The sequence below is a fragment of the Dendronephthya gigantea genome, unplaced genomic scaffold (genome assembly GCF_004324835.1).
Source record: "Dendronephthya gigantea isolate DGI-Jeju-01 unplaced genomic scaffold, DenGig_1.0 000138F, whole genome shotgun sequence".
In the NCBI taxonomy this organism is placed as follows: Eukaryota; Metazoa; Cnidaria; class Anthozoa; order Malacalcyonacea; family Nephtheidae; genus Dendronephthya; species Dendronephthya gigantea.
The window spans coordinates 52,530-124,618 of NW_021163148.1; the positions used below are offsets into that span (position 1 = coordinate 52,530).

The 72,089-nt window shown below is 38.6% G+C and overlaps 5 protein-coding genes and 1 pseudogene across 5 annotated transcripts; 3 read left to right on the forward strand and 3 right to left on the reverse strand.

Moving 5' to 3' along the window:
• The first annotated feature begins 5,318 nt into the window (after positions 1-5,318).
• Positions 5,319-9,529, forward strand: LOC114536519 (annotated as a pseudogene).
• A 290-nt stretch (positions 9,530-9,819) lies between these two features.
• On the reverse strand, positions 9,820-11,150 carry LOC114536520 (P2X purinoceptor 7-like). The gene is made up of 3 exons (XM_028557863.1): positions 11,112-11,150; positions 10,882-11,022; positions 9,820-10,407 (listed from the first exon to the last, which is right to left on the reverse strand). Exons 1-3 carry the CDS (start codon positions 11,148-11,150, stop codon positions 9,820-9,822), a joined length of 768 nt encoding a protein of 255 aa, XP_028413664.1.
• Positions 11,151-17,041: 5,891 nt separating this feature from the next.
• On the forward strand, positions 17,042-18,913 carry LOC114536521. The gene is made up of 5 exons (XM_028557864.1): positions 17,042-17,053; positions 17,516-17,949; positions 18,494-18,635; positions 18,762-18,861; positions 18,906-18,913. The coding sequence occupies exons 1-5, from the start codon at positions 17,042-17,044 to the stop codon at positions 18,911-18,913; spliced, it is 696 nt and encodes a 231-aa protein (XP_028413665.1).
• Positions 18,914-18,917: 4 nt separating this feature from the next.
• On the forward strand, positions 18,918-20,576 carry LOC114536522 (G2/M phase-specific E3 ubiquitin-protein ligase-like). Its single transcript, XM_028557865.1, has 4 exons — positions 18,918-19,138; positions 19,265-19,797; positions 19,980-20,331; positions 20,497-20,576. The coding sequence occupies exons 1-4, from the start codon at positions 18,961-18,963 to the stop codon at positions 20,574-20,576; spliced, it is 1,143 nt and encodes a 380-aa protein (XP_028413666.1). The 5' UTR covers positions 18,918-18,960.
• A 32-nt stretch (positions 20,577-20,608) lies between these two features.
• Positions 20,609-22,945, reverse strand: LOC114536523. Its single transcript, XM_028557866.1, has 3 exons — positions 22,221-22,945; positions 22,006-22,099; positions 20,609-21,908 (listed from the first exon to the last, which is right to left on the reverse strand). The coding sequence occupies exons 1-3, from the start codon at positions 22,943-22,945 to the stop codon at positions 21,303-21,305; spliced, it is 1,425 nt and encodes a 474-aa protein (XP_028413667.1). The 3' UTR covers positions 20,609-21,302.
• A 43,054-nt stretch (positions 22,946-65,999) lies between these two features.
• Positions 66,000-66,935, reverse strand: LOC114536524. The gene has a single exon (XM_028557867.1). The coding sequence runs from the start codon at positions 66,933-66,935 to the stop codon at positions 66,000-66,002; it is 936 nt and encodes a 311-aa protein (XP_028413668.1).
• Positions 66,936-72,089: the final 5,154 nt, after the last annotated feature.

Genomic DNA, 72,089 nt, shown 5'->3' on the forward strand with positions numbered 1-72,089 from the left:
TAAAAACTTAGCATCAAATGTGGTATAACAACTGCCTAAATAGACAAAACACTTCTCAACGTTTCGATCTGAGGGCCTTCATCAGGAGAGTTAGTTTTGTCTATTTGGGCAGTTGTTATACCACATTTGATGCTAAGTTGTTTGAAGATGCTGCCACATTGCTCCTTGGTTATATTGAAGCTACTGTAGATGCAGCTGTAACTACATCTGTAAAACTGTAAATGCTTTCCATACAAATTTAAACGTCTGCAGAAACTGTTTAGGAAATCCATAAAAAATGTGATGCATATGGGCTCGAGATAAATTGACGACAATATGGCAGCTTGTCAGCGGTGTCCTGTAGGGGATTCCTATTCCTAGCAACTTCTGTCCACATTGCGGTCAAGTCTCTGGTAAGAGAGATTTTACTACTATTTGTAGGGTGTGTTACACTGGAAAAGTTAATAAAGAAAATTTAGTGATTTTATCATTAAAAGTGCAATTTGAGTTGTAAATTTGAACATGAACATAAACGATTTGCAGAATGCAGATGTATAAAAAATCATAAAATGCACAGGTAAAATATCAGAGAATAAAATGTTATCTTCTTTTCATTCTTATTCAAGCACTAAATGGGTTGTTATTAAGGAACAAAGTACAAAATCAAAGAGGTCATTCACAGTGGATTTGACGAGGATAACATGCCATGCTTTTGGAAGATCCACAAGATTTTGGTGATTTCAAAAAATCTTCAAGAAATCTAATTTATTGTGCAGCCACTCGAGGCCATCACATTTGATAGCCATCTTCAATGTTATGAGGTAAGCGTTCCAGATGAGTTATATCACTTGTTTTTACCAAAACCTAATACACACATTCCGAGTAAAGCGAAAATATTTTCCAATAAAACAGCCACGCATCACACAAGACTATTAAACTTTAACTATAAAACTCAATTTTCATTAAAATTGTTACTAGTGTTCAATGTTATCATCGCTCTGCTGAGCTAGTTTCTTAATCCTCACCTCTGCTGCTGCCACTGCATCCCCCTTTGGTCTCAAACAAAATTCAGGTGTTGCAGGATTTAATTCTGCTTTCTTTGGTTGTTCAATGACTGTATCACAAGAAAGCTCGATAGGATATAAGAACTGAACAGACTGCTCTAGGATTGACTTGTAGTGCGAACCCTCACAATTCATATTACACCATTTCTTCCTACAATAAGTTAGACAATGATCCCTAAAGTCGACACTCCTCAATTTCATTGCCCTGATTGAATTGTAACGACCTCGCCCACTGCAGGTACTCCCCTACCTCCTTTCTTCTTTGCGATGTAACATTCTCGCAGGCTTTTAAGGTATTCTGTTGACCATCTTTTCCAAACAGCATCCTTATATTTCTGTAGGTATTTGTATCTTTTCCACAAGTCTTTGTCCTCGATTATGTGATGTGAAGGTTCCAACAATTGGTTTGATCGCAAAAACAGCAAGGAATTTGGTGTTATCACAGCCCACTGAATAAGGTAGTCTCCACACTCAGCAATACGGCTTCAAGTTTCTTCCAACTCAATTGACCATGACCGATTACCTTCTGACCAACCCAACAAGCCTTTCGAATTGCCCGCTCCACCAAGGGGCTCGACTTAAGTTGAACATCCATGATATTCCATTCTTAGCGAGATAATCCTGCAACCTTTCCTCCTGCCTTATTGCTTTCACATACTTTGGTGCAGCAGCAAACGTTGATACATTGTCAAAGTAGATACGCTCGGGGCAACCGTGTCTTGGAATGAATCTTTGTATACTGTGTAGACACTCTGATGTTTCCATGTTGGAAGAAGATTGAGATAAACTCCCATAGTAAGACTGCACGCATACAGCAAAATGTACGCTTTGCCGTCCTTTCCCTTCGACTTTCAAATATTCAGTGGGCCTGCATAATGGAACATTCCGTTCTAGTGGTAGGCAAGTCTGCAGTAGCAGGTGTAGCGTAGGTTATGGCCTGGAATCTCTTACAACCTTGGCATGACTTGATAACCTTCTTTGCCAATCTTCGCAAACTGGGAATCCAACATCTTTCTCTAACTTTCACCATGGTTAATCTTATCCCCCCATGGAGCGTAGACTTGCGCGCATGTTCTACAAATCTTTTCGCGAACAATGATGAATCCGGAATATAGATAGGTAAAACCCCTGAAGTCTTCCTGTACACTCTAGAACACCATCCACATTCCTTTGTAAGTTGAATTGTAATTGATCCCTTGTCAATGTTTCATCAAATTGCAGTTGGGCCTTTTGGATGAAAAGCTTTTCAGATTTCTCCAGTTTGTGCGTTGTGAGAAGTCCAGCAACTTGGATTACTTGGGCACACGTAGCGTTTCTGAAAAATTGGAATATGCACTCATGATCTTCAAAGTCTTCCAATATGTAAACATGGACATTAGGCAGCCACATTCGTTGTCTTCTTCTTTGGCTAAGGCAAACAATTGCTTTGTTAGCTTAATTTCTGCTTCAGACTGTGCACTGGTGGTAGTCTTTAGATCTGGCAGCCATTCTGTCGGTTTGTTCAGCCAACATAAGCCTTTCCACCAAAAATTATCTTTTCTGCCAATCAAACTACCATGACTAGCAACAGCGGTGGGATTTTCCTTACTGGGAACGTGTCTCCACGATACAAGTTTATCCTCAAGAATCTTGTTGATTAGCAACAAACGTTTTGTATTCACCTTTGCCTCATATCTAGTGCAATGTTACACTGCTATCTAACCAAGAAACCAGGGAAGTGACTGGAAACCCAATTAAAGAATTCCGCGCCTTGTCAAGCAAATTTACAGCCATATGTGCCAAGACTAACTCTCTTTGGGGAATCGTTAGTCCTTGCTTTGCCAGTCTTGCTCACAAACAAGACCTTGATTTACTTGAGATTCTTTAACGACCAATGCATACACTGCCACACCCACACCACATCTGCTAGTATCACCGAACAAGTGCAAGGCGATGTCCTGTATAGGTTCTTGCGCAAGTGGTATAGATCTAGGAGCCTTAACTTGAAGAGGGAGGAAATCTTCCCACTTTAACCAGCGCTTGCTCATGTTGATAGGCAGACCTGAGTTCCATCCACACTTTTGCTTGCGTGCTTCTCTGTATTGTAGTTTACCTTGTAGAATTGTGGGAGCTATAAGGCTAAGTGGGTCGTAAATACGGGCAACTTTGCCCAAGATGCCTCTTTTGGTGGGAGCTGCTTTGTCACCAGGGATGTTCACTTCAATTGTATCTGCTTCTTTGTCCCATTTCATGCGAAGTAGGTTTTCTGCCTTGCATCTTTCACCTAGTTGCTGTTTTGCAAAACTGGTGTCGCTGCTGCTGTCTGATTGTTTGCATTGCTCTAACTCCTTGATGTTTGATTGCCATTTACGTAAATGAAATGAAGCTTCTTTGAATATGTCAACTGCAGCCTTTCTTTTGCTGACTTCTTCTACTGAAGTTCCTCCAGTCACCAGGTCGTCGACGTACAGCTCCCTCTCAATTTCTTCTGCATGCCTAGAGTACCACTCTTTACATGCCTTAAAGTGACACTGTAATACCCCAGCTAAGAGGAATAGAGATGGCCCCATACCAAATAGCCCTCTCTGACCAGTGGAACCGTGTAATGCATCCTGGTGCTCTGATCGAATGCTTACTTGAAGGAATGCCTTATGGATGTCTCCAATGAGTGCAACTGGGTGTAACAGTCCCCCAACAAGAACCTTGAACAACTGGTTTTGCAATGGTGGACCTATGTTTAAGCAATCCTTTCAGGATGGTTGAGACCCAGTTCTCAAAGATGCATCATACACAATTCTCGTCAACTCTGCGAGTCTCTGACCACAAGCATATCCTGTCGAAGGTGCCACAAATAGTTAAATCACACAAAGCTGTTAATATATCACTTGTTTTTACCAAAACCTAATACACATTCAGAGTAAAGCAAAACTATTTTCCAAGAAAAAAGCCACGCATCACACGAGACCAACACATATTGCAATTGTACGTCACTTCCGACCAGTAGCGTAGCCAGCCTGTCGATTTGTCCCGCTATGCTAATATTTTGGTGTTCACTGACTGTGAAAACAGTAGATTTCTAAAGACATGAATAATTATAATAACTGAAAATTTAAATAAGCGGGATAAAATCGTCAGGCTGGCTACGCCACTGCTTCAGACACACCTGCCACATCCCAAAACATCTTTGCCAGCCATATGTATGCTGGGATTGTGGTATGTATATTTCCAAAAGATTCAAAATTGGTACCAATAATTAGGTAAATCTACAAGAATGAAAATTAAAAGCATAAATTTTTCTGAATATAATAGTGTGGCCATGCACTTTATAAAAAATTTATTCACAAATTTATATATCTTTAGATATCTAGTTTTAGTCAAGGACTCTGCCAGCAAGTCAATTTTGTGCAATGCTTTTATTAATTTTGCTTTGCTTTTATTTATGTTGCCTTATATAATCAGAAATTAACTATATTTTGTTTTATTATTTAGGGGCATATACTGCACTATGATTGAACACCAGGTTGAAAACTTAATATACAGTAAGGATGAATAATGAAGCAAATGCCATCAAATGATTTCAAAGCAAAACATTAGGAAAACTACATAAATGTTATTGCCAACATTTTCGTTGTGGTCTAAATATTTTGTGATGTAGCATCAGGCTCTAGATGTTTTTGAAAAGGTGTTTTAAAAACTATGCTCACAAATATGTATCATAACCTGTTGGACATAACCCATGAGGTTGCATGTAAATGGCAATAACACAAAGAACACTTAAATATAATTACTGCCTAGCAATCTCTGTAACCCCCTCCTCTCTATATCTGATAGGGTGTGAAACACTCTACATGCATTATAATTGTAATATGGTATAATATAATTATTATATGGTGTATATATGAATTATATTTTAAATTAAATTTTAATCTCCATGAGTTATGGTGGTATTGACCAAGATATCCATCTGCAAGAGAAGATAGCTTTAGTTGCCTGCTAGACTACATTTAAAGAGTATTCAAGCAGACATCTTTAGCAGGAGAGAACTATATGAAATAGGAAGTTTCTAACTAGCACACAGTCATAAACAAAAAAAAGCAATTGTTGCAGGATTTTCATTCTGGTTAAAATGATCTCCTAGATTGTACAGTTATTTTACACATTACACATTGGTATTATTATGGTGAACATGTGTACAGTATTTATTGTTAAAGGAGCTATGTCACTATCTGCGCATCTTTTCTGCGCATTCTCAACTTGAAAAAGTCAGGCTGACTTTTTCATTATTGTTATTTCAATATGGCGGAAATGCTAGAGCGGCCACTGCATGGCCGTGGTGGAAAGCGAAAGAATTCTGGACGCAAAAGAAAGTACGAAGACGACAATACCAAGAAAAAAATGTGGAACCGTGAACATAGACGGATTTATTTAAGCTGAAAACTCCATGAGACTTGGAAGGAATCGAAATATCTCGCTGGGTATGATTCATATAGCGACAGCGATTTTGCGTCCCATTTGCTTTCACTCGAATATCGCAGGAGGTATTATTTCTACTTTTTCTTACGTTTTTCGTTTTATCAGCATTGGATTTTAAGCGAAATAAATAGCTGAGATCTAAACATTTAGGACTGCAGTGAACAAATGTTTTGAAAATCGAAACAAGTGGACGAAAGAGATAGCTGAGACTTCAGTTGGAGATGCTTCTGATGATTTGAACATCAGCAGCATGGACGTGTTGGACACGGCTTTGGAAGGCAAGTGTAATTTATTGCCAGCAATTTACAAACACGAAAAATGTCTTTTGAAAAACGCCACATACCTGTAATTACTTGCTGTTTTATGTCGTAGGCCCACATACATCGACACCTTTGAGAGCCCCAATAAAATTATCCCTGGCACAGAACCAATCACCTATTTTGAAAGACAATGGCACTGACACAGCAATTGTTGAAGAGGAAGCTGCCACTGCTGTTGAAACGTCGCTTGACAAGTATGGTACAACCATAGAATACCCTGCTAATGATATTCATTGTATATTGTGTTTCTATTGTGTTTCTATTGTGCGTATTAATCTCATTTGCGAGGTATTCTACATGGTGTATCATAAAAAAGGCTAGTCTTTGAAATTCAAATTAGCCATATTCTATTGAATTCATCTGACACGTACAGTTCTTGTCATGTGAATTCAATAGAATATGCCTAATATGGATTTCAAAGACTAGCCTTTTTTATGATACACACTGTATAGTTATTCCTTTTAACAAAAGGTATTGTATTGAACAGGTTAAACGTGTCCCTTTTTACTGACGATGAAGGAGTATCCTCGGATGAAGTAAGCTCTGATGAAAGGGTTAGGTAAAGAAAATCATTGCTAGCAAGCTAAATACGATAGCGAGAAGATTGCCAATATTGTGTGGGTTTTTGTATTTAATTTGTAATGTGAACCTTTGTTTTTGTTTTGCAGTTTGCATGACATTTCATCTTCAGCTGTACGTTGTTTACGTATCAAAGAGAAGGGTTTTGTTGAAAGAGACAACCAGCATTGGAATGAATCAGATGAAGAAAGGTATTCTTAAACATAGTGATGCTTAAGAAGTGATCTTATTTAACCAATAAATATGAACCTGATAAAGATCGCTATCAGTAGATCACTTAATGTTCTAAAAAAATATGTCCTAATTACAATTCATTTATAACAAATTAAAACGCTGACTCCTCTTTATTACAATTTACAGTAGCACAAGCCAGCTCCCACGTGATGATAGTCAAGATGAAGACAGTTCAGATGAGGAGAGTGATATGCTTCTGCAAGCAAGATATGGAACTTTTTAATATAAATTTTTAAAATTAATTTTGCATAGCTTGTTTATTTGTATTGTGTACTGGGAAGCTATATGAACAGAGCTTAAATTCAGTTAATGCTGAGCTAAATATGATTTATATGATAGTTCTTCTTCTAGAGCATACAATGTTTATTGTGTACAACTGTTCCAGCTGGCTTATAGTTGGAATATGATGCTACATATAAGCAATTGTGTATTTATTACTAATTAGGTTTATTGTCATTATTAGGGAACTTCAAAAAAGCACTAAAGAACTTATACCTGTGCAAGATGTCAACACTAGTTCCAGCACCCTTACATATGGCCCCCACAAAAAACTGAGCAGAGGAGAGGAACTTAATCATTATACCCGAGAAGTTAAATTAATAAGCAGCCAGAAAGTCATTTGCTCACTCGACCTGCTGTTGAAAGTTTTCCAAGACCGTTGTCAGACACCCGGTTGCACAAATACCACCACTGTGAAACACCATATCATTGGTACTACTGTCATAATTCATTGTTCTTGCTTGTCGGGTCATGATTTCAAATTTTGCTCATCACCGGAGGTTAATGGGATGTACATCAACAACATACAGGCAGCAGCCTCAATCTTGCTGTCGGGTAACAGTTTTGCTAAAATTGAAAGGCTTGCAAACTTTTATGGATTGACATTTGTGTCTAGTTCCACATATTACAGAATGCAAAGGCTGTACATAATTCCAACCATAAATGAATGGTGGTCCTGGATGAGAGGGGAAATTTTGCTGGAATTTGCTGGAAAAGATGTCATTGTTGGGGGCGATGGCCAATGTGATTCTCCAGGCTTCAATGCCAAGAATTTGTGTTACCTCCTGGTTGAAGCAGAAACAAATTACATCATTGACATCGAAGTCTTGGACAAGAGACATGTTGGCCTCGCCTCGACAAACATGGAGAGAGAAAGGCTATAAAGAGGGGGTTAAATGTCATAACAAAGACTTTAAATGTTGTGGAACTTGTGACTGATGCATCAACTTCAATAATAGCCTTTCTTGGTATGTTAATGTTATGATCGGTAAATTTATTGAAAACACTTTAAATTGTAAAGTAATTAGTGATATACAGTTTACTCCAAGGCGTTAAGGCCATTTAAACCACATGTAAAAAGTATCATTTTTATATACAAAATATTTTTGTTTAATAAATATCTATCTTATACTGTATATTCCATTTTAGAAAAAGAATTTGGGGATATTACTCACACCCTTGATGTTTGGCACAAATCAAAAAGCATAAAAAAATGTCTTGCAAAGGTATGGTTTTCTGGATAGGTCAGTTAATTATTTCACAATTTGAACTTACATGGCTTATAATTCTTCCCATGTTGACTTTTTTGTTTAAAAAAGATATTTTGATAGATTACCACCCAGAGAACACTTTTTATTCTGTTCATTTTATATAGCATTATAATCTAGCACATTTAAGTGGTAGCTTTTTTATATGAAAGTTGTTGGTTTGGTTGCCATTTATGGAAAAGTCTCTATATCAAAACATGCTTTGTATATATTCCAGCTTGGTAAACCAAAGGCCATGAGAAAAATTCAGGATTGGTCCCCACACATTGTAAGGCATTTTTGGCACTGCGCTAATATGTGCAGAAGAGATGGCTCAACATCTGATGAAGAAGCTTTAAAAGTAATGAAGGTATGATCCTTATGGAGTTGTGTATTACACCACCAATTCCATGACATTCAGAAATTTAAGCACTGTTACATTCTCTAATAACAGTAAATGAAAAAGGAGTAAATAAATTTAATTATAGGACAAGTGGATAGCTTTACTACATCATGTTTGTAATGAACATCAATAGCTTGGTGGACAATGTGACCATGATGCTGATGTACATGATGAAAGCCTACCGTGGTTTGACCACAGGGATAATGATTTTCTGGAGTTGCAGAAGGTTATCCTGAACCCAGAGCTACTTGCTAGCTTCAAATATTACACTAGATTTAGGTGAATATATTTATGAAACTAAAATTTTATCTGCCTCATGGATTGTTGTGAAATATGGATTTTCATAATCATAAGCAAATATAGTTCTCTCTAGCCAGCCTAATAATTTTCAGAAAAGACAGTTTGTGAACTGAAAACTATATTGACTTATTCATCTTAGAATTAACAAATTCCTAAAAAAGTCCTCAAACATTGTAGTTATCTTTTGCTGTTAGCTCCACCTTCTTCCATCTCAAACTCCCCCTCTGTTAGAATACTAATACTATTTATTAATAATACTGTTGTTGTTTTTCAGGCATACTGGCAGCATTGAGTGTGCCAATAGCCTAAGTTTAATGTATACACCAAAGAGAATACCTTTCAGGTATCATATATAGAATACCTTTTTGTACCAATTTCTGTGATAATAATAGAAAAAGCACTGTGCAATGAAAATAGAATAATACTGCACAATTAACACACAATTATTACTTGAGTAAATTTTATTTCATCATGTTTCAGTTACAAAGCATACAAGGCGAGAAAGCAACTTACGGCTATTGACTGGAATTTTCATGTGAACTCACCCCAAGCAACAGGAAAGACAGGGGAGAAATTGGTCACAAGGAAATACAATCCCAGAACAAGACAGTGGGATCAAAAAATTGTAAAAGTCACGAAAGGCTACGAATACATCCCCCTCTTGATGGCTAAAATATTACAAAGAAGGTAAGAAGATGTTAGTGGTGTAACACAACATGTATCTCTGAATGAAAGTGATCCTGGATTTATTGCACCAACAATTGCTCACGTACCTGCACCAACTACAACTGAAATATGCAAAAGAAGAAGCAGATTCGAAAAAAAAGAATAACTACAAGTATGTCATTTGTTTGCCAAAAAATCATTTATACTCTATATACAGAGTATATACATTGTCTTGTTTGCTTCTGTAATTAAAAAAACATAATATGTAAGGCAGCATTAAGCTGAAAAAATTGTATCTACTGCTCTCTATACCCCATATACACTCCTGTGAGCGATGGATAACGAGATCTGATCTTTAGTACTACACAGGATGGGCAGACCCTCCGATTCCCTTTGCCCAGATAGCCATACCGAGCCAAAATAAACTGCCGGTATGCTGCCTTGCGAAATGCTCTAGTTGAGTTGTCCTCTTGGTCATTTCGTATATCACTAGTGTTCCTGATGCATAATTCTAAAACATCAGGATCCATACATAATTTAGCAAACCTTGATGAATATGTTATACATTTCTTTTGTCTACAGCATTTGTTTTCCACTTCCTGTGGCATTGGTCTACAACGATGACATACACACCAGTCAGGCACTGTTCCTTCCATGGGTTCATCAGGTTCAGGTTCAGCTGCTTGTGCTCTTTCATTGACAGTTGTGTTGGAAAGGTCTCCTAACTGTTCTCCAAATTCTCCTGTTCCATCTTCCTCCTCACTGTCAAGGTAGTCTTCCATTATCAAGAGAGAGTGGATATAATCCATGCTCCCAATGCCTCTTCTCAGGCTCCGAACAGCTAATTTTCTAACCATAGCCTCATCTAATGTAGCGATAAAGGCCTATATATAAATTAAAAACATGCCATAACTATACATTTATTAGAAGTGCTTTTCCCATGCACATATTATGATATAAGAGTTAGCCACAAAGTAAAATTCCTTTGCATTAGCTCTAGCCATTCTGGGCCAACAAGCATTACTGTGAATAACAAATGTGCCATTTGTAAACAGATAACTTAGAGGATGATAAACTGATATTAATATCCATACAATAGCAAAAGTACGACAGCAGAATACCTTTACATCTTTATCTTCCTTTTCTCTGATTGCTTCCTCGGATTCTACTGGCTTGTGCGTAAGCCAGGCTTTTTCTGTTTACCACGGCGAGTCGGACGAGGCGCAAGTGTGTTTAGCAAGCACTGTTCTCCTGTTTCCTGAAGAAATATCGGATTAATTCAACATTTCATAATTGCATCACCAAACGCTGAAAGTAATAGGACAACTCTCGCTGTGATGAATAAAATATTTATATACCTTGTTTTTACAAGGTTTCGAACTAGTACCACATCGGCAGTTCAAGGAACACATTTCATTTCGGCCCTTGCATGGACAACCGCGGCTACTGTTTTCTTTCCGTTTGGTGCAGCAAGAACTCTTACAGTTACAATGTTCGACCTATTATAACACAAATATAGCGGTCAGTATGCTTGAACGAATCTTTACAAAAGTAATAAAAAATGCAAAGATATTCATATTTTTCTTACCGTAGTGTGACTAATCGTAACATCCGCAGGTGACGACATATTTAATCATCACTCCTTGACGAAAATGACAATGGCCGACAACTCAACCGAGATATTTCCGACGATTTCCGAAAAAATCAAACTTATGCGCAGAAAAGATGCGCAGATAGTGACATATCTCCTTTAAACACAGGGAACATGTTGGGGCATACAAATGAAAGACATGCTGTGAGGCAAATCAATGTAAATGTCAACTTCAGGTTTGACTGGCAGAGCTGGCCCATGGTGAATGGTGAAGCAGTCACATGTGTTTGATCATGTTTTGTAATAAAAAAGTTGTTGTCTGACAGTTTTTCTTTTATTTTGACCATGTCAGAAAATATTGCTTGGTATATGCTTAAAGGCGTATGGTGTGACATAATTACAACAGAATCAATTTTTGTTGATTTTAGCAAATCTAAATTAATCTGGTATTCTTCAGCTGAACAAGAATAGGTTATTTGTCAACACTTCTAGATATCTATTTCTTTCACCCATCTTATCTATAGTGATTTCTCTCTTGAATGTTCTTAATGTGTGAAATAGACAAATTTAAGGTCTACTCCAGGGAAACATTTGCTGAAAACATTTCTCTCAGTGGAATCTTTATCCGATATCACCACTGTTGTTTTCTGCCATGCGGAATTATGCTTCTTAAAGCATCCTACAGCAGATTCAATTGTTATTTCTGATTCAGCAACTATAAACAGTCCAACAATTTAACTTAAACTGTGACTATCCACTGCCAGGAAAATATATATCGGCATTTTCAAATCGAGTAACTTGTAAGTCGCATCAACCATTAACAAATCTGGGAACATTGCAAAAACGACCCTTATCTTTTCATCCTGGTAAAATAAGCACTTAAATTCGTTCTTTGTGTCTACTGTAACCTGAACTGTGGAATTACGATCTTTTTTCAAAAAGGTGAGAACAGTCTCTAGTTCACTGCTATTATGTTCCTTTCTGATCTGGGCTTGTGTGTTTTGAATGTCTTTCATCGTAACAGGACGGCCAGTTAATAGATAGTTCAATCTTTTGCTGTATAAGTTTTTTATTTGCTTTTAGACGTATTGCCTCTTTTATTTCTTCTTTACCCTCTCCAACAAGACGTCGTTGTTGGGGAAAGTGATTGTATAATTCATGCAAGGTCTGATGATTTTGTTCGTCATGAGCCTTGGTAACCTCTAAAACTTGTCCATCCAAAGAAAGTGTCAGATAAGTTTCGAACGGGCAGCACTGACAAAAGGAACTAGACAATTTTTTTATGTTTTCACCCTGTCTCGAAGATTTTCCACCAAATTTGCAGGAGATCTTAAGGGCTCTTAAGCTCTTGTTGGCTATTTCGACCATTTTTGGCACTCTTTTAACAGCTCAAATTCAGAAATATCCAAATGATTTTCAGATAGCCGTAAGTGTTAATCAGAGTTGCCATGGTATTTCAGATATTTCTAAATGACAATCAGAAAATGCCCATGCAAATTTCAGATGTTTTGAATTGATAATCAAAAATGTCCAAAGGGATTTCAGACATTAGCAAATGATAATCAGACATATAGAGCAATGTGCAGATATTCTGAAATAAGAAATCTCCCAAGAGATGTTGGACTTTCACAAAGTGTACTAAAATGTGTGCTGCCAATGCATAAAGGCATCACAACCAACACAATTTGTGCCCTGTGTTGAGAAATAATGCCGTGTGGTCCATATTCGCGAATTGCACCAGCCAATAGAGCAAGGATTGTAAGACTGGCCAATAATGGCGGGAATTGGAGTGATCTTGCTGCCCAGCTTGGTGTTAACTACAAAACGGCGTATACATGGATTCGAATGATGCTGAAAATGCGAAGTCCAGAGGCGGAAGAAGCTAACCCATGCCCAGATTGACCGCGTTGTTGCCCTAGTTGAAAGTGATCCTAGCCTCACATTACAACAGTTGTCAGATAGGGTAGCACAAGAATTGGGGATCTGCGTTTCCAAATCAACTATTGGTAACTACTTTGAACGGAGGATTATAACGATAAAGAAAGTATATGCCGTGCCAGCAACCATGAACACAGATGTTAACAAAACGTTGCGACGACAGTACGTCGAAATAATAAGTGAATTAATGCAAGAGGGCAAAATGATCATTTGGATGGATGTTACAAATGTCAATCTATTTTGCCGAAGATCACAAGGCCGAGCTCTAGTAGGTGAACGAGCAGTTATTAAACTCCCAACTTCCAAGGGACCAAATGTACATGTTATATGTGCAATATCATCATATCAGATGATTTACAACACGAGACGAAGGGGGGCATTTAAATCTGACGCAGCAAAGGCATGGCTTCTGGAAATGCTTGAAAGGCTACCAGCCGGAATACAAGTTGACTCAGTCGTTATTGTTTGTAATAATGCTCCATGTCACTCCAAGTTCGAAGAATGCATTACTCAGCATCCAGGCTTAAATGTATGTTGTTTAGAACCGTATTCTCTGATGCTTAACCCTGTGGAGACAATCTGAAGCAAAATGAAAGCTTGTGTAAAGCAGCACATGAGAGTTCCTCCAATTCAACCGGCCAGTGGAGAATTCAGGGTTAGGCAGAATAAATTACTACAGCTTAAAATCGTAATTGCATTGGTAGATTTTTATTTAAAAATATTCTTTAGAAATCGGTGACCAATAGCGTTCGTATTGAGGTATTTTGAATTTAAAATTAGGCCTTTTAATTTATTCTGCCTAACCCTAGATCCGCCACTGTTCAACCCCCTGGTGTGGTAGAACAGCCATTGACATACGTTGAAGGAATTATCAATGATGCCATGGCTCAAATTTCCCCGGGAAATTTACATTATGCGAGCATGACAAGCATGCTCATGGATTTTTTCAAAGTGTTCTCAACATGGAAGACGTAAATGTAGGAACATAAGTTCATAACTACATGCAGAGGAACTTGTGGCTGTTTTTGCATTTTTTGATGTTATTACCAGTATTTTCGTAACCTAAAGTTATTAAAAAAAGCTTTGTTTGAAATTCATGTGTGTTTTTCTGAATTGAATTTGCAACTGCATGAAATTGATTCGAACTGTCTGAAATTCATATGATTTTATCTGAAATTGATTGTAACTATTTGAACTTCATTTAACGTTTTCTGAATTACAACTGCATTATCTGAAATTCACTTAGAGTTTATTACTTTAAGTTGGATACTCTGAAAATCATCTCGATATTTCTGAATTCGACCTGGAAAAGGTGTATTGTTCTAGCTTCTCTCTTCCTGAGCTGACAGTAGTGCTGAGATTCGTACTGCAGTATTGCCTCTTCCAGTTCCTTTAAGCTAGAGAACCTTTCCCCCACTGTAAAGTTGGAATATTTTTTTGCCTTTGTTCTTAATTTCTTTATCGTTTGGGCATTTGTCTTCTGGATCTTCAGGAAAAGCCGAATGATTACCAGACTCTCCTATTTCCAGGACAACTCCAGGAAGAGGCGGATGTGAACTGGACTCTTCCAAATGCTGGTCAACGTCAAGAACAGCAGGATGTTTTTTTGGAATCTTCTAAATGTTGGTCAACTTCAGCAACAGCTGGATGTAAATTGGAATCTTCTAGTAACTGGTCAACTTCAGGAACAGCAGGATGAAAACTGGAATCTTGTAATAGCTGGTCAACTTCAGGAACAGCAGGATGTAACCTGGAAGGAAGGCCATTCCTCTGTAAAAGTATTACATTTCGCCATAGCTTAGGTGCCTTTTGGGTAACCACAGATAAAATAGCCATTATCACGCCACATACATTACCACACATATGGGGGGGATACATTACCATGTTGTATGGGGAAGTTCCTGAACCATTTGGACGAGCAGTTGTGATGGTACACGTATGACGAATTTGGCATATGACATACAGTGTGTATAAAAAAAATTCGAATCCAACTTTGACAGGCTGCTGTGTATAAAATACTACAGGGTGTATAAGAAAAAATGTCCCAAATGTAAAATTTCCGTTTTCCAGGATAAACTTATCTGGTATACCTAGGCCAAGTTTGGTTTCTCATTAAAAAAATTGTGTTACCGGGGGGGTGGTTCCTTTTCACTGATATTGAGAGGGCTTGCGCTCGAAAATGTGAAGCTGAAATTGAGATATTATTTAGCTGTCTAAAAGTAGGAAAGCTTTTTAATAAACTGCCAAAGTTTCAGGAAAAATAATGCAAACTGGGAGCAACGCGCGACCCCTAAAAGTGACAAATATTTCGTTGCGCGCAGTGGATTAAATGCATCGTTGATTTTAGCGTGACCAATCTCATGTAAGGCTGGGGAAATGAATAAATTAAAGCGAGAAACTGAACACAAAACAAAGCGATTTATTCGTGATGTTAATTCTCAGCATGTCCACCATTTTCTTCTAAGCAAACTGCTGCTTGTCTGAGCATACTAAACACAAACTGCTGCTTGTCTGAGCATACTAAACACTGAACAGCGAACCATTTGTCTGTCCATTCACCTAGATTTGCCGGTGGTAGCATAGGCGATTTGCAAGAAAGAATTTCGAACGAAATGGATAATTTGAGGCAGGACAGACAAATGTGGTTCGCCGTTCAGTGTTTACCATGCTCAGACGAGCTGCAGTTTGCTTAGAAAGAAATGGTGGAAATGTTGAGGATTAACATCAAGAATAAAAATCTTGTTATTAAATTGCTTCGTCTTCTTGTTCAGTTTCTCGCTTTAATTTATTCATTTGCCCAGCCTTGCATGAGATTGGTCACGCTAAAATCAACCATGCATTTATTCCACTGCGCGCAATGAAATATTTGTCACTTTTAGGGGTCGTGCGTTGCTCCCAGTTTGCATTATTTTTCCTGAAACTTCGACAGTTTATCAAAAAGCTTTCCAACTTTTAGACAGCTAAATAATATCTCAATTTCAACTTCACATTTTCGCGCGCAAGCCCTCTCAATATCAGTGGAAAGGAACCACCCCCCCGGTAACATAATTTTGTTAATGAAAAACCAAACTTGGCCTAGGTATACCAGATAAGTCTTAACTATCTCTAGGAGCACAAAAATTTGCCAAATTCTGCAAAACATCCTGGAAAACGGAAATTTTACATTTGGGACATTTTTTTGATACACCCTGTAAAGTAAACAATATAATTTTTAAATGGCAACAAAGATTAGCTTATTTAGTTTGCGATTATACCGTTCTTTTAAAAATTGTTGCTCAAAATCAAATTTTTCCACCAATGGGAATTCGAAATGAGACCTCCAGACAAAACAAAATGCAAATTTAATTAAATCGACAAATTGTTATGTAGCAAAATTTAGTTATGTATCATAAAATGTTTTTACAATAAATGTTTGTTGTTCCATGCTTAATGGAGGCATTGTGTTCTTTAAACTTCTATCGTTGAACATTGAATAACCAGAATTTTTGTGATAAATTTGTGTTTTAGTTTTCAGTAATAATTAGGTTTTAAGGTGGTTCCCTACAATTTTTTAAAATATTGAAAACTTGTGGTTATTATTTAAAATTTTAGCACGAGATTTCGTGCTAAAAAAAACAAATTTCCCAGATATATTAACCAACATTCTAACAGTCAGAAATTGCCCATAAGCATGACGTCATTACCGTTGTTATGGCAACAATGGCGATTCAAAATGGCCGACATTTTTTCTATTCACGCATTTTACTCGAAAACAAATCCGGTTACCCCAATTTTTTATTTTATGAAAAGTTTTCTTACAAAAAAATGGAAAATTTTAACCAGTTAAAAAAAATTCTATTGAGCCAAAATTAAAAATTAAAAAACGTGATTTTTCATTATAGAAATTTTTTGGCTTTTTTGAAACTTGCTCAAATTTCCCAATTTTTTGTAAGAAAACTTTTTATAAAATAAAAAATTGGGGTAACCGAATGAATTTGTTTTCAAGTAAAATGCGTGAATGGGTAAAATGATGGCCATATTGAATCGCCATTGTTACTATAACAACGGTAATGACGTGATACTTAAAGACAATTTTCAACTGTTGGAATGTTCGTTAATATATCTGGAAAATTTCGTTTCGTTTAGCAAGAAATTTCTAAATGATCTAAATCATTCGTTTTCAATATTCCTAAAACTGTAGGGAGCCACCTTAAAGCCCTTTCGGACTAATTTTCAATAAAATAAACGTCCAGTTCCCATTGGCGGAAAATGGTGATTTTTATGAACCTTTTTGTCGAACTAGTACTTCTTCATTTTTCAACTAAATTACACGTACAATGTGTCATTTGAAATTGAAATAAATGAACTTAACAATGGTGTAAAAATCAACCAAATTTGTCAAATATATTTTGCGTTATTACACGCAAAATTTCAATTCGAATTCGAATTTTTTGAGTAATCAAGTAAATAATGATTTAACTCAGCTTGTTAGATCGGTTGTTTCTTCGTTACAAAATTTGCCTGCTGCAAGTGCCGAAACACGGGGTAGTTCGAGGAACAGTGAAAACAGGAATGTTAATACTGCTAACGAAGAACTCTCAGAGAGATTCCGACTTCCTCGTGGTCAAAACAGAAGTTCAGCAAGACCTTTACCAAGATCAGGCAATGGACGTTTTGTGCCGTACACTACAGCAGCGAAAGCCAGTAAAAGTAAATCTAAGGCAGATATTATTATTAAAGATGTCTGTTTGTTGCCATCGCCACGTTGGCAAGAGCTTCCCAGACGGCATATTAAACAAGATTTGATAAACAGGAACTTATTCATTGACGCATGGTCATTAGACAAGTCTTGGTCTGAACAGCAATTGCGATCGGAACTCCTCAATCTTTTTAAAAGCCATCTATCTGAAACAACAGAGTAAGTATACAGAGTTTATATATATATATATATATATACCATATATACCATATATACCATATATACCATATATACCATATATACCATATATACCATATATACCATATATACCATATACCATATATACCATATATACCATATATACCATATATACCATATATACCATATATACCATATATACCATATATACCATATATACCATATATACCATATATACCATATATACCATATATACCATATATACCATATACCATATATACCATATATACCATATATACCATATATACCATATATACCATATATACCATATATACCATATATACCATATATACCATATATACCATATATACCATATATACCATATATACCATATATACCATATATACCATATATACCATATATACCATATATACCATATATATACATACCATATATATACATACCATATATATACATACCATATATATACATACCATATATATACATACCATATATATATCAACTACAGTATATATTAATATATTAATCAACTTCTTTTTTTTAGCTTTGAATTTGTTAAATCTGTGGGAAACAAGATAACTACTGTTAAACTTGCAGAAGGGCAGGAGGCAAATGCCAGAATAATTAGACACATTGCTGGCAATGGCCCAGTCTACATTCGCCATTTATTTGATATAGATGATGAGGTAAACTATAGTTAAATAGTTTTGAAATCATCATTATTGCATTTTATATCAACATAGAAAGTACTAAAGAATTTCTATCAATAAATTTATAGCACATAATCATAATTAATGATATAATTAATATAGGAAGATATTGTCATGACAACAGAGCGAACTAATGACATAAGAACATTTGCTTCAAGTGACGAACCATCCACCAGCAGTGTAACCAATCCATCCACCAGCAGTAACCAATCCATCCACCAGCAATGTAACCAATCCATCCACCAGCAGTGTAACCAATCAAGCCACTGAAAGTGTAACCAATCAGTCTCAGTTTGCTCCAATGGAAAGTCAGCAAACAATGAATCTAAATGCATGGACTCTGTGTGATTTAGAAGTCCAACAATTAAGAGATATGTTCCCTGACTGTCCTGCTGATGTTCTGAAAGAAGCATCAGAACAATCTGTAACAATTGATGCTGCAATAGACTTCATTATAAGTAATCCTGCACAAGCAACATGTATGTATTAAGTGTTTTTGATTTTTTGAGGCATTACAATTGCATATTTTAGATTAGTTGTCGTTTGGCATTAGAATAATCACTAATTGCACAGTGCATTCTTATTTCTGATATATTTATTAATAGATGTTACTCCTAATGGCTGTAATGATGCTCCTAATTGCCTGAATGATGCAGCATCCCTCCAAGACATTCTAAAGAGATTTAAGCCAGCACCTGTTGCTCCATCAAGGTTAACTGTGAGTAGAGAAACCATTTTCTCTGATTGCATAGCTTTCTTCAAGCAAAGAAGGTTTGATTTCACAAAACCTTTAAAAGTTACTTTTGAAGGAGAGCCAGCTATTGATGGTGGAGGGCCAAAGAGGGAATTCTTTACCGTTGCTCTACGTTCATTGTTGTCACCTTCAGCAACACCTCGCCTCTTTGAGGGCAGAAATGATCGCTTTTTGCCAATGCATAACACTGATGCACTCCGTGCCAACCTCTTCAAAGTTGCTGGTCGAATGGTGGCTTCTTCCATATTGCAAGGGGGGCCAGGGTTTCCCCATTTCCCAATGTCTGTGTATTCATATTTTCAAAACCCAACCCCTGATGACCTAACAGAGTACCTTTCACAAGATGATGTTGTTGATTTTGATCATGTGATGGCTTTAAGTAAGGTGTGTACAGCCAGTCTAGATTAATTGAAACTTCACCCTTAACTACGGTTTATTAATTTTGTTCCTTAGCTTTGTCCCCTGTTTCTCATTTCTTACTATTTAATTTTCTTCTTTACACAACTTAATGGTTTCCGTGTTTGGATGGCCTGATGATTTCTTACACTAATTTTCTTCTGAGATAGATAGACAGCATTTGCAAAGAGGACGATGTGAAAGGAGTTGCTGGTGATGTACAGCAATTGTTGGTGGAAACTGGATTTCCACATGCTCTGAGCCTAGAAAACCGTTTTCAGGCCATGACTTCGCTCTGCCTTCATGGAATTATACTCTCAAGGAAAGCAGAGCTTGACCAGTTTGTGTGTGGTATGGGACCATTGGTCGACATAATTAAGAAACATCCAAAGGAAATTGAGCCACTTTTTCTTGCTGGTACCAAGAAGCCACTAAGTGCAGAAGAGTTTCTCTCCCTTGTTGAGTATGAAGATGTGAATGATGAAGTAAAGCAACATTTTATCCGTTATGTGGAATTACCAGGTAAATTGCAGCCATAATTAGGATTCATGGCATTTAAAAAAGTTCATTGACATTGTTAATTTTTTATATTTTGAATTTACTGTTGAAATACCCAAAAACATGCCACCCTCTGATATTACATATGCTGCAAGTTAATAAGAAATTTACTGCTTGTTTTTTATTTAGCTACACGGGTAAATAGCCTTTTAATGTTTGCAACCGGTGCTGATGCAGTCCCACCAATGGGTTTCTGCAATCCATCATAACAGTACTACAAAACTCTTCTGTCTTTCCTAACTCAAACACCTGCCCAATGGAATTGGAATTGCCTGGAGCTGTTACAAGTTTTGAAGATTTTAAAAAGAACATGGATACAGCGATAGATACCCAAGAGGAAGGATTTGGCATTGTGTAATTTATATCGATTTATATCGTAAGTTCCATGAAGTAGTTGTGTTTTCAACTCAAACGTTCTGTTCATATTAACAAAAAATTCCAGCATATAGCATAAAATAACAGTTGGCAATTGGATATTTTCTGAGTAAGACCAGATTTTACACTGATAAGTTGTGACTGGTTCACTAAAACAGACAGAGTCTGTTAAAATTGAGTGGAAAAATGTCAACTAATTTATTCCATGTTATAGCTGCTTAAACTCTTTTACTGATTATCTTACGTAATTGACCATAACTAAAAAGATGGCAGCATGTACATTTTACCACAATACATAGCAAGAATCAAGCATAAATGACTAACAAACGATGCGAAGAAAATCACCTAATGATATGAAACTTTAACACAACAAAGAAAATAACCTCCTTTCTTATATCTGTCCTTCAAAAAACTTCAAAATGCTTTTTAAACGATTTCTGACTGCAGTGCATTCTGGTAAAATGTACATCTGCCATATTTTTTTTTATTGTCAATTGATGTTGTGTTAATAGTGTTCATGTGCATCAAAAACTGCAAGTAATATACTACATTTATGCCTGCTAAAGATAGTCAAGTTGTTGTAAGTAGTTAAGAATGACAAGAAAGGCAACAATGCCATCTGTATCATCCAAATCATGAATTTGGTTTGCTAATTGTTCCATTTGACCAAAATGCTCATCTCTTATGTTAATTTGCGATTGCGGAACAGTCACACTGTAATCAGACTGCAATGTAGCCGATGGACCATCTTCATCAATGCCATACTCATTCCAGTCAATATGTTGACCACTGTGAACACTAGACACAGCACTATAGTTGGTGTTTCTTTCAGAAATCATACCTTGCACCCATAGCTGTCGAGGGCTCAGGTTCCTTTCACTACTCAAAGGATGATTGTTCCATGCCTCAGTAAGTTCACAAAGTGCTTCGTTAATAAGGGGAGTGTACACATAATGTAACACAAACAAGTGTAACTCGTTGGTTGAATCCAGCACTAGTGACTCAAGACAAGAAAATATATTCACGAACCTACAACATACAATACTGTTCACTTCTCGCCAAAGCCTTTCTATGCGTTGATTGTGCACAGAAGTTCCAGTTATGATGCTTCCACGATTCAGACCACGTGTTTCGAGCATAAAGCGAGCAACCTCTATATTTTCCAAACCCAAATCAGTTCGTACTCGTGAAGGCAGGTTAAATTTATTTACAGCTTCTCGAAAGCCTTGTAAAAACAGTTAGTGCTTCATTGTTAGTAGCTACCTTCAAAAATACTATCATCCTGGAGAAGCCATCTATTCCTCCGTGAATTACAAAGCGATATGGTTGAATCAGTTTATGATTACCATCTAAATGCCTATAGTAATATCAGTGGAAAAATTATCAATTAGCATTTCTTAGTTGCTTGTAACTCAAAATTATCAGGTGATTCAAAATTATAAGGTGAATCAAATTAATGTTGATTATTTCACACTCACCATAATGCATTTGGACATGGAACAGAATAACGGCGTCGTATAATTGCTCTGGATGCTCTCAATGTGACCATAACTGGATCAACCCTTCGTAGACTATCTAGGATTCGACGTCTTTGTACATTCAAACCACGATTACGCAATGCACCTTGGACGAGCCTATAGCCAATTCTAGGCGTTATACGTAAAACTTCACGCACAATGTTATCAAGATCATCGTCAAGAATGTCACTAAACGACCGGTTGTTTGGCATTGCGAATGAATTCCTTCGGCGTCGAATTGTTCTTTCAGATATTCCAAGACTACGAGCAATTTGAGACCACGAAAATCCAACGTTATCGTGAAGAACTTCTAATAATGCTTGCGATAGTTCAACTGTTGGTCTACCTATTCCAGATCTACTTACTCTAACAACTGATTGCGTGCCTTGTTGCTCCTCCAGAAAGAAATTTTGGTAAGATAAAGCTTCGCAAAATTCTCTTTGTTGATAAATAATTCTAATCAGCCGGCCCAAGTCACTTAACAACTGTTCTTCCTCGGGGTACGTTTCTCGAAGGCGTGAATTCAAAACATTTAGATTTCTTTCATAAGCATCAAGACGACGGGCCAAGAACTCTGCCGAATCAAATGACAGGTTCTCACTCAAAGATGATTGCAATAAAGTTAGTAATGCTCTGAAAAACTCGTCAATTTGAAACTCATCCAATTGACTCCTTATTGCCGCCATTTTGTAATTTTCCTTTTATGATCAACCCCAGTCCACTTCTGTGTTTTTTGTGTTCACGTGTTAAGTTCGAATTAATTTTGTGTGACGGTACGGTTGCTAGGCGACGGAATTTATTTTGTGCAACGGAACGGTACATAATTGGGGTACATAGAGCGCGCGCGCGCGCTCTAACGCGTGGAAACGTTTTTGCGGATTTCATTTGTATCAGGGGACGTTTCGTTAGATTATTTTGTGAATACGACATTATTTTGTGTGCTTCGAATATACTTAACGAGCTATAACTTACTGCCATAGTGTTTCATATTTCATTTGTACTCTTAAGCAGTTTTGACCGGAACGGAACGCCATAGGTATCACAGAAGAATCATGTATTTGACTCTAAGTCTACATACGTCATTGTCCAATGACAGCCTTACCTTTTGGGAGAACTAAGAAAAACTTCCTTAAACATTCCAACAAGGGAAATAAACATAAGCCTGTTTGGTTTTTTTATGTATCATTTTTAGAATTTATTTCTTAAGGGTATCATTATCCATTAAGAGTAAATCGTTGAGCAAAAATGTGCATGTTGTAGAGCATTCATGTTGAAGTAATTTTAAGAGATACCTCAGACAAATTATTCAAGAACTACATCTACACGTTCCTAAAGATCAAACAAGAGGCAAGTGGGTATCCCAAAGAGTGTGTGACGGAAGAACAGAAACTGAGATACGTCGCGGAGTACTTGGAACATCAAGGTTTCAGTTGGATCCTGGTAAAATCGAGTACAACCCTGGCTTGCGTGCGCTGGCAAAGTTGATGTTTGGGATGAGTAGTGCAAAAGATTTTGTAAAAAGGATAGAGTGACATGAACTTATAAAGTTTCTTGCTCCAGGCAAATTCGTGCAAGGAACAAAACATGACCAAAACAGAATTGATCAAGGATCCGCAAGTGTATTACAATTACTTGAGTTCGGACGAGATCAAAGTTTGTGATGGGCGATTTGTGCCAAGTGCGATTACCCCAAGCTCTAAAACCAAGGTTGTCATCGCCGCCTTTTGACTGCTTATGCGCGTCTCAAATTGTACGATCTGTTGGACATGTTACAAGAACGAGCCTTGTATTACAACACAGATTTGGTGATATTCGTGAACAAACTCGATGCAGGTGAACCTCCATTGGGCCCATACATACCTGGGTGAATCGACCGACAAATTAAAAGAAACTCATATAACAACGTTCATTTCGGGCGGCCTATAAAATTATTGTTATTGTATCAATACAAACAAGGTCAAGACAAAGATATGCAGAATTACGCTGGATAGCACCACAAGGCAAAAGATAAATTTTGAGGTAATACAGATAAGCAATAAAGTGGCCATAGACATTCCATTAAAAATTGTACGGAATCCGAATGAGCGTACCATTAAGACCAAGCGTGTGAAGAAAGACTGTCGCATTGTGTACAACAAACATGTGATTGTGGGCAATTATAAAACATTACCTTATGGTTTTTAAAACTAGTTAATTGAACAGATCCTTAAGAAGATTATTACATGAGTGTATTATACATGAATGTTAAATACAAAATATGAAATGTTCAATTGTCAATGTTTAATTTATGATAATGTTCTAAGTTCACACCCATTTGTTTTTCTAAGGATTTTATCCCATCAATGATCTTCTTTTGTAGACCCCACAACATCGCTTCTTTAGCATTTGCATGATGAGAGAAATTACTCATTGCTTGAGGTGCTGGAGGAACAGTTAATTCTGTCAACGTTTCTGGCATGATTTGCATTAATAAAATTGAATGAAGCATTTGATTGTCGATAATTGTTGGCGGTATTACTTTTGCATGTACCAGATGATCCATGATATCTTTCTGATTTGCCGCAAACCAGTTCGTGATAATATCGCTCCAAGACATCTTTGTATGTCAAGCGTCTGTTTGTTATGAGTAACAAGTGGGAATTGTTCGCGCCTATATAATTAAAAAAGTAACAAGTGAGCTGACACAATTTTCAAAGCTGAACTTTGTGACACAGGCGCCTTTTCCATTTTACCTATTTCAACTGTTGTTGAGATTTCCATGGGCGGAAGACGAGTGTTCGGAACGCCAAGAAATATCGGTTATAGACTGTTCAAGGCAAAATCTCAGCGCCATTCCTTATATTAGTTGTGGATATGTGGATTGGTATGTTAGATGTATGATAGGTTATTATAGACCATGAATACATTCAGGAGGTAAAAATTCACACTCTTAAATATATGAATTTACATTATCATCACTAGGAATGTATAAAGTATATTTACTGGTATGAAACCCACTTTTACTGTCCTTTATCTCATATATTTGTTGTCTTCTCCATATTACTGGTGGCTAAATAAAGGAATCCCGCCTCCATTATATTCTGTATTACATGAAGTTTGTTTATTGAATATTCATATCTGCTGACCCAAAGCATAGAAGTGAATAGAAGTAAAATAGCTGTGATTACACGAAGTTTCCAGTGATAATTGTTCGCGGGAAAAATCAAAGCGACGCACCATTATGAAATATTCAAATATATTCAAGTGAACGTGAATATGATAATTAACACTTGATTTATAGTCGTTTTGGGAAGTGTGAAGTTTTTCATTTCATTGTATTGGTTTCACATCTTAAGTTACGAGTTTTGTGATAATGTAACGTTAATTTAACGCAAAAGAATTCGCCTGTATGGTGTCAAACAGAGGTAAGTGATACCTATATTTTTGGGGCTAGGCGGGTAACCGAGTGGCCATGCCACGCTCTTCTGGTTTAAAATGTGCGTGCGGTATAGAACAATTAACATGCCAGTGTTTAGGATAGCGCTTTCCACTGGATAGTGAGCCCAGAACAATTTGTTTGCAATTCCAAAGGCATCTAAAAGAAAATAAATATATTTGTGCGGAGACGCTACCCTTATGCCCTAAGAGCGGATCGCACCGCTGTGAGCAGAGCTGTGCCAAATTTTACCCACTGCAGACATGTGGCAGCATATGTGGAGTAGTCGTAATGGCTGTGTCGGCAATTGCTTGTCAAAACATGGATTTTTTCTACCATATTATGCAGATACAGTTTCCCATCCATATTCCTGCAGACGCCATCGCGATTCTCCAAGTACCTTCGCCTTGCGGTGGCATCTTGGATTACTTCCAACTCTGTAGACATCTCATATTGTCCCAGTGTTGTGGTAGCTTAAACAGTTGCTCTTACTTTCTCAGCTCCACATGCAGCAAGCGATGCTTTAGGTTTGGCTGGTTCAGCTGAAGCTTTCGACTTTCGCCTAACAGCCCTGTTGATAGCATTAAAAGCAGGTGTACATGGTTGACAAGAGTTTTTCTGGTCAAGTGTTGCTTCCTTTATCATGTAACAATCAATAGATCGATATGACACAAAAGTTCAAAATTGGGCTCCTCACTTGTTGATTCTTTGGGCACAGAGTGTCGTATAATGGCTCCAGGTATATATTCTTGAGTAGTTGTAGGGTCAACAACAGCATCCTTGACTTCATCAGTATCTGGTAGTCCCAAACACATGTTACAGCTCTCAAGTTCCTTCAACAATTCTTTCACACAACAGTTTCTTACAGAACAGTTTGTGGTCTTGTATATTTTATGGTCCTCAGGAATTGGCCACTGGTATACAAAAACAATAAATTCCAAATCAGAATCAACAAGCACGGTGTATTTTGGAATGCTGTAAGGTTCTTCAAAAAGTTTTATGCTGATCTCCTTATCTTGCTTCTCTTCTACTTTCCAGGTTTGGATATATTTTAATTCTGTTATGAGTTCTTCAGTACTAGACACACCAACCACCGACACATTTTCGAAGCTTGCTGCTTGTTCATGTGAAGTACTTGGCTGGATATCTGGTCTTACGAGGATGTGATACTTAGCTTTCGAAATTTCATGACTTTTTGTTGCCAAATTTTCAGAAGGCACGCTACCAGTTATCAATATCTTTCGTTTTGGGTCTACAGAATACTTGATATTAACATTTCAGTTGAGAAAGTAAACACAAATGCCTTCCTACAATGCCCTCCTTGTTAATCTGATACATAGTTCATAACAAAGCACACACATAAAATGTAAATTACTAAAAAAGTCATGTTTTGGTTCCACTAATTGTTGACAAGTTACCTAAGAAAGTTGTGGAAAAATGGGAGCTTGAAATTGGAGACTAAAAAGAGGATTTTGTACCAATCAAAACATTATTCTCATTCTTGGAGCAGGTCATAAGGGCAAAAGAATCCGTACAAACCACAACACTAGGGCCTAAACTCCCAAAGAATACTCCCTTCAAGGAAAGCGGTCAAAAGCCATCAATGTTTAAAAGGTTTTCAACATCAGCGTTGTGTTCTTCTGCTCAATCTACAGAAAAGGAGTGTGCATTTTGTAGAAAAGATCCCAATGTGTGGTCATGTATTGGTTTCTTGTCATTGACGGTGGGAGAAAGATTTAGGAAAATAAGTACCAAAGGTTTATGTTTTCTGTGCTTGGAAGGGGGCCATAGATAAAATCAACAAACAAGGCAGGATGATGCATCAAAGAATACTCCAACAAATGTGACAGCTAGTTCAGTTGGAACTGATGAAATTGGGAAAGTGATACTTCATACAGTCCCAGCTGTTTTGTGTGGTTCAAATGGGAAGTCAAAGGTCGTTCGCTGTTTTCTTGATTAGGGTTCACAAACATCCTTTGGAGGAACCTAATCGCGAAATTAAGTGAAGGAAATGGGAAGCAGAATTTTGTTAAGATATTTAAAGCCTGTGGGATTCAACGCAGAAGAAGTTTATGCCAAACTCTCAAGCGAAAATACCATGAGTCCAAGTAATGCACTTGATCAAAGTTTCCTTGAACCTTAGCCCATATGCGAGGTAGCGATGCAGAAACAGTGCCAAAGCGTACATTTTAATGTTGACTGTGTTCAAAGAAAAAAACATTTAATTTAAAGCCAGAATGGTTGGAGAGTTGAGCTAAACACATGTCATAGGGGTGCTATAATTCGATGGCTTCTTGTGAAATAAAATGAGGTCTTAAATTAACATTCCTGCGAATCTGTTTGTGGAATCTTGCCCAGATAGTGGAACTGTCGCTTTACAAAATGTAACAAGGAGGGATTTCGCAAAACAACAAAATAAGACATGTGAATTGCGACGGCTCGTGACAAGTTATGTCAAAACTCCACTGTAATCACTGCAGTTCCTGAGTTCAGCAAGTGTAATCATTAATATTGCGATCATAAAGCATTTTAGATATGTTTCGACAAATTTATAATTTGGCGTATTCCTGTGGAATTTCACAATAACAAATTTTAGCAATAACAAATCACAATGAATAATATTGTTGTGTTTGTATTGTTAATCTGTATTCTTGAATTGGCGAAATTATGTATGCACGACAACGAAGTGAAATCAATCTCAAGTTTCAAATCTGCTTGCCCAGTTATAGTTTTATCGTACGCGAAGAGGAATTCTTACGTAAGAAAATGTTTTCTGAAGCTCAGGATTAACTATACTGTAAAGTCTTTGGCAACATTCAACCCGGCAATATTCATGCTGACGAGAAGTGGGATTAATCTAGTCAACCGCGGATGAGAACGGAGAACAATCGAGCAAGATAACTCGAATATGACAAGAACGCCAAATTCTGCACATTCAACTCAACCAATAAACTCGGCGTTTTCTCCAAGTCTCGAGGAACCCTGGATAACTCATATCAACTGTAGAAGTGTTATACCTCACATTGATGAACTACAGATAACTTTAAACATGTTTCTCTGCAGTGCATTGCTATTATGGAGACATGGCTAAATGATTCAATATCTGATTTTGAAGTCAACATTGCAGGATATACCGTACATCGCCTTGACCAACTAAACAACTGTAGGGGAGGAGGTGTTGCATTTTACTCATGGAATGGTCTAAAGTGTACTCGTAGAATAGACTTGGGGATAACTAAATATTTGTTCGGATGTGTTTACAGGGCTCCAGACGAATCTTTAGAAATCTTTGACTATATGGATGACACGCTCAGATATGCTACACAAAACAATTATGAAACCATTATCCTCGGGGATTTAAACTGTGATTGTCTTAATGCATCTCTTAAACAAACAGAAAGACTATTTGAATTTCTCGTGGTTAATGGTTTAGAACAACTCTTTAACAAACCAACTTGTGTAACAAACAATAGCTATTCATTAATAGGCATCTTAATCACCTCGACACCTTGTCTTTTTAAGGGTGTAGGAGTTCTAACTACAGCTCTGAGCGATCATTATCTCATCTTCGGCATTATCCACGGTAAAGCGACTTGACCTAATAAACATTGGATAATAACAACTCGGGCCTGGAATGAAACTTCTGTCAATAACTTTGTGGTTAGCTTGCAACAAGCTCCATTGAATGTGATTGAGACTTTTGATTATGTCAACAATATGTCTTCTGCTTGGGAACTATTGATGAAATCATTGATTGAGCAGCATTTCCCTTTAAGACGGAAACGCATACGAAAGCAAATGCATACGAAAGCAAATGCATCCTTGGCTTAATGGCGAAGTACTTCCATTGACGAGAGCCTGCGACCAAACTCATAAAAAAGCAGTAAATCAGGATTAATTAGTGACTGGGAAGAATACAAACCCCTTAGGAACAGAGTGAGGAGTGTTAATAGGAAGGCTAGGAGGAACTATTTTTCTAATAAGCTTAATGAAAATCGTAGTAATCCCCGTGCTTTCTGGAATATACTTCGTAGCGTTCTACCGTCTAAAAGTAATCGAAGCGAAATTAATAAGCTAGTGGTAAATGACAAAGACCTGACAAACAAAAAAGACATAGCAAATTCATTAAATGAGTATTTTACGACCATTGCACCGACGCTTCTGGGAAATTGACCTTCATTGAATACTTGAACCACATCCAATTTGAACAACCAATAAAAAGCCCCACAAGTACTTTTAAATTCCAATCCTTGTGCGAAGCAGATGTGTCTTACGGCCTGCAAACGATTGATTCATTTAAAGCCACCGGTGCAGATAATATTGCTGCCAAAGTTCTAAAGATTGTTGCACCTTACATTAGTAAAGTTGTGACAAATATATTCAATGCATCGTACATGAGTGGTCAATTTCCTTCAATATGGAAAGTAGCAAAGGTAACTCCATTATATAAAGGAAGATCTAAAACTGAGCATGATAATCAAAGACCAATATCAGTACTGCCATGTATTTCTCAAATCCAGGAATCTTTTGCAAATTCAAACCTTCAAGCATTTGCACAAAATGATGACCTTATCAGCCAGCATCAATAATCAATATGCTTATCTTAAGCACTCCTCTACAACAGTAGCACTTATTAGAGCTGTTGATGCTTGGAAATTAGCCATTGACAAAGGCGAAAAAGTTGTTTGCTCTTTTCTTGATCCTCGTAAAGCTTTTGATGTTATAGATCATGACATCCTACTACATAAGCTCACACAACAAAGTGTTAAGGATAACGAGTTTGAATGGTTCAGAAGTTACCTCTTGAGCAGGTGTCAGTTCATCATAAGTGGAGGAGCAGAATCAGATCATCGCAATATTACACACGGAGTTCCTCAGGGGTCTGCTCTCAGCCCAACACTGTTTAATATTTATAATAATGGTATTCTTAATGTTTGTCAAAAGAGTAAAGGTTTACTGTACGCAGATGACACTTAACTTCATGCCAGCTCGAAAGACATTAGCATAGCCGAACAATGTATCAATGAAGACCTTAGACATATTAATTCTTGGCTCGATCAGAACACCCTGATAAGCAATCATAGGAAGACGGAAGTGATGGTTATACGATCTAGACATTCAGTGGCTAATGCGTGTGATTTGCATGTTAAATTAGGGTGGAAGATATTGAAACAGTCGGATCATTTCAGATACCTTGGTGTTGACATTGATAGCTGTTTGACAATAGAAAAACCACGTATCAAATTTATCAGCGCGATTGTACCCCACGCTTAAATTACTGAACTGAATATCATCATTTCTTAGCTGTAAGAAGTTGTTACGGATTTACAAACAAACCATTTTACCAGTATTGGATTACGGCTGTATGGTTTGGGCAGAATGCGGAAAAGGGAAGTTGCAATAGTTGGAACATCTGGAGAACCAAGCAATGCGTATTATACTTTCAGCAAATTGCAAAACCTGCACGCAAGAAATACGCACTAAACTGGGCTTATTGTCATTAAACAGCACAAGGCGCTTTCTTCGTGTGCAATTAGTATATAAAATCATATACAACATCGGCTGTCCACAACAGCTAATTGGTTATTTAACTAAAAGATCAGAAACGCACAATAGATCCCTGAGAGACATTATGTTGTTGTGTGTACTTCCAACCAAATCGAAAATGGGCGAGTCGTCATTTTAAATCCCATTCACTGGTTTCAGTTCGCTGATGATCCTGCTGTGATTGTTGTCAGCGGACAACTTACACAAAATTGAGAGCAGAGCGTAAAACGAAAAGCTTTTAATTTTTTATGCGAAGACCGCTGGAAAACTGAGCCCTCTTTACCGGGAGAAAATTTGCCGAATATGACCAACGTGTGCTCCCTTGCGGGCGAAAGAGAACGGAACTGCAAATTGTATGTGCCAAAAGGGAGTCACCAGTTGTTATAAATAGAGAGCTAAGTTGTATGACCGAGAGATTGTGATAGAGATTGTGATTGAGATTGTGAGCAGATTGTGAGTAGATTGTCAATAGATTGTAAACCGAAAATTGAATGTAATAAGATTGAGAATTAAACGTGAATAAACGAAAATACGAAAGATACAGTCCCTTGAATTAGGAACCAGCGTGTGCAAGCTTCCCTGAACGCGATTGTGGGCAAAGTTCGCGAAACCTGGTCATTTGAGCCGGATTTAAGATGAGCACAGAACTGACAAAGAAGCGACAAGTGCGTGGCGGCCATAGGGCGCACGGGAAAAGGCTGCTGACAACAGCAAAAGAGCTAATCATCGGGTACGACAACCAGAACGGCGACGAGACGATAGCGCTAGAGGAACGAAAGGTCGCATTGGTGGCAAAACTCAGAACACTCGACAAACTCGATGAAGAGATACTAAACCTCGTGAGCGAAGAAAAATGGGATGATACGACAAAGATAGAGACGGAGATCGAAGAAGCAGAAGCCCTAAGATCAGAGGTACAGACAATTATTCTTAAAATTGAACACGCTTTGAATAGGAGTTCTACTAACTCATCCAGCACCGCAACGGCTAGTCCGAAGGTTTCTAGTAGCATACCAGTCACAAAACAAGTACGATTGCCCAGACTCGAAGTGCCTAAGTTCACGGGTAAAGTGCATGAATGGCAAGAATTTTGGGATGGGTTTTCGAGTGCTATACATGAAAACTTTAATCTAAGCGAAGTAGACAAGTTTTCGTACTTACGCGGACTGCTGTTAGAACCTGCGCGTTCCACGATCCAAGGGTTTGCTCTGACGGCAGAAAACTACAGCGCGGCGGTTGAACTCTTGAAAAAACGTTATGGGAAAACAACCCTGATCCAACATGCCTATGTAAACGAACTTTTAAACATTGAACCACTGTACAGCGAACGAGATGTTACAAAGCTGCGAAGATTGTACGATTTTGTAGAGAGCAAATTTAGATCGTTAGAAGCCCTGAAAGTCGATCAGGGTTCGTATGCCAAATCTGTTGTGCCTTCGCTGTTAGAGAAATTGCCAGATTCGTTGAGGATAACAATGACGAGGGGGGAAGAACACCACGAATGGGAAATGGAGCAATTTTTAAAGAGACTCGGCGACGAGACTGAGTTAAGAGAGGAGTACCAGCGAGAGCCAGCAAGAGAAGAACAACAACCACGCAAGAATGAACGATGGAGCACAATGTTGGCCGGTAAAGCGTGGAACTGTGCGTTTTGTAACAATCCTGGGCATCGCCATGAAGACTGCATGAAGATAGACACTAAGGAACGTAAGAAATTATTATTAAAATTTGGTAGATGTTTTAATTGTTTAAGGAAGGGACATTTAGCTAGGGAGTGTAGATATCCAGCCAAGTGTAGTGCATGTAAGGGCGATCATCACAAGGCATTATGTGATGTCCAACAAGAAGAAAACAGCCCCACAGATGACGACAGTAACTGTAAGAACCAAATAGTCAATACTCATGTTGTAACAGGCACAAGAGTTGTCCTACAGACAGCACAAGGGCATGCTCTAGGTAAATGTAGGCGTAGGGTGCGCGTTTTATTTGACACGGGTAGCCATAAGTCCTTTATTACTGCGCGTGCTGCTGGGTCGCTGGGATTACAAACCCTTCGAAGGGAATGGGTAGCTATAAACACCTTTGGCCAACAAGCAATAGGATCTAATCTCAGAGATATAGTGCATGTCGATTTAGCTCCTGTGGGGGGAGGTGAAATTTTAAGTTTGGAGGCAATTGTAGTGCCAGAAATCTCGCAAATCCAAAATGAACACATGGAAATTGCCCGAAATGATTACCCACATTTGGCAAATATATGGTTTTCGGACGTTTGTCAGAAAGAGAAAGACTAGAAATAGATATTTTGATAGGTACAGATTATTTGTGGAGGTTTCAGACAGGCAGATATGTACGAGGTAATGTAGATGAGCCAGTGGCTTTAGAGACTAAGTTAGGTTGGGTAGCGAGTGGTCCTATAAAGTCTAGTCCGCCAGTGGATGGCGTTCAAGAGGTAGGTGTGAATTTTGTTGCTAAGTGTGACGTACAGACAGAACAACTAGACGAAAACGTAAAACGCATGTGGGATTTGGAGAGCCTGGGGGTGGTTGAAGCTAACAAGATTCACGAAGAATTTGTTGAAAATATTACGTTTAATGGGACTCGCTATTCAGTCAAACTCCTGTGGCGAACTGGCCACGAAGAACTGCCGAGTAATTACGAACTTAGTTTAGCGCGGTTAAAATCACAAATGTGCAAACTTAGAAAAGAGCCAGAGATACTAGAAGAGTATAATTCGGTTATTACGAATCAAGTTAAGGCGGGAGTTGTGAAAAAGGTTTCCGAGGCAAATCAATCAATAGCCGCATATCATATTCCCCATTTAGCAGCAATTAGGAAGGACGCTAAGACGACAAAGTTACGTGTGGTATATGATGCTTCGGCTAAATCTGACAAAAGAAGCGCATCGCTAAATGAATGTTTATTAAAAGGGCCATCGCTCAACCCTCTGTTATTTCACATTTTGTTAAAATTTCGGGAGAAAAGAACAGCCTTAGTTGGCGATATCGAAAAAGCCTTTCTGAATATAGAGGTAGATGAAGCCGATCGAGAATTCCTGAGATTTTTGTGGCTAGAAAACCCTAAAGATCCAAACAGTAAGGTCGTGACCTATCAATTTTGCCGCGTAGTTTTTGGCCTAAACGCTTCTCCGTTTTTGCTAACCGCAACCTTAAGGTATCACATTTCTAAATACAACAAGGAAGACCCGGAATTTGTACGAAAACTTTTAGAGAGTTTTTATGTCGATGATTTAGTTTCGGGAGAAGAGGACACACGAAAGGCATATGCGTTGTATAAAAAAGCCAAAGATAGGATGGGCAAAGCTGGGTTTAAGCTAAGGAAATGGCTAACTAACGATGAAATATTGAGAGAGGAAATAGCAGAAAATAAAAAAGTAGATTCGAATCATCCGCATACTTCTGACGTAAAGCCAACCGCAGTTTGGGAAGAGAGCTATGGCCAAACAAACATTAGGCACAGTATCCAAGTTAAGTGGCGGACATGAGAAGGTGCTAGGTCTTGCATGGGACGTTGAGAGCGACGAATTCATATTCGAATTTTCAAAGCTCGCAGAGGCGGCTAAAAATACCACCCTTACTAAACGCAACCTACTTAGTTTACTGGCAAGTCAATTTGACCCATTAGGATGGATAGGTCCCATTATTATACGCATGAAAATGCTGTTTCAAGATTGTTGTAAGGGAGATATTGAATGGGACGCAATTTTAGAGGGACCCCATAAGCGTGCGTGGGAGGATATAGTTAAGGATTTAATAGCAATCAAGGAAATTAGGATTAGCAGATGTGTTTATAGACATCCAAAGCGGGTAATCCGCCGATGCGATCTACATGGGTTTGGAGACGCAAGCACAAAGGGTTATTGCGCGGTTGTGTATTTGGTATATGTTACTGACGAGGGCACATACAGCTGATTCAATTAAGTTTGTGACAGGCAATAGGCAAATGTAAATTGAAAGCGCGAACAGTGTCATGGGTCCAGTGCATTTGACTAACTAATGCATCGACATATTTTGAATGGTGTCGTTAATGGACGCTAAGTATTTTATTATGTTATCATTCGACCAAACAATGACACTATGCGAACAACAGAGTACAAAAGACACATATGAAAAATGCGGTGATTTTGCAATTCCCAAAGGAACATGTGCATTAATCACAATAGCTTGTGGTTGCACTTTGCAGGCGAGCAAACAGTTAGATTGATAAATAGTGCATTTGGTGGATATTCGGTTCCAAAGTCATGGAAAATTACGAGGAAGAAAGCGTTAATATCCGGAATGTTAAAAGTTACACGGCAAGGTAATAAAAGGCAGAATGACACATATACATGTCAAAACGTCGACATTTTTAACGATGTGAAAGCGCTACGTGAGTTCCTGTTCAAGCAGTTTAAAGAGGAACTTGCACCAGCAATCGATGCTGATTCATTTCGGTTATTTCTATAATACAAAATTAAACAATGTGTATTTCACATTACCGCTATACAGTATAATAACAGCCTTAAGTTCATCCTCACACTATTCCCACGAGATGATTATATTTATACTCAACAATGCTTTTCCAATAATAACTTCATTCGTTGCATAATCATGCATAAAATGCCATCAATCCCTTCATGCCTCTTGCGCGTGGAATATTCATTGGGCTATTGCCTGCCACAAACTTAATTGAATCAGCTGTATACGACAATGCTTACCTTAAATGCAGAGTAGCACCGTTGAAATTACAAACTATACCAAGGTTAGAGTTAATGTCAGCAAGGATTTTGGCACAACTCATGAATACTGTATCAACAGCTATGGGGCATGATGTAGAATTCAGCAATATAAGGTATTGGCTACATAGTAAGACTGCCCTATGTTGGATTGAAAACAGGGGGGAGTGGAAACAATTTGTTAGGCACCGGGTGAATGAAATATTGAAATTAATGAACAAAAGAGATTGGGGGTACTGCCCCAGCAGAGAAAACCCTGCAGATTTAGGTTCAAGAGGAATGTTTGGTTCCAACCTAAAACACAAAAGGCTTTGGTGGAACGGTCCCCCATGGTTAAGTCAGGATGACAGTAAATGGCCCCAAAAGAGACAATTTTAGACACGACTGAAAGTAATAGTGAGAAAAAGGTTGGGGATATTAATTCGTTGGTTGTTGAGACTTCAACACCAGGCGATATTTCGCATGTCATAAATATAAGTAAGTACAGTTCGCTAAGAAACCTTGTGCGCATTACAGCGTTAGTGTCACGTTTCGTTAATAAGCTAAAAGGCCGGAAAGAATTAAAGGAGAATAACAACGTATCGACACAGGAGGAAATTGCCACTTTACATCTAAGTCGAGGAGAATTGATTAGCGCAGAATATGCGTGGGTTAAATCAGCCCAGGTAGATTTAAGAAAACAAAATAATTTTGATCAACTCAAAAAGTCATTAAACATAGTTGAAGACGAGAACAAGATGCTTAGGTGCATAGGAAGGCTGGGAAATTCCGACTTAGAAGAATGCGCCCGCAAACCATTGATTCTTCCAAAGGAACACGCATTTACTTGATTAATTATTGAGGATTGTCACATTAAGGTACACCATAGTGGGCTTAGAGGATCGTTAGCGGAGTTACGTTCAAGGTATTGGGTGCCAAAGGGAAGGCAAGCCGTAAAGAAACAAATTAATAAGTGTGTCGTATGTAAGAGAATGGGAAGTAAGTCTTACAGTAATCCACCCACAGCTTCTTTACCCGAATTTAGAGTTAGAGAAACTTTTCTGTTCTCTAAAATAGGGATAGATTTTGCCGGACCACTGTACGTAAAGAGTAAAAAAGGAGAAGTAGAGAAAGTATACATTGCGTTGTTCACTTGCTGCGTGACGCGCGCAGTTCACTTAGATTGGTCGAGGATTTATCCTCACAAACCTTTCAAAGAGCACTTAGACGATTTTCAAGTAGGCACGGAACGCCAGCGTTGATAATTTCAGACAATGCCAAAACATTGAAGGCCACGGAAAAAGCGCTTAGGAAATTATTTAATCACCCTGAAGTTAAGTGCGAATTGGAAAGCACGAAAACGGAATGGCGTTTTAACCTCGAACGGGCCCCGTGGTGGGGAGGATTTTTTGAACGTATGATCGGGTCCGTAAAGGCATGTTTAAGGAAGGTCCTTAGTAACGCAAAACTTACATTCGACGAACTACTGACTGTAGTGATAGAGATAGAGGGAACCTTAAACTCACGACCACTGACGTATGCATATGACGAATTAGAAGAGGAAGTTCTAACCCCATCGCATCTGATTTATGGTAGGCGTTTGAAGTCTTTGCCAGAGGAGAACTTAGAAGAAGGTGAGGAAAATGAATCTAGGTGTAGTAAGAGATTTAGATACGTAGCACTTAAATTAGCACACTTTTGGGAAAGATGGAGAAAGGAGTATTTTACAGACCTTAGAGAGTTCCACAAGGCAAAGTCGAGCGAAAACAAGAGGGTAATAGAAAAGGGAGACATTGTTGTAGTGTTCGAAGAGAATAAGAAGAGGGCTCTGTGGAAGACAGGAGTAGTAGAGAGATTGATTAAAGGAAGAGATCAAGTAGTTAGAGGTGCAGAAGTTAAAGTCATTGCCAAGGGTAAACATCTCCGCCTTTCCAGACCGGTACAAAAACTTTACCCTTTAGAGATAAGAGCCACCCTCGAAAGTACAGATGGGACTAAGGAAAGATTGCTTCCAAGTAAAAGCAATAAACCTCTCAGACGTAATCCTGTGCGCGCAGCGGCGTTAGATTCCAAGTGGAAAACCAGGTGCATGATTGATTTGTAAGCGAATCAAAGGGGGGAGAGTGTCATAAAAGTTGCGTAAAATAGTTGTTATTGCCAAGTTAAATGTCATGTTAGATTGTTTGTTATGTGAAATAGTTGTTATTGCCAAGTAGAAGGTTATGTTAAATTTGTTTGTGAAGTAAAAGATTGTTTTTGCCAACATTATGTTGGAACGGACGATGGACTTAACAAGATAACACAGAAATGCTCCCTTGCGGGCGAAAGAGAACGGAACTGCAAATTGTATGTGCCAAAAGGGAGTCACCAGTTGTTATAAATAGAGAGCTAAGTTGTATGAGCGAGAGATTGTGATAGAGATTGTGATAGAGATTGTGATTGAGATTGTGAGCAGATTGTGAGTAGATTGTCAATAGATTGTAAACCGAAAATTGAATGTAATAAGATTGAGAATTAAACGTGCGCCAGTAAGTGAACAGAATCGCAACGAATAGACTTTATTACGAAACAGAGCTTACAAAATGGCGGACAACAAAACAACACTAAAACAGTCCGACGTCACTCATAAGAGCGCGCGTAAAACAAGTGTTAACAACCGCAGGACAGTGGGACCTGCTGGCGCAACTTCTTCTTCTTCTCTTTCTTAACCTTCTTAACACAGATAGTAAACTGAACAGGAACGGAGTATAGTTTATATGCCATAGAGGCTTACTAAAGAGCATTAGTAAAGTACATAGTCCTTTAGGTGAGAGGGCTGTCTGCGAGAGCGCTGAGGCCTCGAAGGTGTCTCAGAGAAAGTGGTGCCTTCAGTGGTAAGTGGAGACTCTTCTAAATGTGGATTGAACGGGTAGGCTTAATGTAACTTCATCAACATCAGGAGGTGTACTTTGACAGCTGGAAGTAGCTGAGGTAGCGTCGGTGTATGGGAGAGTCAGTTCTGCAGGGGGCTGTAATAGACGTGGTTCTGATTGGGGCGGTGTGTCCTGATCAGAATCTTGATCTTCTTCACGCTGAGGGTGTGGGAGGCTGTTGGAGACCGATGATGGTACTACGTAGCACTCACTAAGCTTAACTTTATAAGATGACGCACGTAATTGTGAACCCGTGAACTTTTTGGTGAAACACCAGGGATCGTTGACTTCGGTTACGATGTATCGGTCCCGAGCACGTAGCTTATTACGATCGGCAATGAGATAGACAAGGTCACCAACATTGACCTCTCGTTGAATTCGTGAGATTGGTTCCTTTGGATGTTTAGACTTCTCACTATATGGGTGGTTGAGCAACCTCTGGTTGTGTTTGGCCAGAATACACTGGCGGTCAGAAATCGGTATTTCGTCACCTGTAAATTGGCTACGTTTTGTCCAGAGTTCGTGGGAGGACAGACCTGGCTGGCGGAGTCTGGAGTTCAGACGAGCCGTTGCTATTGCCAAACCAGTTGAGCTAACGGAGCCACCACTGGGCTCGTATCTTAACAGTTCTTCTTCAAGTTCTTGAACTGCTTTTTCCGCTACTGGGTTTTTGTTTTTGTTCTTAACTCTGCCAACATCAAGGGAAACATTAAGGTGTTTTAGGCCATCACTGTTGCTGATGGAGACGAAAGCAGGAGCAGGATCAACACGTAAAACGGCACGTGGACCTTCAATTGGGTGCAACAATGAGTCGTGTGAGAGCGTCCTTTAGTGTTTCGTGCTTCTCATCAGGGATCAAACAAGAGCTTGTGAAAGAAGTAGAGCACTCTCTGAGCACAAGGATGAGTTGGCGTTCTCTTTTGATTACATCTGCGGCAAAGGAAATCCCCACAACTTCAGGAGGGTCGTCTGTAGACTGAGGGACGAGGGAACTTGGGAATTTGTGAAGGGACGCACAAGTGTGACAGGAGGAAGACACTTGGGTTAGGGCAGAATTCATGTCAAGGGCATAGAAGTGGCGATGGGCGACTGCTTGTAGCTGATGGCGAGAAGGGTGGTTCAAGCGAATGTGAAGAGCAGTTAGTAGACCATCCAGGATGGAATGTGGTACCACTATTGCTTCAGTTGTCGGAGAGAATGGTTGATCACGTTTAACAACAAGGAGACCGTCCTTCGAGATGGAGGCAACATTTAAATAGCGCTTGACGTCTTTGATGTTCGTGAGTTTCTTGGAAGGTCTGGTTCCTTGCTTTAGGTGAGCGTGTACTCTTCTGAGGTCAGGGCAGTCGTTTTGAATTTCACGCCAGGCTGAGTGGGTCGTGAAGGGAAGAGGCTGTTTGTTATTCATAATGTCTTGCACGGACAAGCTGCGGACGACAGAGTCCTCTGTCTCGTTAATGAAAGAGCACACTTGGCAGTTCTCATTCAAACATGATGGGGCATTCCGGCTGGAGAAGTCTGAGGGGAGATTTGCAGTGCCGGCTAAATGCTGCAAGGTGACTTGGTATCGGCTGACCGTTGTAAGAAATGAGGTGACTCTCGGGCTGGCTGAAAACTCTCCTCGGCAGAGCTTGTCGATAGCCTGTACGCAGGGCTTGCTATCAGTCAGGATACGTGTGCGCTGTTTAGATTGTATTATGTAAGGGCTGAAGTGCTTCACGGAGGCAGCGATGCTGAGGGCTTCAATTTCACAAGGTAACCAGTTGACTTGGTGTTTCCTGAGTTTAGCGCTGAAGAATCCAGCCAGATGAAGATGATTATCTCGGGTAACGTACAGAGTGGCACCAATACCATGTTTAGTTACGGAGCCGTCTGCGACGATCCACAGAGTATCTGATGGGCGAGGAAGCGTTATTTCTCTGGTTGACCTAAGAGCTTGCTGAGCGACGTTGAACATGTGGGTTAGGTTGTCATCTAAAGTAAGCTTGTCTTGTGACTGCAATCCAGCAATCGCGCACTCGAGTGGGTCAATCTTGGAAGCGCATCCTGGAAGTACTCTACTGAGGACTTTGTAGGAGTCAATGAACGAACGCATACCTTTCACTGTTGTCAGTATCGGGCAAGACGAGAGCACAGCGATGCGATGTGGGCTAGCTGATAAAGAGCCCTGGGACCATACCCAACCTAATATAGTAGTTGACTTTGGGCTGATGACGGTCTTGGTAGGTGACAGGCGGAGATTGCAGTGTTCCAGTTGCTCCAGGACGCGTGACCAAATCTGTAAAAGCTCTTCAGGAGTAGAGGCGCCACAGTATAAGTCGTCAGCTATTTTTGCCATGTGGCCTTCTTGGATGAAATCACCAAGGACGCGACACATCATTTCTTTGAGTGCCGTTTCAGACCCGGGCATACCCATTGCAGATCTGCAGTATACTCGTACACCTCGAAAGGGAGTGGCAACGCCGCAATACTTTCGTGAGGATTTCTCTAGTGGGATTAGGTAGAATGCTCGGCTGAGGTCAGTTTTGATGATGTACTTCCAGGGGGCAATAGTTCTCAGAGTTGAGTCAACGTTTGGCATGAGTGAAGGTTGTGGTTTACTGTATCGCCCTACATCTGCGAATGCGGTGACGAGACGGTGGCCACCCGATGGTTTTTTGACCAGGAATGATGGGTTGAGGTACTCAACGTTTACGCCTACGTCCTCAGGCTTCTGAAACACACAGTATTTTTCGAGCTCGTCATATTTATCTTGTAGCTCAACTAACTTGTCGCGAGGGTACAGGGGAAGTCGGCCTTTGCGTTGTGGGGGTTCAACGGGACACATGTTGACTTTCGCTTCAATCGGACCCGCAGCACCGTTGTAACCTGGAAGGTCGGAGCCGAAGACTGCGTCATGGTCCTGAAGAACTCTTCTGAATTTCTCACGGACTGGCTCCTGTAGTATGTTGTTGGGATCAAGTTAAACATTATTAGAGAACAAGCCGGTGTGTTTAGGCTTTGGTCGAGGTGGACCGATGGAGGTGGGGTCTGGTGGGGGTGCAGATGTCGTTCGGCGAGCAGAACAGATGTGCTCGTGACGTCGTACAGTAACTGGCTCTTCACTGTCATTTGTGATCTGTGTCTTCCCATCTACCATGTCTACAACTTGTGGAAGGGGCCATTTGTCGTTGATGGGCTCTATGGCGATGGTAGAAGAAGTTTGTAGCTTGGGTGGAACGTTAAGCTCTAGGGTCTCTCCAGGCCAAATTACTGTTGTGGGTTCTGTAGAACGAAGGGTGAACGACGACGTGTGGCGAGCGGCGTAAGGCAAGGTGTCATCTCGATCGGTCGTGCGGTACGTGGTTGTCTCTAACCCTTGTAGGGTTACTTCCTGTGTTGCGGGGCGAATAGATATGTCGTTAGAGGTGAGGAAAGGTATTCCTGCTAGGATGTCTACGTCCAAGTCCTCCACTACGAGGGCGTTGAGGGCAAGTTTCTTGGTAGAGCGAGATAGGATTGTGTGAACTTCGCCCACGACTTTTAAGGGGGTGGTGCCATCAGCTTGTAATACCTGTTGGGAGGACTTGTGAATGTCAAGGCCAAGTGATTGAGCAAGCGAGGCTTTTATCATGCTTGTCTCGGCACCTGTATCAAGGGTTAAAGATACTGGATGCTGATTGTAGAATGCACCAAGGACTGGAGAACGCTTAGTGCTGACTCGACGAGAAATGATTTGTGCTGTCGGTGGAAGTTCACTTTCACGGTCGTCAATATCTAAGGTGTTGATATCAGGGTAGTTAGATTGCTGTTCGTCGTCTTCGACGGTGAATGTAGCACGCGACTTGGATAGAAACTTGCGATCCTCTGGAGGTAGGTATGGGCATGAGCTAAGGTAGTGCTGGGAGTCCGGGCGCCGTGCTTCTTTACACAGGGGGCATGCTTTTGAACGCTTGGTTGCCATTGGGCGGCGGGAACCGGGTAGACGGGGTGACTCTTTCGTCGGTGGAAGGTTAAATCTTGATGCAGTAGCCCGAAGTATTTTTGAGTCGACAGCTGTTCTAATTTCGTCGAGTAGAGGATCAAGGGCCTGTGAAATTTCGGGCTTTATTGAAGCGAGTGTTCTTGACCTGAGCTCTGTCCCATACCGCTGCTTAACAAGATTGGGAAGATCAAGATGGATGAGTCGAAGCCACGTAAGTATAACCATGTTCTCGAGGCTGGGGGATAATTCTTCGTCTTCATGGACGGTTTCGCCGTGATGCGTTATATGGCCATTAGACAATAGGAGATTGTCCTCAACGAAGGACATAAGACGTTGGAAAAGGTCTTCAGGACGCTCGTTAGGCTCTAGCTTTATGTTGTTGAAATCGAGAAAATGTGCGCCAGTGGATTGGAATCCATAGTGCATTCGAATCATCTGCCAAATATTGCTGACAGAGGTGGCATTCTTGATGATGAAGTTTCTAGAAATCACTGGGCAATAATTGGCAATTTGCCCTAACATAAGATCGAGGTGGGCGCTTTTTTGATGAGCAGTACGGCGACATATTTCAGGGACGGCTTCATCGTCGTCGGTGAATCCTCTTGTTGGGTTTGTGGGTGACTTCTTAGGCCATGTTGAATTTTTATCGAGGAAAGGGGCAAAATTGGCATCGAGAGACAGGGTGTACTGAAGATTTTGCCTCCAAGCCTCGAAGGAAGTGATTGTTTCATGCTTAGTTAGTGACCATTGCTTTGGAGCACGTGTTGATGCCATAATGGATAGGGAAAAATCAATTAACTCGTTTACTTATCTTCGTACGATGCTCGTAATAAATTGTCTCTTTTTCCAGTCACAGTGGAGACTGTCTCGCTGCTGCACGGTTTAGCAGGTTCCTTACTTATTCTGGTTTCTTTGTGGGTTCTTAAACAGCTGCCACCACGCCAGTAAGTGAACAGAATCGCAACGAATAGACTTTATTACGAAACAGAGCTTACAAAATGGCGGACAACAAAACAACACTAAAACAGTCCGACGTCACTCATAAGAGCGCGCGTAAAACAAGTGTTAACAACCGCAGGACAGTGGGACCTGCTGGCGGTGAATAAACGAAAATACGAAAGATACAGTCCCTTGAATTAGGAACCAGCGTGTGCGAGCTTCCCTGAACGCGATTGTGGGCAAAGTTCGCGAAAGTTTCTTTGTCAATGGACAAGTGGTCCTTTTCTCTCAGAAATGGAGGTATATTAAGAGAAACACCTTGCGGCATATCACCTTCTATATCAAAGCCTTTATCAGCTATGACAGAGTCACCTTCTTCCAATAAATTTAGAATTCCATAATCCAATGTTATTTGTTTATCACTGCTTCGCCCAGCATAAAGTTCTGACACAAATGATACAGGATTTAGCCAGCTTGGTTTGTTTGCGAACTAGGTACAATGGTTGGCAAATTATTTGTATAAGTTTTCTTGCCCCCAGGAAAGTGCTCCGAACATACTCTGTAACCTATCGTTGGCGTAAAATTTATCAAGCGTATCCATTTCTTTCGAAGTTCTACTGATTCTTTGCGTTCTCCATTCGGAAAGGAAAGCTTGGGTTTTCGTTTGTTGTTGTTGAAACAACCAGGGACACAACAGGTGAAGCCGCCACTATATTTTGATTTTTTCAACGTACAATTGGATTTCTCATTAATAATTTTAGAGCTAGTTAACACTCGCCTACACGGACAAGAGCTCTGAAAAGAACTGGGGCTTTCGTTTGCCTGCATGGCGTCTAAAAGGTGGCAAACAACTTCAGCACAAGTGAGCTCAACATCCTGTGTTGACTCCATGTTGTTTGGAATTTATGGAATTTGACTACTAAGACCAGAATTCAATGCGTGCCTTAACCTTTATGATGTCATAAGGCTTAAGGTCTATTGTGCGTATAAAATGCATAGTTAAAACTGTCAAAAATTGAAAGCAGAAATAATAGCTCGTGTTGAAGTGCCTATACCATGGTTGCGGATTTTTAATGTATCAAAAGTTTAAGGTATTTCAGAAAACGTTGCAATACACTTTTCCCAAATGTACAGAAGGCATATAATTTTAAAATAAGTGATAGAGCAAATTAACCGGCAAAAATGCACAAATTATGAAACAGAACTCAACTCACGTGATTTAATTCCTAGGACTAGGTATGCTGTGTGCTGGCAAAACATATGTTGCAGGTGGAAATGTTATCATTCTGATCGTAAAACAAAGGAACAACCAAGCAGAATGCTTTTCAAATGCAAAATTGACTGTAAAAATATTTATCGTTTGTATTGTTGTGCATGAATAATCGGTAACTACGTTGTCTTTAGTCACTACAAACTACAGTGCACTTTGCATATAACTACTGATATACTATGTTGTTGTGTCCCAACGTTGGGCAAGTGTCAACCGAAGAGAACACAAGATAAAAATAAGATTTTATTCTTCGTAAAAACCAAGGTGAAAAATCTATGGGTTTATTCCACTCCGACGTACAAGTTAGTTGTTAGCTTTGGCTTCGATAATACAAGAAAATGATCGCCAAGACGAAATCTGGTAATAATTCTATGTTCAGTATACACGAATATACATACAACACCCTTTTTTAAACATTTGTTGTATCATATCATATCATTTAACATCATACTATATCACATGCATCATATAGCATCATATAGTATCGTACTATATCATACTGTATCATATTGCATCATACCATATCATACTGTATCAAATAGCATCATACTATATCATACCGTATCATACTGTATCATATTGCATCATATAGCATTGTACTATATCATACCGTATCATTTTGCATCATTCTATATCATACCGTATCATACTGTATCATATTGTATCATTCTGTATCATATTGCATCATTCTATATCATACCGTATCATACTGTATCATACCGTATCATACTGTATCATATTGCATCATATAGCATCGTACTATATCATACTGTATCAAAGAAGCCACAGGTTTGATTACAATCAGATTTTATACTAATTCAGGCTCTCTTATAATCCAAGGCGAAAAAGGTGAGTCATTAGCAAATACTTTAATCCAAAAACTTATGAACATGCATTTAAATCCTGTGGCTATATTATTGAGGACGATATGAACTCGCTTGACCCAGGAAAAGGTGATGATTTACAAGATATGTCTATTATCTTGACAAAGGATCAAATACAGGACACTTAGCATTTTGGGCATGAGAACATAAAATCCATATATTCAAGCAAACCATGTAATGTTCTGTTTATTATATGGACTAAATTATGAGTGAAAAAAATACATACAAAGGCACACAAATTAGCTGCGGAAGACCATTGTAAAAGGAAATATTTTTTAAATTATAACCTAAACATTAAAGTAGACTAATTTTTCCTTATCTAAGGATGTCCCATGTGTTTTTGTTTGTATTTCTAACGTTAATTTCATTTTATATACGAACCAAAGGCCAGTATGATGCAGTATGATACGGTATGATACAGTACAATACGGTATGATATAGTATGATGCTATTTGATGCAATATGATACAGTATGATACAGTATGATACAGAATGATACGGTATGATGCGGTATGATACAGTATGATACGGTATGATACAGTGTGATACAGTATGATACGGTATGATATAGTATGATACTATATGATGCAATATGATACAGTATGATACGGTACGATACAGTATGATACGGTATGATACAGTATGATACAGTATGATATAGTATGATGCTATTTGATGCAATATGATACAGTATGATACAGTATGATATGGTATGATATAGTATGATGCAATAGATACAGTATGATATGGTATGATACAGTATGATGCAATATGTTACAAGTATGATACGGTATGATATAGTACGATACTATATGATGCAGTGTGATATATTATGATGCTAAATGATATGATATGATACAACAGATGTTTAAAAAAGGGTGTTTTATGTATATTGGTGTATACTGAACATGGAATTATTACCCGAAATCTGCTCTATTTATATCCTAAGGAGGCCTAAGGCGAGTTAAAAATAAAGTTCTTACATCAAGTACATTACACTCCTCGCCCAAGGACGGTAAACGTCCTTGCTAAGATGCTATAATATATAAAAACACTATATTAATAGGTATGCATTAAAGTAACGAGTTTGCTAATAGGTCTGTAATAAACTTTTTTCTCTCCATTCTTTGATATAACGATTTTTGCCATTCTCACTTTCCCGTCTTCGCTTGGTATCGCTTCAACGACTCTGCCGAGGGGCCATTGGTTACATGGGCTTTTGATCCCTCATGATGACGATATCTCCTTTCCTTATATTTGGCTGTTTATCATTCCATTTCGTTCTTTTCTTCTTTTCTGCTTTTCTTGAAAGTATTCTCGTTTCCAATGTATCCAAAACTGATTGGCCAAGTATTGTGATCTTCTCCAGCGGGCGATGTGTGAATAAAGATCCTCTGGTGTGAACATGCCCGGTTGAGGTAGGAGGGGGCTGGGTCTTCATGGCTAAGAGTATGTTTGGTGAAAGTGGTTGTGGTTGGTCAATATCGGAAGGCACGATGGTGATGGGGCGTGAATTAATGATGCCAGCAACTTCGGCCATAAGGGTAACCAGTAGTTCGTGTGTTAGTTGTGGACTTCCAAGTTACAGGAACATTGCGTCAAGCACGCGGACTGATCATAGATGCATTACTTTGCTCATCTACGATTGCATAGACTCGGAATTTGTCTTGCGCTGGGTGGAATACATCTAGGAGGGCGATCTTGCTGCATGAAATGTTTCTGTTGGTGTTGTAACCAATACTTGTTCGCACGGATTTTATATCTTCGCTGTCGACGCCTTTGTTTAAGCTTCTCCTTATGAAGGAGTGTTGGGTGACATTCGCTACTACACTTCCTGCATTTCACCTTCGATTTACTTTGATTGGCCATATGCCTTGGGAGTAAACATCAGAAACATAGCTTTTCCTCTTTGATCCATTGCGTTTTCTCATTGAGTGTTTTTTGAGCAAAGGCTTTTTACACTCAGACAGACAACGTATGTCCTGCGCATTTGTGAAATGGACAGTGCTTCTTTTTATCTTCTTCTGTTCTAATCTCTCCTGTCAAGACCATATTCATAGGATTTTCTGGTGGAGGTTTTCTCCAGTTAGGCTTTCCATGTTTCTCAAAGGTTGTGACGTTTGGGTGATTTTTGAGTAAGGCTTGCTTCTCGATCATGGAGGTGAAGACTGGAAAGTCGGGATAAGCGTCTTCGTTTTTCAGGGCATATTCAATTACTTGCTTGTCCCACCTTTTACGGAGGGATTCTGGTAGGTTGTAAAGAATAAGTCGAATGGCGATAGTTTAGGCATGCTAAACCAGGGAGTTGACTGACTTGTGAAACAATGTCTGAGAAGTCTTAAAGTTTCTTCTTATCAGTCTCTCCAAATTTAGCTGATTCTCGAAGTCTTGTAAGGAATGCGCTCATGATTCTTGCAATGTTACCCAAACGCCTTTCTAGTTGTAGGTCGTATTCTCTGGCATGAAAAGTCGCTTAGAAAATGATTTTCGTTGCCCCCCTTCGGGCACTACTTGAAAACACAATAGAAAATTAGGATAAATTATAGAAAGTCTAAATTCACTTGTTTTCACCTTCACAAACCTGCAGTTTTCGGGCATTTCATCTTCGAAAAATCAGTGAATTTGCATCTTTTGCAATACATCAACACCATTTTGATTCAGGAAATGTGAGGATACTTGGTGTAATATACAACATATATAGCAGATTCAGCAGTTTTACACCGGTATTTAAATGACGTTTCCAGGCATTTTTGCTGTGCAAGCAGGTTTCAACATGGAGGCTTTGAATGGAATTTTACGAGGTTTTTCGCAAATTTTCATAGTTTTTTAAAACTAAATTAGTCAGAGAAGACTTAAACAACAATTAATCAGAAAAACATCCGACAATTTTGCTTACACGCATCAAAATCATCCACAAGCGTTTTGTTTCTAGTCAAGTTATATAAAATAATTACTACACAATTCCTTTCCAGCATAACCTTTGTTTTATATTAACTATTTTTATAATACACATGTTTTCTCAGTTTTTTGACAAAGTTAATTACCAACGCATTTATCTTATTATCATCAATCCACTAAAGACGAGTTTGTTCAGCGGAGACCCAGACAGCTGTACAAAGTTGAAACAGAACAAACTTCAAACATTTTCCTTATCAAAACTTGAGAGGACTTGTGAAAACTGCCAAGTTGGCCCAAATCTAAACTTGCTGAAGTATTGGAAAATGAATCTGGAAATCCAGAAGTCAATGTTTGTGCATTTAACAACAATGCACTGATTGTAGATGCTATGGCAGTTATTCAGTCGAAGAAAGGAAAATGGAAAACATTTAGCGATGATGCTCTTTTAAAAACATCATCACGCTAGCACAAAAGTATAATTCCAAATGTTTAGATTGTTGCAGACAGGTATCCTTAGTTGAGTATAAAGAATGCAGAGACAACGAAGAGCTGAAAAGTGAAAAAGGAGTCCAGAAAGTTCACATCTTTGGAAAAGATCAGAATGTTCCAAAACAGTGGGAAAAGTTTTTAGATTGCGGTGAAATCAAAAGCCATGATACAGATGTTCTTATATCTGCGATTGCCATGCAACAATTAATAGATGCAGAAAGAGATTTTCTTTTTGACTGGCACGGGAGATAGACGTCGTTGCATATTTGTAGCAATTATCTCGAAATTCTTGATCGTGGGATGTTGCTCTTTTTTTACCAGGCTTTCATGCTTTTCCCGGTAATGGCATTAGCAATCAAGCAGCTGGTATCAGTGTTTAAGTGCAGAAGTTGATCTTCCATCACCGGTTGGCAATGGCTACACACGCTTGACGATAAAGAGCTGGAGATAACTTGGATGACACGCCCACCCGCTCCGCGATCTTTAATTGAGTGTGTTGAGTGCAAGTGCAAGACTGGATGCTCGACCATGCGTTGTTCCTGCAAAAAGGCTGACTTAAAGTTCACCGACTTATGTTTGTGTGGTGATTGCCAGAATGTAGTAGTTGAGGATGGTAACGACGATAATAGCAGTTATGGGCCTGGCTCAATCTGATGACGATGATGAACTTGAAGGATCAGGATCTAATCTGGATTTCGGAGATGACGTCGATGATGAGTTGTGGTATTAGCTGTCCGATTAAAAGGGTTGAGTACATGGCAATGTTATGTAAATGTACTTTCAAATTTACCTGGTGCAATTTATCCTGCAAAACCAGATCCAGAACATCTTCTAAAGTAAGGTGCTCTACTGCTGCATCACAGCTACCACTTGCAATGTAGGCGATAACACCAGGAGACAATCCGGGGACTCTGGTGCAGTTATTTAAAATGGTGTGTAGGACCATCCTTCTGACTATAACAAATAGGCCACCCACACTAAGTCGTAATTGTGCATTAGAAGTAAATGTCCCTTTTGACCTTCGAACAAATCAAGACAACTGGGTGGCCTCTGTAACTGATTCATCAGAATATGGAAATACTCTCATGTTAAACCACCAGCTCTACCAGCACCATCTACACCAGGCTCATTAACAAAAGACACATTCAGAGATTTTGTGGTGTCAAATTCGGGATGTTTATATTTCCTCACTACTTGTTGTAATATGTGTCTTTATTTCAGTTTATAACAACATCCATCTCTTCTCCAAATGTGTTAAAAGCAGAATGTGTAATGTGGATTATTTGCGATAGAATAGCTGCTTAATAGTCTGTTTAAAGTTATTTTTCTTGGCTTACGGATTTTGCTCACCAATATCAAAGGGCTGGCAGAAAAGAAAAAAAGAACAAAAGGAAGAATTGCCTATAAATTTCAATTACTGTTACAAATACGTTTTGGAACAACATTGCCATTTGTTTCCGAATAATTTGTTCATCCCATCTTTTATCAAATGTATAAGCGTCAATGCAGAACCCCTCTATTTGTAGGTTTGCTTTCGCTTCACATCTCGGGACCTTGTCGTACGTTGGCAGTAGGTATACGTCTTTTCCTTGCAATGGCTCCAATGGCGATGGCTCAGCCTCAGGTTCTCGTTCGACTGTCACTGACGACAAGGTGTTTAAATTTCTCGGTAAACACAATGCGCGGTTTATTTCATTGCTAACTGTGGCATGCTGTAAAGATTGTGATTGCCTTTCTTGAAACAGTTGCCCAAAAATACCATGAACCATAGATTGTATTTGATTTTCGGAACACGGATTTCCATGCTCTCCCACCATGCTTGATTTATTAGCGCGATGCGAAACAATATTTGAAATCCGGTGATGTGATTGGTTTGCAAAAAAATTTGCCGTGAAAAAGTAGAAACGCTTCCTACTTTTTATCTGTTTGCGCAAATAAATTGAATTTATTGTTTGACACAGACTGGATAATTTGAATGAATAGAATAAATAAAATTAATAGGTTGACACAGATCGGACGTGATTCGGCAATGTGATGCAAACTTTCAGTTTTCAGAAGCACATGAATTAATTTCTGGAAGCAACATTTGGAACCTATGGATGCCAGAGCAGTCAAAATATAATATCAGCGGTAAGTAATTTACAAGAATATTATGATAGTTTAAAATTTTTTTACTTTTGGAAAATCCAAAACTTGGAAAATCGCGCCGTGTTGTGTCCGGTCAAATTGTGTCCGGTCTGTGTGGGCCTTGTCTGTTCGCACAAATAAATTTGCCCAGGGGAAAAGGAGTAGCTGCATAAATTAACGAGATTAGTTAATTTATTTTTTGAATGTTTTCGGTGATGTTGTGTGTGGCACATCAAGTTTTGTGTTTGTCTCATTGAGGAGTTTGTGGGATGTGAGTTAGCATGATTTGAACATTTTATTTGGGATATAATCTATATAAATGTAAAAATATGATCGGAATGTGCAAGAAATAATATTTGTAAACCTTTGATTTCTCAGAATTATATTTATAAAATTAAAACTTAATCTCCTCTTCTGTCACCGTTCGTCTTCTGGGCTGCGTCTGAACCAGGTAGTACTGTTCCTGAGCATTTGAGTGGTTTGACACATGCCACATGACACATGCGAGGAAATGCTGATTTCAAGGTTTGCACCATCATGCAAGTCTACAGAGAACATGGTGGGCAAAGGGGCTATAAAGGCCATGTACTAAACTCACCACAGGGTCCTGTTTCCTGTATAGGTTGCCTGCACAAGTGGCTGACTTGCCTGCTATGATTGTGCAACGACGTGGTCCTGATGAGACACATAAAGATTTCACAGCGAGGTATGTTATTGACGACAATGAACTTTCAGTTCAGGCAGAAAATGAGGGGCCCCACAAGAACCTGTAATGAGTGCCAATGCAACAGTTGAGAAATTAGTTTTAGGACATGGCAGTTCATTATTCATTCCTATGCATCAAAGACAGAGAAAGGATGGTGCAGCTATCCAAGATACAGTAAATGAGGTAGACCCCTTGGACTGGCCATCTACTGAAAGTAATGCTGTTACTAATTTAAAACAGGTGCTTTGCCAAGCATGGCATTTCAATGGGATTTCCACACTATTTTTACATGGGAAAGGTGACCCAACAAACAGAGCCAGGCAGCATGAGGTAAGTTTCACAGAGGCATTCAAACACCTGATGAAGTTTGCAGAGAGGCTACCAAATGGTAAGTTTGAATAGAGGTTTGCCTCAAATCCCCAGTTCCCATACTGAGCATTGAATATGAAGCAGAGACATCAGTTGTTGTCAAAAGCTAACATTTACTTGCTGCAACATGCAGCAGATGCTAACATGACTATAGAGGAGCTGAAGACAATGATAAACTCTTTGAGTGCAAATCAAATGGTGAATCGTTTCTAACGTTATGTTTCAAAAATTCAAGGTACAAATCAGTACTGGGATCAAAGAATACAAGAATTGTTAGCCCTGATTGAACAAAAAGGTCACCCTACCTTTTTCTTTATCTTTAGTTCAGCTGACAGCCATTGGCCAGACTTGCAAAGACTGTTGCAAAGTAATGAGGGGACATCAAGAACAGAAAGAGCACACGCAGTGATAGACAATCCACACCTGACAAATTGGTTCTTCATGAAAAGGTTACAGGAGTTTATCAAACATTGGCTTCGAGTTGTCTTGGATGCTGAATGCTTTTGGTATAGGTTTGAATATCAAGCCAGAGGAAGTATACATGCTCATGGATGTGCTAAATTAAAGAATGATCCAGATATTTGCTTATTATATACAAGTGCATGTCAAGCAGTGCTTGAGAAAGAGAAAGAAAAAATGAAATGTCCCACGATGATTTTGAATTCTCTTGCCAGGAAATTGCAAGAAATAAACAAGCATGTTTTATATCTATGAACATGAGCAATGTCCAAAATTCCAAGCTATGTTACAATTTGAAGAGCTTAAAGGAGTGCTTTGTTGAAATTGTCTAATCTGCAATCACCTAAATAGGTTTTCAGCATATCATAACAAGAAGTGTTCACTTGAATGAACGCCACACTTTTTCTCATTGATTCAGCATCTATTTGTGTTAAAGTGCCTATATCACTCGTAGAATTTTTATGCATTTGAAAAGAATGTAAAACGTTAGTTAATTTATTAAAAAAGTTTTTTGATTTAGTGCAACAATTTTGAAGATACTAGCCTTTAAACTACCTGCAGTTCCTGAGTCCCAGGCTCCTGTAAACAATGGGCAGTTTCAAATTGAATAGCCGTGTTTAAACCCAGGAGGTTGGGACTCAGGAACCGCAGGTAGTTTAGAGGCTTATATCTTCGAAATTATTGCACTAAATCAAAAAACTTTTTTAACATGAACTAACTTTTTACGTTCTTTTCAAATGCATAAAGATCCCACAAGTGATATAGGCACTTTAAGTTTTAAAATTGATTTAAAGCAATAAATTTACAGTGGATGCTGCACAAGTGTCATGGGTTTTTCATTCAAGTAAATATGGAAAACAGCTGCTTCAATTAAGGTTCTCTGAAGGTCAAATACCACAGAACCTTGACACTATTTAATAGCGCGTCCCCCTAATTTCAATAACACCAATCAAATGTCAATTGTGCATAATGGAAGTTCAATAAAACACTTCTGTAATTTATACCATATTTTGAAGTTCAATTGTGCGATTCAAAGAACAATAGCATGTAATGAACAATCGTTAGTGCGAAAGCAAATAACAATAAGAAAAATACACATCATTTGAATAACATTGTATTGTAAATTTAACGCTACAGTAGGTGTATTAACTTATTGTACAATATTGCTTACATGTACATTCAACCACACTATATTTTCCTTTAAGCTAGTGTACGTACTGCAATGACACAGTTTATGCAAAACTCAAACAAACAGTTCATGTTCAGTTTACCTTTGAATATGTTCTCTGGCCAGGCATCTTGGCATGTAGGACTGCATCAATCAGAACCAGGCAGCACACTTTTCGACAGTAATGCTAGGCAAGTTTCTCTCAGCAGCTGTGACCAAAACACGCTTGCGGTATTCCCCCAGGGGAATCTGCGCATTTGTGCTGCATTTCTGTTGTTAATCTGATTCTGGAACAGAGGACGTGTTGTGTCAGCCTTGATATTCGCTTTGAAACAACTGATAGCTTGCTGAACTGGATTCTGGAGATATTGCCAAACATATTGTAATGTTTCTGCCCACACACCTGACGGTAAGCTCGGTCGCCTTGTCTCGAACGCCCCTGGCTTCTTGATGTCCATATGTTAAACCCACACTCATCAATAAAAACGGTATGGTGTAGGTTTGCTTCCTCTAGGAACCAGTGAGCATACTCGTTTCCACGCTGAATTACATCTGGTCGATTACCGTCTGCTGGAACTCTATGTGGCAACTTCAGGGTATACAACATTTCGTCTGAATGTTTTGCAACTGTGCGAATATGAACATGCGGACAGTCTGGGAGTTCCTCTCTTAATTTTCGATTGATAGCTTCCAAAGTCAACATTGGATTCTTGTCAAGAATATCTTCGAGACACTGCCTCATCTCTTCATCAACTTTCACGTTATTATGCCCACCACATGGCCTTTCATCTACTCTGTTCTCTCGTATAATGCGTGCTACTATGCCTCTGGCTGTTGAGCGGAGTACACCTAATGTGTCGGCAACAAGAAGATAGTCCTGCTCGGGCTCTTTGAAAGCCTGTACAATCCGTTCCCTGTCTTCTTGTGCAATTCTTCTATATTGTCTCTCTGCCATGTCGTTTGCTTTGCCTAAATCCTCTAGTACACGTCTCTTTATATCTTATCATGCATTCCCAGGTGGTTCAATCTGTCACAATTCTGCACAAATATACAGTACTGTACAATAGCATACACGCTCGTTAAATTGACAATACAATGTATTCAAATGATATGTGTATTTTTCTTATTGTTATTTGCTTCGCACTAACGATTGTTCAATACATGCTATTGTTCTATGAATCGCACAATTGAACTTCAAAATATGGTATAAATTACAGAAGTGTTTTATTGAACTTCCTTATGCACAATTGACATTTGATTGGTGTTATTGAAATTAGGGACGCGCTTTAAATATACAATACACGTTATTCATCACTCTTTTTCGTTTAATGAAGGACAAATGCTGTATTAAATCTTCAATCCTGTGCAAACTACGACGTGTCAATGCGCCCATACACGACCACATCATCTTGTTAAACGGCGAAATAGCAGCGATATCATTAAAATAGGACCAGAATCTACATGTATTAAATATATTCTTACCCCAATTCAATCTAAACTTAATCTAAACTTAATCGAACAGCATGAAAACAACGGTTTATTTGTTCCTCTTTGGAGGAATTGCCGTATCATGCGAGCGAAATCGAATCGCGCATCGGAAAATTAGCCAAAGCTGTACACCACAACTCTTGGGAGATAAGACTGGGACGTAGATAAATACGGTTACACACACATTTCAAATACTAGAATGTTTCCCACCATTTCATTTCATTTGGCACCAGAGTAATTAGCTGTATTGTTAATTCTTTTAGACTTTCCTGGATGTGTTGGATGCAGACGAGAATGATAAAGACAGGATAAATGAAATACTGGAATACTTTTGTTATAGATGGTGAGAAGAGAGTCTACAACAAGCTGGGTGTTGTCGGCAATCAATTATTGGTAGAAAGAGGGGCAAATGCACAATCTCATTTGGCAAATGGGTTTACACCACAACAAAGATTTGACAACATGCATTTTGAAACAGCTAATTTTTTTCACTCAGAAATTAAATTTATGCAGGTAATATAATAACGTAAAGAAAGATAGATATTCATCATCATCATCATCATCTAGGCCTATTGCGCCAATGAGGCGCACACAGGGCCTGCACATGGGTTTTCCACTGAAGCCTGTCTTGTGCGGCAGTTCGCACCTCACACCAGGACTGCCACCTCTCTTTTGCCCTTTCTCTCTCTACTGTGCATCGCCAGGTTGTTTTTGGCCGGCCTCTCCTTCTCTTCCCCTCAGGAGCCCATGTCAGGGCTGTAACACAGATATTCAACACCCTTATAAGTCACATCTTATTTCTGTGGTACGTTATACTGCTGGATAGAGGCTATCTGCTAAATGTGGTTCTAGAACTTAATGGATAAATGCTTGTAGTAAATGTCTAATATTTTATTTTGAAATATCCCATAGGAACATAAAAATCGCTAAGTGTGGTTTTTATTTAGGTTTGCATGGATCTCCACTGGATGCAATGATCGTTGCATGTTGGGCAGTGACAAAGTGCTATTTAACCAACTAAATGTTGTCACCAATGTTACGAAAAGGTATGCTGCAATCAAAAGGTTTTCCAGCTCGAGCTTGAGTCATGAATACTAGCATCCATGTTAACAATGTTAGGTGTCGAAAGATTTGACGAGCATCCAGATGAAAGTGTTCTTACCTGTGCACTTAAGCAAGCTAGCAAGCCTGATAAAATCAGATTTTTAGATGGTTTAGCGGGAAAGGTCATTGATGAGTGGATGTGTCGTATACGGTTGTGTTCCAACACACCAGATGCATAAAATCAAATGTATAATGGAGATTTGAGCCCAGAGGCAATAAGGAGACTAAAGAAATGGATAGACTTTGTTAAATTCAAGCGCGCTGGATGGGAGCCACCATGTGAAAGCTATGTTTGCCTCAAGCATTTTAAGTCTGATGACTTTTTGGGAATTTTCGTGGTTTAGAACAATGCACATTATCTCGACTGAAGAGAGACAAATTGAAGTTAACCTGTATACAACGATACAAATTGTGGTTGAAAAACAGGCTTATCTGCGAGATCTGCAAGGGCGATTCGATACAATATGAAACTTACACTAAGTTCATTGATGTGACTTGCGGGCGCATCCAAGATGGTGTATAAAAAAGAAGTACTAGTTTGTAGTTAGTATCATTTAAAGCATGCGAGTATTGAAAGATAAACGTTTATAATAAACAAGATCTCCACTATTGTAACAGGAGCCGCCATGTGAAAGCTATGTTTGCCTCAAGCATTTTAAGTCTGATGACTTTTTGGGAATTTTCGTGGTTTAGAACAATGCACATTATCTCGACTGAAAAGAGACAAATTGAAGTTAACCTGTATACAACGATACAAATTGTGGTTGAAAAACAGATGGACTTATCTACGAGATCTGCAAGGGCGATTCGATGCAAAGTGGGAATGTTACAGTTTCTCATGCTTTAGACTTAATTATCGAGAAATTATGTCGGTAATTCATTAGAGTTGGACATTTTAAATGCCCTTTTAGATTGAGAGAAAGCGCATCCCACAGTGAGGAATCAGAACCATCTGTTACACCAGATTGGGACACTGGCACAAAGAGCAAATTGCTCATAAGACATAGTGATATTCTTTACATTGCTATATAGTCTTGGGGTTGTTTCCATGAACACTGGTCTCATATCAGAGGAATACAGAGGTTGTCAAAAAATGAGACCACTGGGACAAAGTGTTGATTGAGAATACAATACCATCCTGTGCAAATTGAGAATACATTACCATCCTGTGTCCATAGTTATGATGTCTTACATAAATAAATGTTACATGTTGGTGTTTTATTAATATTTATGTTACATGTTTATTGATATATAATATATAATGCTATAATAATGTTGCAGGTTGGTTCTTTATATATATTTAATATATCTATTTTTCAACAGAGTAATAGACCTTACTGCTTTAACACTTTTTGTTCCAGTGGCCTCATTTTTGGACAACTTCTACATATTCATATGAGAGCCAGTGTTATGGAAACAACCCCAGGGCTATATAGCAATGTAAACTATGTCTTATAAACAATGATTTACTTATAATGTACAAGTCGACTAGTTCAAACAAGGATGAGCAGTAAGATCTATTTTGGTGTTTTTGCATCTCAAATTGAAATAAGAAAAATTAACCTATAAATTTTCTCAGTTCTTTTGTTCCGTGGGCAATTTGCAACAAACTTATCCCTTTCATGGGTTGTTGACATCCCTTGCAACGTGGTTTTGCTCTTTGCGCCAGTGTCTTAATCTATTACAACAGATGGTTCTGATTCCTCACTATAGGATGTGCTTTCTTTCATAATCTAAAAGGGCATTTAGAATGTCCAACTCTAATGAATTACCGACATAATTTCTCGATAAATAAGTCTAAAGCATGAGAAACTGTGACATTCCCACTTTGCATCGAATCACCCTTTCAGATCTCGCAGATAAGTCCATCTGTTTTTCAACCGCAATTTGTATCGTTGTATACAGGTTACCTTAAATTGGTTTCTCTTCAGTCGAGATAATGTGCATTGTTCTAAACCACGAAAATTCCCAAAAAGTCATCAGACTTAAAATGCTTGAGGCAAACATAGCTTTCACATGGTGGCTCCCATCCAGCTCGCTTGAAGTTAACAAAGTCTATCCATTTCTTTAGTCTCCTTACTGCCTCTGGGTGCAAATCTCCATTATACATTTGATTTTATGCATCTGGTGTGTTGGAACACAACCGTATACGACACATCTAGCTGGCATTTTGCAATGCAAAGTATACAAATTTTGATGCATATGACATATATTTATTGTAATGTGACACCAGTCGATTTTCTTGCCTGCCTGTTATGACCTCTTTTCCCGGCCAACTATTGAAAAAAAACCAATTTTGGCATGTTTGATCCAAAATATCTTTAGAAGTATTTATCCGATCGGGGAATGATACATATCATTCAAATCACCTGATTTTTGCAAATTTTTGGCGAAAAAATGGTAATCATGTCATATGCACTTTAATATGCCATAAATGAAGCCAACATCTATCTACCTTGTTGCATAAATAGTTGCATAGATACACCTAGTACAACCAAACATAGCCAGGAAAGCATGCTTTGGTTTTTTTTTATTTTGTTGCCACATTCTTTGTAATGCCAATGCAGGCATTGGAGAGATACACCTAGTACAACTAGATATAGCTAGGGAAGCATAGTTTGGTGTTTTTTTATTTTGTTGCCACATTCTTTCTAATAATGCCAATGCATGCAGAAAATTTTTCAAACTTTCAAGTACAAACCATAAATTTATAACAAAACCTTATAAATACCTTAACATTAATATCAATTTATTAAGCCTTTATTAATCTTATTTGGTCTTCATACAACTCGTCGACTTTAAATACATATTTAATAGAATCAAATGCCTCTTGATATCTTTCATTCCTTCTTTGTCGACCATGTTTACGATTTGCACAAATTACTGTATGAACATCCGCTTACATTATGAATAAATTTTCTCACTTTTCGTAAAAGCCATGGGATGGGAAATATGAGATTATTACACAGACCACTAGCCAATCGTGCAGTGGACTAGAACACAGGCTAGCAGCCCAGTTGCTATCAATAAACAAGCTTAATATGACAAGTCAACTCTCTAAAATTCTATAAATGGAAACCAAAACGAAAGGACAATATTACCGCTCCGCATAACAATAGTAGGGTTAGTGCTGATGGTTTTGTAGGAGTAGAGCCTAGGCGAAACTGAACAAAGAGAATATATTTCTATCTGGAATTGCGAGCAGCGTGAATGAAAAACATCCATGTTTCGACACTCCCGGTCTAGTGAATTATGAATAAATCATGAATAAAAATTATTTTTTAATGTTCATCAATATTCATAAAATGTTTTGTGCCCTGCTTTCATGGACAAATTAAGAATAAATCATGAATAAAAATAATTTTACAATCATCAAAGTGAACAAATCTAGAACAAATCATGGATATATTTTTTTATCATGCTCATTTATTGTTGTGTTAAACATTTCAAGAGCAATTTCAAATGAATAACGTAATTAAAATTGGCTATATTCTATTTTGTGGACTTCAGTATCATTTCACCCCTGATGAAGACACTAGACTGGAGTGTCGAAACGTTGGCTCGTGAAAGTTAATCTTTGTGTGGTGATTACTTTCATTTATTTAAAACCAGAGTAGCGATATTTACGATGGAATTTGATGTCATTTGTATTAATGAAACTCCGCGTGATGCTATGGTTGCGAATCATGAAGTCGGAATAAATGGGCATGAAGTGGTATCTAAAGACAGGAGCCGAAATGGTGGGGGAGCTGCTATTGACTTAAGAACTCATATGAATTATAGCATAAGAAAAGAGTTAATGACTAGTGAACTTGAAACGGTCACATTTGAGATCTCTGAGCCTAAATCTTGATAGACTGTTGGTATAGACCACCTGACTCTACGATAGAAATCTTTAATATACACGAAGACCTCGTAAAGAAAATGGACTAATTTTAATCAGAGATTTCAACTGTGACTGGTCTCAAAGTGTAAATAACAGTTCCCAGACAAAAAAACTTGTTAAACTTGCAAAAACTTTGTATCTATATCATCCCCCAGGTTCAGATGATAAATCTATGCTGAAGTATCTTGCTGATAGTCTGATTAGTGTAGAAACATTGTATTGGAACTGTGGAACTTTTATTGTATCACAGTTGTGCTCATAGAAATTCTTCAAATGTTCATGATGCATTTCATGAACATTCATGAATAAATTAAGAATAATAAAAATGCTTGTATCACATTCATCAAAATTCATGAAATGTTTATGCATTGCTTTCATGAATAAAAATTATTTTTTAATGTTCATCAAAATTCATAAAATGTTTGTGCGTTGGTTTCATGGACAAACTAAGAATAAATCATGAATAAAAATAATTTTCTAATGTTCATCAAAATTCATCAAAAGTTCATGTGCTGGTTTTGTGAACAAATCTAGAACAAATCATGGATATATTTTTTATCATGCTCATTTATTTTTGTGTTAAACATTTCAAGAGCAATTTCAAATTAATATTTTAATTAAAACTGGCCATATCCTATTTTGTGGACCTCAGTATTATTTCCGCATACCTTAATGTTAACACCCATAATTTAAAAACAGTGTGACCATGCAGATTAGGGTTGTGAATAACATAACATCCTGCATGATCAGTTTGAATAAAAATCAACTCCTCTGTCTCATGAATGGGAATTAGATCCATATCATCCGCTACATCTACACACTGAAGATACTTCCCTCCAATCATATTGCCAGATGCTATTAAGGTGGGTTTCTCATGTACAATCTTGACAAAAGCATACACTTTGCCTTGGTTAATGTCCAGAATAAAATGCTAACCCATACCAAAGTTCCTGTTCTTGTTAAGAGTTTATTCTAGTGTACAGCTTTTTTTTCACATACTTGTACTCAATGCACTTGCTGTAGCTGCATTGGATGCCCCTGCCTTTTGCACAATGAATGCTGTACGTCCATCAGTAGTTAAACTCCTCAGAGTTTCTGGTAAAACACAATCATCAATTGCCAGCTTTGCTTTCCATTTCGATGGATTTTGGCTTGCATTTTGATGCAGAGATAAAGTGCGTAATAGGCTCAGAGCTGACCTGTAATGCAGAATTTGCTTGGAGACATTCCCAGTTCCATGAATGGTATACTGTCTTCAAACCCAAAACAGCTCCACGCCCATACCATAACTTACACCATCACAAATATGTGCTCCAATGTTATGTACGGCATTTGCCCTTCATTAAGGGAAAAACAATACTGAATTATGCTTATTGCATACTTAATAGTGCGGTTCTAATTTCAATAACAGCATTAACATGTCAATTGGGTATAATGGAAGTTCAATAAAACAAGGATTTAATTTATGCCATCTTTTAAAGCTCAAATATGCCAGTCAAATAACAACAGCATGTAGGGAAGAATCATTGGTGCGATACGAATAACAATAAGGAAAACCCATAGATCATTTAAATAGTAATGTATTTTCAATTTAACTCCCATTCATGCCATTGTAAACTTAAGCAGAATTGAAGTTCACTTGGATTGCGTTTTATCACAGCATACCATATGGCTGAGGGGAGAAGATGTAGAATTACACAAAAAGACAGAGAATGTCTGGTGAGGGCTTTTGAGGAACCCGACCTGGACTATTTTGTTGTTGCTGACACATTAGGTGTGAGCCATTCCACTGCCCGGCATAGTAGCACACTTTATACCAGAGAACAGAGTGGATGGCAGGCATAATAACATGAAAGTCAATGAAGAGATGAGGCAGTGTCTTGAAGTAATTCTCGACGGGAATCCTATGCTGACTTTGGAAGGTATCAATGCAAAATTAAGAGAATGACTCCTGGACTATAAGGCTGTGCATGTGCAAACAGTAACTAAACATTTAGAGGGAATGTTGTATACACTGAAGATATATATATACCCTAGAGTTCCAGCCAGGCGTAATCAAGCTGATGTTATTCAATGGCAAGACAACTATAATCACTGGTTCTTGGAGATAGCAAATCTGCACCATCCTGTTTTTATTGACAAGTGTCAGTTTAACATATGGACATCACAGAGCAAGGGGTGTTCGCAACGAGGCGACAGAGCTTATCGCCAGATTTGTTGGCTATATCTCAGCTGTTTGGGTGTATCTATCAGAAGATTCAATTGGGGGCTATGACAGGAGAACTTTTCAATGAGTTTTTGGTGTACACAGCTGCGCAGTTGAACAAGAACGAAACACACTATGCTATTTTCGATGGTGCGCCCGTCCATCGTGGAGCAACCTCTCCTGCAGATAGTCTAGAAATTAAGGTTTTGCCACCTTACTCAAGAATGGGTTCTTGAATCCAGTGGAACAAGCTATCAGTTGTTTGAAAGATAATAGGGAGTTTGAGCAAGGCAATGAAGACGAAGACAAACTTCACAACTTTTTAATGTCTGCGCATCATTTGCGCATACTCCGCTTAAGGTCAGTGGTGAGGGTTTAACGTCTTCGTCCTGTTGTCCTGGTTTAGGACGAATATTTTGACAAAGTTTGTTGTGGTCAGAACGAAGTTTTCAAAGTAAAATATATTCAAGTCAAATCTTGAATAGTTCTGGGTCTTGCAAAAACTAGTATATACGTTATGTGTGTATATGTGCATATATATGTATATATGTGTATGAGTATACGTATATGTATTGTTATAAAGAGTTACGTATAAAGAGTATATTCAATGTGATCTTTTCAAAAGATTAATGCCTTACACATCTATATTCTACATTTCTATGTCCACTCCGTTCTCAAGCCAGTTCCATCAGTTCTCTCTTATTCCACGCCTCTTTATACAAATACTTCATGTCATTTTTACATAACTAATATTACTGTAACACTCCTCCCTTCCAGACTATCCAATATCAAAACAACACTTAATACTTATCTTAAACTATTCAAAAGTTCAGGGTCCAATTTCTGCTTGTTCATTCTCTAATGCTCTTTGCAAGTTAACTTGGCTAAATCCATACCCATCTGGTGCTCGTCTCTCTATGTGGTCGGGCAGCAGCAGGTTCTGGCTCTAACTGAGGTCCAAGGACCTCTTCACTATCTATATCGAGTGTAAGTTCCTGAGTCTAAGTTCGTTCGTCAGAATCTGAACTCTCCTCGCTATTTGTAGACTGTAAACGTTGTGGTCTCTCTTCTCCTTCCCCCTCGTAAAACAGGTTTCACTTTGTAGGAGGTATCTGCAATGTGTTTAATCACTATATAAGGGCCCTGAAACAGTTCCCCGACTAATTTCTTGGCTGAGCCTTGGTTTGGCATAGCTTTGGTTTCTTCGGATGGTAAATCCACACTCTCTCCCCATGGTTAAGGCGGTTAAAATGGACTTTTCGTGCTCGTAGGAGTGACTCATGCTGACGTTTTTTAATAATTAAATTTCGAACTTTTGAAAGTCCCTTGCTTCTTTCCCTTTAAGCTGGTTTAGTTTCTCAGTGCCAATCATATCAGCTTTATTTCTGCAGGTGAAACCAAATATCACAGAGAATGGCGTCTGTCCCATTGTTGTGCTTCTAGTTGTCCTAATTACGGCCAATGCAATTGGCAGTTTTTCGTCCCAGTCCATTTGGTCCTCAATTTCCATTGCTAAACGCCCTGCAATATTCAGATTCATCCGTTTCACTTGCCCATTGCACTGGGGATTGTAAGGTACGCTGCGACTTTGTCGGATATCTAGTCGGTTGTGTAGCTCTTTTAGTAATTCTGACTCAAAGTTCTTGCCTTGGTCGGAATATAGAAACCTCAGGGGTACCATATTGACAAACAATTTCTCGCAGTGGTTTACATCAGCAGTGGTCTTTGCAGTTTGATCTGGTACTGAAAAAGCCTCTACCCACTTGCTGAGTGGATCAGTAAGGGAAAATATGAACCTATTTCCCGTGTCTTGGTCAAAGGGCCAACAAAGTCCATATGCCAGGTTGTTTAGGGCATTCCTTTTCTATGGCGGAATAATTATTTTTGACGGTAGTAAGTGTTCGGGGTGCATAAGCGATTACTTTCTTTTCTTGTGTAAGAACCGCACCCAGGCCAAGATCGCTAGCATCTGTCTCCACAGTGAATTCTTGCTTAAAGTTGACATATACCAGGACTGGTAGAGATGTGAGCCAGTGTTTCTGAGTGAAAAATGCCATTTCACATGCTTCAGTCTTAAATCCAGCGTAGTAAAGACCTTGGCCCTACCCAACACATCCAAACTATCATCAACACAGGGAATGGGAAAGTAATCTCCAACTGTGCTCTCATTCAATTGGCAAAAGTCCACACAAAATCGGGTTGTGCCGTCCTTTTTCGCACCATTACGAGTGGGCTGGACCATGGGCTTTTGCTCGGTCTAATAACTCTTTTTGCAAGACTATCCTGCATGAAATCCTCTACATCAGCTAATTTATGAAATGGTACGTAGCCACCTAGGTGGTTGGGAAATTGGGTGAGCTCCCTTCGGTGGGTATTTCATGTTCAACAACATCGGTCAAACCTGTTTCACTGTCAATAGAAAGGACATCCCCATTCTTCTGAATCATTTTGTAAAGTTGTCGTTTCTTGCTGGCCGATAATTGTGACTCATCTGACTTTGCTCGAGCCAGTTTATCAACCTTTTGTGCCCTGTCTGCTTTATCTGCTTTAGTAGACTTACCAGGATGTTTGGACAATTCACTAATGACAACAGGTTCCATGTAAACTGTCCGAAAATTGTGACCTGAAGAGGAGTATTAATTAGTAGGGTTTGTCACATGCAGCAGAATGCAGAATGCAGCATGGCGTTGAGCGGCTTTAATAATTATTACTCCGGCTTGGCGTTAACTCTTCAACAGAAACGGGAATCATAGCTCTCTTACGTATGTTCTTCGTTCTTTTACGGCACTTATATTCTTCACCCTTAACTTTGGTTTTAAGGATGTTTACATATCGAAGACACAACGCAAACGCTTTTCTCGCTCGATGCCAATCTGAGAAGTACGAGACTCGCTCTAGTAACGTAGGAAACGGCGCTTCAGCAAATGTGGCGAAGGAAACAACTTTTTTCACTTCGGGGTCATCTTCTGCGAGTGCCAGGCTGTCTCCACTTGCTTTCATCACCTCTGACTAGGCGGCTTGGTCTTTCCACAGGAAGTTTGGTCCGTTAATCCATTTAGAGTTGGATAGTTGGCTTGGCCGTAAACCCCAAGAACCTTCGTCTGCTGGGTTGTGTTTCGTGTCGACATATGCCCATTGCTCGAACGACGAGCTTTCTTGTATTCGCTGTACTCGATTGGCCACAAATACGTGGAATCGTCAAACCGAATTGCCAATGTATCCCAGAACTACTTGACTGTCAGTCGAGAAGAATTCTTTCGTAATCATCATATCCAACTCTCGATGTAATTGCTCGCTCACTTTCACTGAAACAACTGCGGCGGTGAGCTCCAGCCTTGGCACTGTTACCACTTTCAATGGCGTAACTCTCGACTTTCCAAGAACGAAGGAGCAATGGACTTTGCCATTAACGTCGACCAGGCGAAGGTAACTGCACTGACTATATCCCTTAAAACTAGCATCAAAGAAATGATGAAGCTCGAATTTCGCGATGGGACCAAAGGCCTTTGGCTTGTAGCAACGTGGAATTGAGAACAACTCTAACTCCTTTAGCTCGGATTTCCACTTGCACCATCTTATGCACATATCTTCAGGTACTGGGTCGTCCCAGTCAAGTTTAATACGACAGAGCTCTTGTAAGATCGATTTTCCCTCTAGAAGCACTGGTGCGACGAATCCAAGAGGATCGAATACGGAGCTCACTGTCGAAAGAATGCCACGTCTTGTGCAGGGATGCTCTTTAAGAGTAATGGTGAACTTGAACACGTTCGTCTCGATGGACCAAAGAACTCCAAGCGCTCGCTCCGTCAACTGAGTTTCTTGCTCGAAATTTAGATTTTTGACTTCTTCTGCTCGATCACCCACTGGGATCTGTTCAAGGACTTCTTTGCTATTTGAAGTAAATTTGTGGAGGTTGAACCCACCCCGTTTGCACATTTCCTTTACATCATGAATCAGTTGAACTGCGGCGTTCACGGTCGATACTGATTTTAATCCGTCGTCAACATAGAAATTGCGTCGAAGAAATTTGGCTGCCTCTTCGCCGACAGTCTCTTCGTTATCATCAGCTGCTGACTTAAGGGCGAAATTTGAACAGCCTGGGGACGAAGCTGCTCCAAAAAGATGAACTGTCATTCGGTATTCCTTGGGTTCTTTCGATATGTCTCCGTTTTCCCACCACAAAAAGCGAAGGAAATCTCGACATGCCTCCGGTACCTTGACTTGATAAAACATCGCCTCGATGTCGCACATAACAGCGACTGGTTCACTGCGAAATCTGCATAGGATGCCTGTCAAGTTGTTTGTCAAGTCTGGACCTTGCAAGAGATGATTGTTTAGGGATTCGCCGTGGAACTGGGCAGAACAATCGAACACCACACGTATCTTGTTGGGTTTGTTTGGGTGGTAAAAACGCCATGATGAGGTATATACCATACGGGTTTATCTGTGACCTTTCTTTGCTGCACTGGAACCTTCTCGGCATAGCCACTGTAGATGACCTTCTGCATGAATTTCAGGTAGTCTTCTCGATAGGCCACATTGGATTCGAGACGTTTCTTTAGAGGCCTTAATCGATTGACCGCCATTGACCTGTTGTTCGGAAGTTTAGCAGTCTGGTCTTTAAACGGAAGAGGTATCTCGTATTTTCCATCTTGATGACATATTCTGTTCTTTACAATCTCTAGAAACCTTCTATCTTCCCTTGATAGCGCTGGTTCTTCCCTTTCTGAGAAGTCGAGCTCAAACATTCTATATTAATGTCCTTTGGATTAATAACTTATTTGGGTCGAGTGTCTAGGACAAATTTATCAGCCAGCCTTGAGCTTCCGACTTCACGGGTTACGATCCTGTGGCATGTAGAATACTCATCGCTGGCCGACCATTTCATGTTTGTTGGACTGATTATACCCCATCCAAGACGTGTTTTCACTGCGTACGGATCGTCTTCACCACCGGGAATAACCTTCTGCGGTTTCAATGCCTTTGGACAATTACAGCCAATAAGCAGACCAATCTCCATACTTGCTTGCAGAGGCGGTATCTCGTCCTTTATAACTTCGAAATGGGACCATCTGTTTGCTACTTCAGGCGTTGGTATCTGTTCTCTTCTCGATGGAATAGCTTCCCTTGAATACGCCTTTGGAAGAGGTATTGGTTGTTCAGTTCTGTCTAGCTTTTGTACCACCAGTCCATCGATTCTCTGCACCGCAACACTGGTTTTGCCATGCATGGTGTTGAGCTTTAACGATACTTCAGTTCCATTCACGCCAAGCTCTCTCAGCACCGAGTTCTTTACAAAGGTGGAATCACTTCCGTCGTCGATTAAGGCGTAGACATTAACTTCGACGTCCGGACGATCTTTGTGGCTGACTGCCACAGGAACAAACATGGCCGTAACAATATCCTGTCTTCTGCAACGTTCGACGAACCACAGATACGAGCTGAATTTGCAGATTCGTTTGATAGCGATGCGTCGTCGTCATCATTTGTCTCGTCTTGGCCAGGAGATTCCTTTCTTCCTTGCTGGTGGAATGCCTCTTTGGTTTGATACCATGCAACAATGTGGGATGCAGTTTACCACACTCTTCACACTTCATTCTCAATCGACAAACGGATGACAAGTGTCCTTTTTTGAAACATCCAAAGCATAGGCGCTGATTCAGCATGAAGTCTCGCCTCTCGTCCAGGGTTTTACTTTTAAATTCGGGGCATTTCTCCAGACTGTGGCCTTTAGAGCATGAAGGACATTTCGAAAACGTTTGTCGTCTTTGCAATCCAAAATTTGAGAAATTCTGCTTGTTTCGCTGGCTGTTTGTTGCACACGCAAAGCTACCGGCCTTGGTTTGTATCCCATATCGTCTCTTAGGCTTGCCATCTAATTTTTCGTTCGACTTTCTCTCTTTTTTTAAGGCATCCGGTGAAAAAACTGGATCGTTAGCGATATCGGATTCCTCTTTAACAAACTTAACAAAATCACTAAAGGTCACCGACCCAGACTCCGACCTTTTTTCGTATGGCCCAAAAGTTCTAATTGGTAAATCCTACCCTTTTCCGTGGGTTTCCTCAATCGAAATACTTATAAACGAGTACCTTATTTTGTACTTTACGACACGAATTTTAAGTGCGACTGTGCTTGATGAATGCACAGAACCAACTAAGCGAAAACAGTGATTTATGCAAAGTTTGCATGCTTCAAATCGGAACTTGCTACCGCGTCATATTAACCGCTAATTACTAAAGGTTCCTGTTATTGTTCTTGCTTAATCAAGCTGAAAGCCGCTACAGAAGCAAACAATCAATATTATAGAATCATGGAAGCAAACAGTCAATATTAAAGAATCATTATTATATTTATTTAACCAGGATACCCACATCACCTTATAGTGTTTTTCGGTGGGGTCCTGCATGATACAATCATATTACTAATATAATAATTTAAACGTAACTTCTATCATATATACAATTTTAAAATACCACATAACAACATATGAATAAATGTTCTACGTTTTCTAATAATCATAGACATAAACATACACATACATTAAAAAGGACAAGGACAACGACGTGGACATGGACATAGACAAACAAAAAACATATTGAGACATGCAATTAACAATATTTATATATAGTGAAAGCAAACAGGCAATATTATAGAATCATGTGTAAATATTATAGAACAAGCTGGGATATTATATTTTTAATATTTTTAGTGCCATTGTGACTTGATAATTGATACCATAAAACCATAAGAAATCACATAAGTGTGAAATTCACTGATGCACATTTAAAAACTATGTAAAGCAATCATGCACAATGATTTTAATGTGTAGATCACAGATATATTAAATAACTTCATTCAATTTTCTATATATAAGTGTAATCGCATGCTAAACTCAGTGTAACTCGTATTCACTTGAATTTAGAAACAATCTACAATATTTCCTGTTATATTTAAGCGTGACTGTCGATGCCATGCTCGGCTATGACAAACAAAATAATTAAAATACTAAGCATATAAATACGCGAGGTGTAGTCAAAATTGTCTTACCTTAGTTAAATAAACTAGAATCTTTCGAATTCACGCCAAATCACAAAAATACGAAAAAAACTGAGGAAAACCACCGAAAGATACAAGCAGCAATAATTAGCAAATATCGCAAGCAAACCGCCAGTAAAGGAGGTCTGGAACTAGGAACGAAAAACCATTTCTGCTTTTCTGTGTCTTTGTAATTTTAATTAATTTTTTTTATAAAAGTATTGGGGATACAAGTCTACCCGAATACCCTTCCATCATAGTCTTTAAGCAGTCTGTTCAGAACAGACTGCTTATAGACTATGATGGAAGGGTATTTATATTATATGGGCATACAAACTGTTATGTAAACATAATACATTATTTTATTGTTGATGCACAAGGAAATAGGTGTGTAAAGGATGCAGATTAGGATGTGGAATATTGGCGGTTTTTATTATACGTACTTATTCTAACCTTGGATGAAAAACATAAAGCTACATCCCCTGACATATCTTAACTTGTTTTGGTCCTTTTTACACGCAGACGCAGTATTAATTTAGCTATCACCCACAACATGCAATATCATTCTGTCTAGTTTCTATCTTTGTACTCTTGTGAGTTGTGAGGTTTTAATAAATCCAGTTTATAATTGTTTAAATAAATCCTTAAAATAATTGAATATAACATTACACAAAACAACTGCTTCTAAATTGCATGCTGGAAATTATTGTGGTTTAATGACATGCGTTTGGTATGTCATTTGTTCACGAACATATAAATATGCATCCACCCAATCATCTGGTTTGACATCATCAATAAAATTTCATTTTATTTCAATCTGATTTTGCTTTGATAGCGCTCGGCCGGTAGTATTTTTAATTTCAATTTAATTTGGCTTTGCCTTTGATTTTAAAAGCACTTTATTTTCATTTTATTTAAAATTTAATTTGCTTTATCATTTGTTTTTTATTTTATTTCGTTTTATTTATATATTTTTGAAAATTTCATATTGATTTAATCAAAATTTTTATGATAGCTATCGGCCACCATAGGGCAGGGTCTAAACAGATACAGACATGGTTTGTCTTAATATTAAGTATAGGATAATGTTAAATCCGGATAATATGAAAATCAGCAGTTGTAAAAAATCTGCAGGGGCCAGATTTATCAAACGCGTTTAGCTTAAACGGTGGTTAAGCTCAAAATAAAAAGCCAGTCTATCGCTTTATTCAACAAACAAACTAAATGTTTTTAACCTTAATACAAAGATATTGTTTTCAACTACAAATTCAGTGCATAATATTCAAGTTGATTAATTCAAGAGAGTTGTAATTTTGACTTATCCACCATTTAAGCTAAACGGCCTTGATACAACCGGTCGCAGATCGGCAAGACTTAGAGCGGTTCTGTGACATAGGACAGCAGCTAGTTTCATCTGAACCGAAAATGCAATAGCTTATTGACTTCTAAACACGACTAGGGGAGAGAATTTAAATAATCCACGAACAGATAAATGCATACGTATAGAGTACTGTTAATTATAGTAAAAGCAGTAAGTATACTACAGATCAGTAAATAAGAATATTGTCAGATGCTATATAAGTACATATTATACAATAGCTATTTGGAATTGTATAATGCATCTGAGAAAAATAAACAAGAATACATTTAAAACATCAGGAAATACGAACTTCTAACTACATCGGAAAAAACAGAGGGAACTTTCCAGTGAATAGAAATTTAATTACGGCTTACAGTATGGGGGTTGATTGCGATTACCCAGAAGGAGAGGAATCTTTTGTGCAAATATACGTCATGAACAAAACTATAGGGTTGTATTGATGGCAATTAGAATTGGAAGGGCTATAAACATTCTAAAAATTATATGAAATTATTTCAATTGATAAATCTGAACTAGGATAATCTATGTTCCTAATACAATGGCATTTGGCACAATAATATGGCATTGGGCACATGAGTACGGCATTTAGCACAAAAATTTTGCATATATGCCAGGTCATTTCGCATTGAATGAATGAAAAATATCAAACAAGTGAGCTTTTTGCAGAACACAAAACCTCAAAATCTTTGGTTAAAACAATGTTACAAATATTATAAGGCAAATGTGGAGAATTCCGTCAATGGTCAAAAGGGGTTATCCCTTAATGATTACAAGACATGAATCATGTTCATTAAAAAGAACACATAATTCAAGGGCAATCAGCCATATAAGTTCTTGCTATACATTTAATGTCAAAACATGGTTTTAAATC

Coding starts and splice junctions, on each gene's coding strand:
- LOC114536522 (XM_028557865.1), top strand. CDS start 18,961: ATGGAAAGTCAGCAAACAATGAATCTAAATGCATGGACTCTGTGTGAT. Junction 19,139..19,264: donor TAATCCTGCACAAGCAACAT/GTATGTATTAAG, acceptor ATTTATTAATAG/ATGTTACTCCTAATGGCTGT. Junction 19,798..19,979: donor ATGTGATGGCTTTAAGTAAG/GTGTGTACAGCC, acceptor CTTCTGAGATAG/ATAGACAGCATTTGCAAAGA.
- LOC114536521 (XM_028557864.1), top strand. Junction 17,950..18,493: donor CATCTATCTGAAACAACAGA/GTAAGTATACAG, acceptor TCTTTTTTTTAG/CTTTGAATTTGTTAAATCTG. Junction 18,636..18,761: donor TATTTGATATAGATGATGAG/GTAAACTATAGT, acceptor TAATTAATATAG/GAAGATATTGTCATGACAAC.
- LOC114536520 (XM_028557863.1), bottom strand. CDS start 11,150: ATGTCGTCACCTGCGGATGTTACGATTAGTCACACTACG. Junction 11,023..11,111: donor TTACGATTAGTCACACTACG/GTAAGAAAAATA, acceptor GTGTTATAATAG/GTCGAACATTGTAACTGTAA. Junction 10,408..10,881: donor CGAAACCTTGTAAAAACAAG/GTATATAAATAT, acceptor ATTTATATATAG/GCCTTTATCGCTACATTAGA.
- LOC114536523 (XM_028557866.1), bottom strand. CDS start 22,945: ATGGCGGCAATAAGGAGTCAATTGGATGAGTTTCAAATTGACGAGTTT. Junction 22,100..22,220: donor CCATGTCCAAATGCATTATG/GTGAGTGTGAAA, acceptor ATATTACTATAG/GCATTTAGATGGTAATCATA. Junction 21,909..22,005: donor GGATGATAGTATTTTTGAAG/GTAGCTACTAAC, acceptor ACTGATTTGGGT/TTGGAAAATATAGAGGTTGC.
- LOC114536524 (XM_028557867.1), bottom strand. CDS start 66,935: ATGACAGTTCATCTTTTTGGAGCAGCTTCGTCCCCAGGCTGTTCAAAT.